We start from the raw sequence: 72089 nt of genomic DNA, 5'->3' as shown, positions 1-72089 counted from the left end.
CGGGTCCATCACTTACATGTTAGGTCACGTGGGCGGGTCAACTAGGTTCGTGTACGGCCGGCCTTGCAGGTCTATTAGGCTGAGCAAGCAAAGCTGTTGCCCAACTTGAACCCACACACGTGCAAGCCTTGCTACACACATGTGCGTGTTACGTGCATGGGCGTCTCGCACACGCGTATGGGTTGCACGTGCGGGTGGCCTGCCTTTAGAGGATTAGAACCTTTTAGTTTTCATCTTTTATATTTTTTTTATTAATTGTAATTAATGCCTATATAAAGGTAAGTAGCTAAGGAAAAAAAAAGATGATGAATTTAGATGTTCTTTGTTAGGTTTTATTCCTACCTGTCTCTATGTTCGTTCTTTTGATTATTGTTTTTTGTAACCTAACTTATTTAGTCTATTTCTTCACATATTTCTTCATCTTGATCTTTAACTTATCTTTTTTCTTTTGTTTCTCATTTAAATTTTCTCTATTTCTGAATTATTTGCTGGACAAGTTGTGAGGCCGTGAGGCCTTCTCAGGCTGGGACCAAAGCTTGAACTTCCTTTTGATTCTTCAATCCCTTTAATCTCTTTTGAGCCTTAAGCTTCCTTTGAACAAACTTGGCACAGGCCTTGGAATACATTTATGAAAGTGTTCAGAGATAATTTTCTTTTCCTGTTCATGGTGTTCTCATTCAGGAAATATAAGGATGTTGGCATCGCTTTCATGTTTGAGACAGGACCCGTGGGTGATTACTCCGTAAGAATTCAAATTTTCATAGGATTCCTCCTAGGTGCGAGATTATATCTTTGAAACTAACTATGAGCTGTCTAGAATCAAGTCATGCATGAACATATATGGCCTTTATGGACGACTAGACTCCTTACACAAGCGTAGCACAGTTCATCACGCAAGGCTTCTTACCTGCACACTATCTTATGGCCGAAGGTCCCTTGGGTTGGAAGGCCATGGACCATCTTCTTCTTCTCAGGCTTCCTCTAGCTCCTGCGATCCACCCCCTTCAACACCTATTTAGACCGAGCCATATTGGAGACCCATTATGCTACTATTACTTGATGACATCAAGGAGCCACCTCATGAGATTCAAGCTCCTTTGAACCAGGTCTTCTGGCTTAGGTGGGTTGAGTCTCGCCTCTCGGTCTCAGACAAGCTTCTTAGGCCACGGTCTTTTTCAATTTTTGGGCCACTCGCATAAGTCGTGTGAGCTGCCATGGGAAGTCACGCACGACATTCTGGATGAATGTGCACTCGTGGTATGGCCAACTTCTTGCAGCTGGGTGTCATGCTCGCAGGTGCCTTGAACTTAACGAGTTTCACCTTCTGAAAACTTTTCAAGCTTTCCTGATATTACATCATCTTCTCCTTCTTTGAAAAGATTTGTTATGGAATTTGCATTATCGTTACTCATTGAACCTGGTGAAAACAAAGAAGCTAAAAAGAGGTGAAAAGAATTCGGTTGATACAGTGGTCTAGTGTTGCACATTCTCACAAGAAGTTGGCCTAACATTTCAATTCCAAGACCCATCTTCTTGATTTACTATCACTCGTATTTTACCACTAATGACTTTAAACTTCACTTGCTAAGTTGAATGTTGGGAATGGGATCTCAATGAATTGAGTCCTACAAGTTAGGAATAGTTTGCAAGAAATTCCTAGTAGGCTTTAGAAGTTCAAGGCATGCACGAGTGACTAAATGTTCGAAGCAGACTTAAAAATGCAGTAAATTTAAATATGGAGTAACGATTTTCGCGTGTCGATAGAGACGATTAATCTTTCTTGCTTGTCCAATGCAAAAACAAAAGTTTTCGCGCACACCTGATAGGTGAAGTAATTTTCTTTTGACGAATCAAAAGTTTTCGTCACTTAGTAGGCAGTTAATCTTCTTTTGTTTATAATGCAACAAAATGACTCAGATTGCCTTATGGAGTACAATCGGTTTTCTTGGATTTTTAATTCTTTTGACTAATTTCACAAACACACTACCACTTGAAAGAATGAATAAGATAGGATCAAGTGGGATGCGAATCACAAGTAATACGAATTAGCAACAAAGTGTTTTAGTTGGTAATTATGTAAAAACACGATACAAAGCAAGATAACATAGTAGGCTCAATAAGGTGTCTAAGCTCTAATACCAAATGACATGGAGTGGAGAACGATTACTCTACAAATCGAAAACACCTAAATCATGAATCTATTATATTAGGCAATTCAAAACTTAGTTACCTAAATTAAACCCTACATAGTGGAATCACAATCAACGTATTGAAGACTTATCTAGGTAATTGAAAAAATAAAAAGAATTAAAAAAGACGCCACAACTTATCCGATAAGTCGATCCCAATTTCTTGGCTCAACGAAACAGTCTGAAACTCGTAGCTTGAAAATGCTTGAAGACACCAAAAATTAGCTCTGCTAATTTAAAGTGATAAGTTTTATCTTTATTAACTTCTGAACTTGTGAATTACAACCTATGATGAGACAATTTTATAGGCGAAACCTGATTAATTCTAATTGAATACAGATACTTGAAAATTCAATTTCTATCTAGATAATAATTTATCTTAATCCTAAGATTAAAATAAACTTAAAAAAATTATTAAAATAATAAATATTTAATCTTAAGGATAAAAGATAAGATTAAATTACATTAAAATAATATTAAAACAATTTATGTAGATAAATTTCCTCCTTTTCCCATGTGCTATAATTTGCTTTTTAATTTGTTGCGTAATATTTGAATAATTGGTCACCAAAAACACATAGAGAAATTGAAGAAAAATAGTTCTCGTGGACTGCTACTCCTTCCTGCGCACAAGCCCCACCCGTGCGGGAGGGAAATCCCACACGTATCACTTGCATGGGAGAGAAAATCTTGTGGGCAAGGTGGGTCGTGTGCACAGCATGGCTAGCACGCATATTTCCTGCGCACGGGTCTCCTACGCATGCGACGTTTACCTCATGCAGCTTGGCACACTTGTCTTGTCTGCGCGCCCCACACATGCGCTGTTCTAGACGTGCGAGCTACTTCACTTGTGAACGCATGCACACATGTCTCTTTCAGGGACCATTTGGACTCCTTGCATAGGCACAACCCCAGTCCATCGCACAAGGCTTCCTGCCTCCACTCTATCTTCTGGCCAAAGGCCCCTTTGTCCAAAAGGCCATGGGCCATCTTCTTCTTCTTGGACTTCCTCAAGCTCCCATGATTCCCCCCTTTCAACACCTATTTGGACGGGCCTTGTTGGAGGCCCATTGGGTTCGCCCTGTTTGATGGCATTAAGGAGCCACCTCACATGATCCAAGCTTTTTTAGATCGGTCTTCTCGCCTAAGTGGGTTGGGTCTAGCCTCTCATGGTTTATAGGCCGCGACCTTTTTCAAGTTTTGGGCTGGTCGCACACGTCATGCCTTGCGATTGAAAGTCGCGCGTGACATGTTGGGTGAATGCATGCATGTAGCATGACCAACTTCTTGCGTCGGGTGTCACGACTGCAGGTATCTTAGACTTTACGAGTTTTAGCTTCCGAAAACATTTCGAGCCTTCCTGATATCACGTCAACATCTCAGCCATGTTTTAGAAAATAAAGATGTTACCACACCATCCATAACTAGTGGAACCAATAAAATGTAAACACATGCAGTAGTGTTATATCATTGTTACACATCCTTTACAATAAAATTATTAATATAAAACAGAATCACAAGGCAAGATTCTACAAAGATTAATTACAATAAAACATTGACTTAATTTATTTGTTACAAAACCAAATTAAATCAAACTTGCTCTTGGTCTTTCTTGAAGTAGAGGACTGTAAATTGGAGTGAGTTTCACGTACTTAATAAGAGGGAGACAATATTCTATGATAGAGACATGCACTTATATATTAACACCAAGTGGATAAAATAGATGTCATTTTCATTTAAAGGAATACTGGTCTGAAAACAAATTAAAACAAAATTCAATTATTTTTCATAACGCTCTAAATCTTATTCTCATATTTATTTATTTATCTTATCATTATTTCGCATATCACTTCTTTTTATTCATATTTGTATTCCTAATTTCTTTTCCTTTCCTCTTCACACTTTATACATTCAGGAACACAATCACATTTTCACTTATAACACATTTTTTCCACATTGGTTCACATTGAATTCACATTTGATTCACATTTTTACAACTAGACAGTCACATTATCACATTTTAAGATGTTCACATTTACACATTTTCACATATTTACATTTCACACTTATATATACATAAATTTCACAATTACATTTGTTTTCACATTTTGTTTTATATCTTATTTCTATTCTAGCTCTTATTAAGGTTTCATCACGCAATATTATTTCTTTGGTAGTTTTGAGGGCACTAATAATCCTCTCTACTACATGAACAGAGCACAATAACACACTCACATCAAAATGGCCGTCAAGTGTCCCACATCACATAACACACAACTCCATCTACCTTTAGATTGGGGGCACATACCATCCATGGGTAAGGTTCACCGCACATCCCACTGAATTTCGATCACACACATACCCTTCATCTCTGGTACCTTGCTAAATGGATTTTTAAGGTCTTAATTACACTCTCAACTTGTCGTTCATTCTTTTAAATATTTTCTTGCTTTCTTATTCATTCACACTTATTGACACATTAGTACATTCTTGTATAATAAATGATTTCTTATTTATATTGACTTAGTTTTTAGCTATATTTATTTTTCCTTATTTGTCATTCTAATATTACTTCAATTTAGTTTAATCCCTTACTTGACTATCTTAGTTTACTTTAATTTACTTTTCAATCACCATTATTATGCTATAATATCATTCTTTAACTTTTTACTAATTTCTCATCTACTTAAAATCCTCCTTAAATTGTTTAGCTTATCTTTAGCCTTTATTTCATATCAATTTCCCAAATCTCCTAACTCAAATTTGAACCCACGTTTATTTATTCTAAAATTTCCACTTATTTGCCTTTTACTTAAACTTTAAATCATCATCACGATTTCAGTTTGAATTTTAATTTATTACCATGCACGTTGCTCAACCCGATTTCCTATTAATTAAAATTCATAATCCCATTTTTGCTAGTTCATTCATTATTGATTTTAAACCGTATTCACACTCGCAGATTGATATTGATTTCCTACTCCATTTGTCATACGTATATGTGCTCGCATTCAAAATAATTATTATAAACGTACACATATATCAACACACGCTCACATGAACAATTTAAATATATATCTACACAAACATATATACAAATATGTATACTCACACGCACCACAAACACACTCTTGACCCACACATATTTCCATAACTCATCCATATATATACTTCCACGATTACACTCTCCCACAACTGCATACACATCCAAGAAAATGGTGGGTTAAAGAAAAAAGAATCAGGGTTTTACATACTTAGAAAACTAATGTAAGGAGCTTGGATAAATCATGAAATTTTCAAAAGAAAATATTAGTGAAATTCGATAAAAACATGAAGAGGCCTTGGTATAGAATATTAACTTAATCTTACCAAAAATATGGATGAAAAATGCCACTGGTGAATTTGGTGACTTTTGGCTTCACTAGTCCTTGGAATATTTTTCTGGCCAATCTTAAATTATAGCCACATTAGACTAATCTAAAATCGAATTCAAATGAACTTAAAAGTGTTCACAAACGCTCGATTTCGGGTGGTTTACTAGTGCCTCTCGTGTTCTACTTTCCCATAACCTTAGGCAAACTCCAAAGCTCCTAACACTAGCTTTGTCTCCAAAATGTTGAAAAGCTATTAAGAATTAAATAAATTGTATGAAAAAAAGTTACAAAAATCTATTTGTTAAAAGAATTCTGTCACTCTTATTAAAAATTTGAAATACGCGGTGCATATAAGCATTTTGAAGGTCCTCCACTCAACGTGATGATCATTTTCCTCCTCTTATGCGATAGCTTCACCTGACTGTCCAATTAGGAGGATGTTCCCAGTCGATTCCTATCTCTCTGCCCTCAACCACTCAAAACAACCCTCCCACAATTGCTGCTTTCTCTCACTCGATCTCCCTTCTTCTTTTATTGCGCAATCCAGTTTTTCCTCCGCCACCCACCCTGCTCTCTGTCCTCTTTTGGCTACTGCTCTCTTTTTTTCCCCTTCCCATTGAATTTGTCTACTTGAAAGAAGAAGAGGGTTTTAAGGTTGGTTTTAATACCCTAATGTTAGCCGTCTAATTTCTATCCTAAAATCTGAATTATTGTATCAATTAGGGGCATTTTCATCTCTTCCAGTTAGGAAATAGTTTCTGGTCGTCTGATGTTATCCTCTTAATTCATTGTCATTAGATCTAGAATTTCATTAAGTTTATTTTTTTTATTTTGAGCATTTTCAGATCTCAGCCGTCGGATCGAGATTAAAAGATTTTGGTCATTTATCTAATCTTATAACTAGACCATTCTTTCTATTTAGGTGGGAAGTCAATATGGTCGTTCATTTGATTTTTGGGCGGGATCAGATCTGAGATATCAAATAACTTTCGGTTGGAATCCATCGTGGCCATTCATCAACTTTTTTGGCAGGGGACCATCACAGTTATTTGATTAGCATGCCTTTCTTGTCCGTGTGGCTGGCTATGCACGCAGACCTACTCATGTGTTTGCTACAAGATAGACGATGATTGGAGCTGCGAACACGTCACAAGCTAACATGTCCCAATTTCTGAATTTAGAGAAGGTCGCATTTTCTGCAACTCTTTTTAGTTGAAGTCCCTAAGCTCCTTTTTAATTTGTTGAAGGCCCCCAAATTTTCTAATTTCATTAATTTGGGTCCCTGAACTCATATTTTATTTGTTTTGGGTTTTAAAATTTATTGTTAAATTTTTTTTGAGTTTATATCTCGATATATTTACCAATATTAAAACTTGGTCTCTTAACATTATTTCCAATTTGCATAATAATTTACAAATTAATTTAGAAAATTGACATTGAAGCCGAAAATTTTTATGTTTATTAATTATTTAATATTTAATTTCTTCAAAAATTCTTTATTTTCCTAAATTTTTGTCCAAATTTTTGTGTCTTATTTTGCGGTGTGTTACAATTTTTTCCCTTTAAGAAATTTGGTTCTCAAAATTTTTATTTATCAAGAACTTTAAAACAACCATCCATAATTGTACTCAGTTGGCATTTGTTGATGTGATCCCAGAAACAACAATAATTCAAAAGAGAAAGGTCAGCGGTGGACAGGATGGACTTGGGCAACTAGGAAAACAAATTTAACTACCCTCGAGACCAATTACAAGAAGTTGGGCCAAGAAAATTCATTACATTTTTAAGACAATTAGTTCTAACCCTTGCTGAATTAGGTACTATACATTTGGGTTTCTAAAATTTTTAAGTGACCACTCTTAAATATGACACTAAGATATGAATTACATAGTTGTCACATCATCGATCTCTCTTTGTTGGTTTGGAGAAAAATATCTCATGTGTTATGGGTCATGTCCCACTATGCTTTTGCTGCGCTATCCTGGTGGTATTTACTTCAACAGCTTATCTTGATGTTTCTTTTAGGTATAAGGGGCACTATATTCTAGAGTTGCTATGTTAAGGATTTTATAATCTGAATATGTTCTCAAGGATTTTGTTTTTGTGTTCCTTATGAATTAATTTAAAAGGAGCAAGGTCTTTTAGGAGAATTGGTGCTGGTAAGGTGTATTTTGTCTCATTCAGTGGGACAAGTTTCTACTCACGAAGCACGTGGTTATTCAAACTCTTAGGATTTTGAATCATTATTACAACCTCTATATGGAACCAATATTTTTCTTAAAAAAAATTCCACAAGGAGTATTAAAACCAATCAAAATCTCGGACGGTTATTCGACAACCCAAGTGCTTCATATTAGGTCTACTTATTTTGGGATTTCTACCCCTTGGTTTCTAGTGGACTTAAGAGTTGTCATTTTAAAAGTTTATTTGTTGGAGAATTATGATTTTCTCTCACTTGGGGGATTTCTCCCATATGGGGAATTTTTTGCCGCTAAGGGTTTTCTCCCGCTTGGGAAAGTTTCTCTTAGGGGTATTATTTTCCCATTAGGAGGATTTTCCTCCAATTTGGGGAATTTTTTCTTGCATTGGGTAAGTTTTCTTTCCCTAATGCGAGGGAAAGTTAGATGTTTTCCCTAAAGATTTATCTCATTCTTTTACCTCTATTGGGTCAAAGTTATAGTAGAGGTTTAATCGTCCTATGGGTTCCCCCAAAATTTGCTAAGTTCGATGATGGTCATTGCTTTTGCATCATTTCTGATTGGCTTCATAGTGAACCCATACTTCTAATTCTCAAATTTTCCACACTTCAATATATATGGTTCTTATCTTTAGGATTTTCATAATACAATTTCCTTAATTTCTTATATTTACAGATGTTTTCAAAGGGTTTCCAAAACATCTCCTAAGGAATTTCTAACTTCCTATGGTCCTAGACTCAATCAAATTCCTAAGCCTCATGTAGAAGTGATGGTTCCAAGGAATGAGGGCTTTGATACCATTTAAAACTTCCCAAGCCCATTTTAGAAAACAAGGATGTTAACACACCATCTATAACTAGTTGAACTAACAAAATATTACCACATTGAGTGGTGTTACGTCATTATTACACATCCCTGAAATTATTAATATAAGAAGAAATACATGATGCAACATTCTACAAAAACTAATTACACTAAATCCTTAACTTAATTTCTTCGTTACAAAATCAAATTAAATCAAAAGTTAGAAACCATTCCCTAACCTCCTCTATTGCTCCTAAGCTTGCTCTTAATCTTTCTTAGAATGGGAGAATGTGCATTGGGGTAAGTTTCACGTATTCAGTAAGAATGAAATAATATTCTATGACAGTGACATGCACACATACATTTACATAAAGTGGATAAAACAGATGCAATTTTCATTTAAAGAAAATACTAATGTAAAATCAAACAAAAACAAAATTTAATTATTTTTTGTTACATTCTAAATCTTCCCACTATTTATTTATGTATCTTATCACTATTTCGGATATCACTTTGTTTTATTCATATTCGTGTTTCTAATTTTTTTCCTTTCTCTATTCACACTTTATACATTCAGGAACACAATCACAATTTCACTTATGGCATACTTTTTTACCACATTAGTTCACATCAAATTCACATATGATTCACATTTTGAGATGTTCGCATTTAGACATTTTCACATATTCACATTTCACACTTATATACACATAAATTTCACAGCTATATTTGTTTTCACATTTTTTTTATGTTTTATTTTCACTCTAACTCTTATTAAGGTTTCAACACGCGATACCATTTTACTGGTATCCTTGAGGGCAATAAGGATCCCCTCTACTAGATGGATGGGGCACATTGTACACTCACCTCGAAATGGCCACTAAGTGACCCACATCACATAACACCATCTATCCATTGAAAAATCCGTTGAGAGTGCACATCACATAACGCACTCATATTGAAAGAAGGATGACAAGTTGTGACATGATCGTGGAAAAACTTAAAGTCTATCCGATAAACAACCAATGTTCAGACAAACGCGAAGGCAAAATCTGAAAGAGACCTCGACTTGGGAAAAAAGTCAAAGCTGTGAGATAAAACATGGCCTATTTAAACCTAAAGATCCAGTTTGAAACATCATGGACCAAATGAGATGGATCCTTGATGCTATTAAGGAGGGTCGAATATATGAGCCTCCAAAACAACTAGCCCAAAAAGCAACATAAGGGGATGAAGCATGGGCATTTGGGATCATCCAAGAAGTTGAGAAAGAAGATCCAAGCCCATGGCCGATCAGCCATTTGGGGCCTCGACCCGAAGACCATATGCATAAGAGCAAGCCACACATGCAGAAGGCAAACATGTCGCACACACAGTTACTTTAAACGCGTGCAAGGAGACCGGTCTGCACGTCGTGGGTTGTGCCTATGAGTTCCACGTCCATGAAGACTCACCATTTGAGTGAGGTGTACAGGCGGGAGGCCTTGTGCTCATGGAGTAGACAACTAAGCAAACCGAGAAGCCCAGTGGCCTAGGAGGGGAGTCTGCCCAAGTAGAAGTGGGCGGGTCGCACACCCAGGCCCTCACACACGTAGGGTGCCCAACCCACAGACCCAATCCAACAATCATGACGCCTGCAACAGCATCTGTCCTTGGCCCAAACTAATTGCACAGGCAAAAGGTGTTTCGCCCGTGAGGTGAGTGACGATGCCACCAAAGAAACCAATAGTTGGGGAGAGAAAACCGACCCAATAAGTGCGCAAATGGGCCAGGACGAACGTCTATTTAAACATGTATATATATGTAGAGAGATGTAATAAGGCTAAAGACTAAGTTTTAAGGCAAGTGGAGAGAAAATAATGAGATTCGGATAACTAGAATCCCTTGAGAAGAGTTTTTTCCTCATAAGATAAAGCTAAGTTTTTAGGCCTGAGAAGGCTTCTCAAGGCTAGAACAACCTCATAAAAGGTAAGAAAAACGCTTTGGCAAGGTGAGAAAATAATTGAATGAAGAATCTGGAGAGAAATTCCCCATGTGTGGGAGAGAATCTCTTGAGTAAGAGAGAAAATCCCCTGATGAGCTCTTTTTGGCCCTTTTAGCTTGATTTGTGTTTTGGAGACTAAAATACTTAGAATTTGAGACTTAAATTTGGCTAAAGACTAGCCAAGATATTATGGAAAAAGTGTGTGGAAAAACAGATGTCTGTACAAGAAAATTTGGGAGAAATTAGGCCAAACCCAAAAGGCATGCAAATGGAAGATAATTTTGATATTTTAGGATTATTTGGACCATTAGTGGGCTAAATGGACTCAGACGAAGCCCAAACGAAAACCATGTGATAGCTACCTACTTGAGGAACATGTGAAGTACAAGTTTTCCTAGAAAGATTAAGCACTGAACAAGTTATTGAGTTTTGAAGTAAGGGTATAGGCATGGACCTAGCTTTGTGCGTAATTTGGAAGGACTTAGGTGATCATTAGATGTGCTAAATGTTCTCATTTTAAGCCCAAATTTGGTTTGCAAGTAAAAAAAACCACAACGAGCAAGTGATAGTAAAGTGGGCTGAAAACTCATAAGAATCAAGGGAGTTATGACCATTTGAAGTGAAGCCATGTGCATGGAGTGGGGTTTTGGGCTTTATAGGTTTAGGTGGGCCTAAGGCGATCAAAAACAACTTGAATAGAGCCCAAATTTTGAATAGAAGCTCCTAGAAGGAGGATAAAGATGTGCGTGGTGTCTGGATAAGGATGGAATACTATGGAATTACTTAAGGGTGAAGGAAAAGGGAAAAGAGAAAAAAATGGATAAGCTTGAAAAATTGAAGTGGCAAGCTCACAATTTGCCACCTAAACCCCTCTTCGCCAACCTTTTAGGCTTTCCTCCCCTACAACTAGAGGTGGGGAGATGGGAAATGCATTTTACAGTGAAGGAGAGTAAAGTTAGAGAGAGAAAGAAGAGAGAGAGAATAGAAGAAAAGAGAGAAAAAGGGTGCCTACGCAAGAAAAATGAGGGAATTTGGGAGTTTTTTCTTGAGGAAACTCTGCCTAAATTATGAGAAAAAGGGAGAGGAAGGAAGAAAGAGGGAAGAAACCAAAAGAAAAAGAGATAAAAAGAGGGATAAAGCTCATAACCAACACAAGGGAACCCACAAGCTTAAGGTAAGTTTTCTCCGATTGTATTCTGTTTCTCTTAAAATTTCGAGGCTAGTTTTTAAATATTGTGAGGGATATTTTTGACGACCTAATATCTAATTTACAAGAAAATAAACAAGAAATAAAATAGTGGGTAGCACTTGTATCGATAAGAGCTCTGACAGAAATATCATGGATAGAAAGCATACACTGGATGATGATAGGAGTGGTGAGGGCACCAGATTCATCAAGGTGATACACACGACCCTGGGCTACTGGTCTGGCCATGTCCTTGGGCCAATGGGATGTGCACGCAGATCGCGCCTCGCACCCTACGGGGATGGGACATGTGCATAGTGCGCACATCCTGCGCTGGCCATGCACGTACATGCGCATGAGATTTGTGGAGCCTGTGCAAGCAGGATCCTTCCCACGCGCATTCCCTCAAGATTTTCTATCTTTTTCTCTATTTTTTCTTAAAATCTTTTAAATAATAAATAAAATATAATTTTTCCTACGATAAAATAAAATAATTAATTTTGACAATTATTCAATCAAAAAAAATATGAAGTTTAAATTACGAAATACGATACTCATCCAAAAAATAAAATATATAAAATATTAAGGAGTTTTAAACGACCTCAAGCCCCAAATAAATAGGTGTTCACATTATAAATTAAGCACAGAGGTTTGGGGGTGTTATGCACGCACAGCTAGTCTGCGCACCCGGATGGCGCACTGACATGAGCCTAGGGCAAGGACAACGCACGTGTGGGTTGTTTTGCACCTATCGCATCACACAAGCGCGATGCGGAGTCGCACGCTTGACGCGACAACTTTGCACGCTAGATCCACGTGCCTAACGTACATGTTTACGCACAAGATTCACGCGCAGACAGGGTGCGGACGGGCACCTGGCTGATGGGTCGTGCGCCTGCATTCACGCCCAATCAGCCTGATGCACGTACGCGTGGGCGAGTGGTGCACAGGTACTTTTGCCCGGGCTCACAGTGCGCGGGCACTTTCGTGCAAGCGTGAGGATAGGCCCATGCGGGCTGGGTTTTTCCCGTAGCTTTTTTCTTAAATTTTTTTTCTTTTCTCTTTTTATTTTGAAAACCTTAAAATAAATTAAATTAAATTAAATTAAGATAAAATAAAATAATAAATTTTTCGATAAATTAAGGAAAAAGGGAAAAAATTCAAAATAAAATAAATTTAAATAATATTACACCATATAAATTTAATGGCCAAAGGCCCAAATAAAATGGAGTGTTAATACCACATGAAGTGCAAAGGTGCGGGGTGTCACAATTAAATTCTTATTCTAATCTTAAAATAATAATTAATTAATCCTATGGACAAGACTTAACTTTAAAGTATTAATAAAAATATTTATAAAATAATACTAGATAAATCTTCTTCTTATATCTATATTTTTCATGTGCCTTTAATCTCCATGTTGACTTTAAGTTTATGAAGAATTCTTCTTGGAAATTTTTCCATAAAATTCACATGTTTAATTAGGAAAAAGAAGTCTCTTTTTTTATATTATATTTGCTGCTAGCATGCCTCTTTTATCATTGAATTTGAGTAGGAATCTGCATGTGAATCAGATTGGGAAAAAAAGAAGTAAGAGTCCAAATCGGACTTAATAGTTGTTGTTTGCATGAGGTAGGCACAACAACTTCACAGTAATGTATGCGCGCAGCAGAATCAGTATGCACGGGTGCCCTAGGTGCATGATTTGCTGTTGTGAGTGTGCAGCAATTCTACACATGTGTTTGCTACTGTGCGTGGCTTTGGCTTTCTCACATGCATAGCATACTTCCATGCATGCGGGATTGGTTGGGTTGTGGGCTGCGCAACCGATGCATGTGGGCCTTCAAGTGCACACGTAATGGGCTTCCAAGCCCACGTCATGGCTCAGGTTTCTCCCTTTTGGTGCTTCCTTGACTTGGCCCACTCTAGTTGGGCTAACACTTGGACTTCTTTACAATTCTTAAAGCCCATTAACTTCACTTGGGCATTAATCTTCCTTTGAGTAAATTGGGCCCATTCTTTGGAGTAATCTCATTTAGGAAAGTAGTTAGGGATGAAGTCATTTTCCTGTTTAAGGCATTTCAGTTTAGGAAACTGAAATTTATTTTCTTGTTTGAGCTACCCCTGTATAAGAAACAAAAGGATTCTAGAGTTTCTTGCCTATTTAGGAAAGGACTTGCAGGACCTATGTGTCCATGTCTGTTGTGCTACATGGGCATGACCTAGTGCTGTAGTGGACTCATAGGTAACTATTCTGCAGGAGTCTAGATTACTAATGGGGTTCCTCCTTGATACATAATTTCATCTTTGGAACTAAATTTAGGCCATCCAAGATCAAATCATTCTCCCTTCTTCAAAAAAATTCGCCTTCGAATCTAGACCTTCATCACAAGGGAACATATTAGTGATAACAATAGAAATCACGCCATACTTGCCTGGTTCATTGACTTCATCATTGATGTGGTTCATGACTGGAATCACACTTCCTCGTGGATCATGCAAGGTATCATCACTGAAAATAAAAGAATTATCAAATAAACACGACTCGTCTTATGGGTTGACTTCCTCTCTTTTTGTATCTTCCGTGATAAGGTGCTCGGCCTTTATAGTAGCATGAATCTCTTCTTGACTAGGAAGGTTCCCTATCACATCATTACATGACTAGATGACGCGGGAGGGTATGGGAAGGATCAAATCAACTCCTCTAACCCACTCAATATTATAAAATATCGAAACTTTAACCGCCTAGATAAACCCTTCCCTCTAATTAAATCTACGATTCTAAAAAAAATGTAAAAATAAATATTAGGAAAAATAAACAAGAAAAGAAAAAATGCCACAGATTTACTGATACGTTGATCCCCACTCTTTGGCTTAACAAGACTTTTGAAAACTCCTACTTCCCGAATAATTTGAAGAAGCTAAATTAGTAAAAATACTAAAGAAGAAAAGCCTAACATTTTAAGAATTTTTTCACATTGATTGTAATTGGTGCGTTTACAATCTATAGACAAACCAATTTATAGTCTTTCCCATGTAATTTAGATGAGTGCAAACTCTTACAATAAATTAATAAAATAATACTATTTATAAAAAAAAACTAGGACCACTGGATTTGCACAAAGTGGGAAAATCCGATGAAGAGAGGGAGTAAAAAGATGTTTGGCATGAAAAACAGAGGAAAAGACCTCTTCCACCATCGGCGACACTTCAAGCAGTGGCCGGCGGCACACTGTCTGAGGCGGCAGTAGCCTCACACGCCTGGCGCACGCTGCTGGCCTAACTTGCAGGCGCTGGGCTACCCTGCCGCATGCAGGAGCTAGCCTGTGCATGCGCAGTGCCTTGGCGCACTGGGACGCCACGGGCAAGCTTGCTGAATGGACGACACTCGCACAATGTGAGGCGCCTGCTTGTCTGCACGTGGATGGGTCCACCCTACGCGTGAGAAGACGTGCACGAAAGCTTATCCTTCATGCCACGCACGATAGGACGTGGGCACTATGCATAAGTCCTACGCCTGTCACGCGCACACACAGGCGCATGCACAGGCAACCCATCCCGTAGAATTTTTTCCCCCTATTTTCTATTTTTCCTGAAAATCGTTTATTTAAAAAAATTGGCAATAAATAATTAAATCAAAATAAAATTAGATAAAATAAAATGAAATAAAAATCAGCTTAATGTACAAATCACGATAATAAGCTGTGGAATAAAATAAATGTGTTCAGTATGACCTTAAGGCCCAAATAAATAGGTTTTTTAAATATGAATTAAGCACAATGATGAGTGGGGTGTTACAAACCACCAGGTCTCTGATGTTTGGCATTAATTCGTTGACAAGTAAGGAATCAGGAAACATAATTAATAATATCTTTCTTCATCCTGGGCCACCAATATTGGCGCCTCAAATCTCGATACATCTTGGTGCTTCTGGAGTGGATGGACAACTTTGATGCATGGACAACCTTAAGAACATCTGTCCTGATTGTAGCAGGAACACAAATATGATCTCAGAATCGACATAAACAATCATCTGTGAGTCTAAAATCAGGAAAATCATCAGAAGTAAACATACTTAAGTGTTGAGTAATCACTAAATCGGTGGACTTAACTTCCTAAATCTTCATGAAAAGATCAGACAAGTCCCGAACTTGGGTGAGGTATGCACAATTGCCATAGTGATTAAGGCAAAGTGCCTGCGTTGCATCAACTAGTTTTTAACTAGAATCCATCATCCGGGCCAACAAAATGGATTCCTTTTGACTCAAGGCATCAACAATCACATTACCTCTATCGGGGTGGTAGAAGATCTTGCAGTCATAGTCTTTTAGGAAATCCATCCAACACCTATGCCTCATGTTCAGTTCTCTATGAGAAAACAAATATTTCAAACTTTTATGGTGTCTAGCCTTAAAGATAGTAGCACCGTATCTTCAGGGAAAAGACAATGGAAACCAACTCCAGGTCGTGTGTGGGGAAGGTATGCTCATGGAATTTTAGTTGTCTAGAGGTATAAGCAACTATCCGACTGTGTTACATGAAAACACATCCCAAACCAACGTGAAATGTATCACAGAAAACTTGAAATCATCCATTACCATCAGGGAGGATTAATGCTAGAGTAGAGGTGAGGCGATACTTTAGTTTAACAAAATTGTTTTCACATTCTTCATCTAAACAAAAGCTACACCCTTCCTGGTGAGGCAGGTTAATTGAGTTGTAATCTTAGAGAACCTATCAATAAATTACCAGTAGTAGCAAGCCAAACACAAAAAACTGTGTACCTTAGTGACATTGGTTGGTTGGCTCCAATTAATTACAGCTTCAACCTTGACAGGATCAAGAGAGACTCCTTCGCCAAAAATCACATGACCGAGGAAAGAGATTTGATCCAACTAAAAATGAAGACTTACTAAATTTTGCATACAAGCGATTCCGATAGAAGGTCTCCAATACTTAGGACAAATGTTATGCATGCTCTTCGTGATTCTTTGAATACAATAGGATGTCATCAATAAAAATAATAATGCATTGATCTAGTGCATGCCAAAAAATCCTATTTATAAGATCCATGAAAGCAATAAGGGCATTAGTCAATCCGAAAGGCATAACCTTGAACTCGAACTGACTGTACCGACATCAAAAGGCTATTTTGGGAATATCTTCTTCCTTCACTCTTAACTGATAGTACTCTGATTTGAGGTCAATCTTGAAGAAAACTGTAGCACCTTGCAACTAATCAAAGAGATCGTCAATACGGGGCAAGGGATACTTACTTCTTACTTTTTACTGTTACCCTATTGAGCTCTCCATAATCTATGCATAGCCGAAGATAACCATCTTTCTTCTTTACAAACAGGACCAGGGCACCTAGGAGAATGGCTGGGGTGAATGAGCCTTTGCCCAAGACGCTCGAAGAGCTGATACTCAAGTTCAATAAGCTCGGTGCGACCATGAGGTAAGCAGACTTTGAGATTAGTTGAGTTCCTAGAAGTAGATCAATGGAAAATTCTATGTCCCGCGGGGGAGGTAAACCTGACAGCTCCTTCAAAAAGACGTTCGAAAAGTTACAAACCATAGGGATTGTAAAAACTGTAGGATCAATATCCATGTTCCTATTCACTCAAAGATTAGAAAACAAGATTTATGCATATAAGATTTCCCTAAGTTAACATTCTACAAACAAATCTTAATTTCATTTTTGGTGAATGAAAGGTTACAATTTTGTTTTCACAGTTAATGATTGCACTGAATTTCTCTAGCTAACTCATACCTAAAATAATATCAAATCCTGAAAAATCTAAAAGTATGAGATTCACTAACAGTTCTGTTCTCGAGGCTTTTATCTTATAGTTTTTATACACACAATGAGCTTCTAAAAGTTCTCTAGAAGGATTTTATACTGCTGATACTTCATTCAAATATTCAAGCTTAATATCTAATTTACACGCAAAAGAACAAGAAACGAATGAGTGGGTAGTACCTATATCAATCAAATCTCGGGCAGTGATATCATGGATAGAAAACATACCCTGAATAACAACAGGAGTGGTGAGGGCACCAGGCTCATTGAGATGATATACACGTCCCTGGGCTACAATTCTAGTCATGCTCTTTTCTTCGCTGAGGACAATACCTCACGAAGTGCTAAGTACTCTCACATTTGTAGTAGGAGTTGTTTAGACGTCGATAGGACTAATCACCATGAAAGCGCCCATAATGCTGACATGGCTGAGTAGGTCAGGCGTTATTTCTAGTAGGGGGTAAGGCAAGAGGAGCGGCAACTTGGGGTCTCTTATCGAGGTAGCTGTTGACAGGGTCTGACAACCTTCTTTTTTATTGTTGGGATTGGTACTGTTGCTGCTGAGTGCAGACTCAGATAATGCGTTAGTGCTGGGCTGAGATAAGGTCTTCTACCAACTTTGTATGTTCAAGCACCTCAGCATAGGAGCTGGTCCTCAGCATCACTACTTGGTTATAGATATCTGCTCGAAGGCCTTTCAAAAACTTCTTGGCCTTTTGACTCTCTAGGTTGACCATCAAAGAGCCAAATCTAGACAATTGGGTAAATCAAGCTACATATTGGGCAATTGTCATATTCCCCTAGCGAAGGTCATAAAATTCCTCTTTTTTCTTCTCTCAGACGTATATAAGGAAAAAGTTATCAAAGAAGGCATCCATGAAAACTTTCCAAGTGGTAGGGGAGGGTTAGACATCTTTCTTAAGCCATCACTAGTGCTTGACTTCACCGGTTAGCATCAAGGCTGTGAGGGGGACTTTTGTTCTTCAATTAGATCTAGGACAGAGAAAAGCTTTTCTAGTTGTAGGATCTAGGCTTTTGAAGCTAAGGGGTCGGGGCCTCCTTCGAAGTGGGGTGGTTAAGTCTCCTAAACTCGGCAAGGTTGTGGGATATAGATCTTTCAGCTAGGCGGTAGTCGAAGGCAAGAGGGTGTTGATAGTGGTTTGCTTAGTTTTGACCTACTACTATGGTTAGACCCTGAATGGCTCAGAAAAACTAGGTAAACTCAACTCTGGTCGGTGGATCCTAGGCCTCAGGTCGTTCAGTTCTTTTCAAAGAAAGTGTCCCTCGAGTAATTTTGTTCCTATAAAAGAAAAAGGGAGAGAACGAGTCGGTGGATTATTTTTAAGAAGGAAGTGTCCTAAGTATCTAGAGTGGTTTTTCCTAAACTAAAGCCTTAGTGTAAGGGATTATTCTACATAATTGCTCTAATACCATTTATGATATCCCAGATACTAATTAAAATATAAGGGAGCCAAATACAGAAACAGATAAAAGTATATTAAAATATTTATATGCAGCAGAATAAATATATTACAATCCCTTACAAAATAAAATTTGAGTTCCAAATCTTACAATACTGAGGCAATACAAAAATAAATACAGGTCTCTCAAAAAGTTGGACTCATTAGAGTATGGAACAAAATATGAACTTATAATGATTCACGAATTCATGGGATCCTCGAATGCTTTAATGGGTAAGTCAATGAGCATTTCCTCACTATCATGCCATCATATTCATTTCGTTTACTTATTTACTTGTTAGAATGATACTAGCATGTAATGTCATGGAATATACATGTAAATATATTAAAGACATAGCAATAATTAAACATATAAACCATCATATATTCATGCAATACTTCCTTTATAAAATACTCCTCAAAACATACAAATAAATACCAAGTTTTCTTGCCGAAACCTTGAAGTTTTTCCTACACTCCTCTTCCTTTTATTCTTTCCTCCTCTCTCTCTAGCTCTCTCTCTCTCTCGCTCTCTCGAATTGCTTTAGTGAATGGAAGAAAGAAGATGAGGTGATAAAGGAGTGGTGGGGAGGGTCCCTATTGATAAAAAAGGAAACTGTTAGATTTATGCAAAGTAGCACAAATCCATGAAGAGAGAGGGAGGAAAAAAAGTAACTGATGCGATGCAATGACTAACAGATGTGATTGATGGATGACCGACAAGATGACAGTGACGCGACAACAGCACAAAGACTGAGGGCGTTGGCCAAGGGCAGCGCGCGCAGCTGCGCAATGTTGCACATCGTCTGCATGTGATGTGACATGTCTGCAATCTACACTCCTCGTGCCCCACGCAGATGGGACGTGCGCACAAGCACTCGTCCGATTGGCCGTGCGTAGGAAGGGGAAATTTTTTTGCATCCTTTCTACGGAATTTCTCCACCATTTCTTCTCTGTTTTTCCTGAAATTAACAATTCTCATAATATTTTCATTAAATAAACAAAATATAAAAATTCCTAAATAAAAAATAAAATAAATAAATGAAAACCCAAAATTATACGAGAACTGAAAACATAATTTTAAATAATCAACGGCCTTAGGCCTCGAATAAATAGAGATTTTACACAATAACTAAGTGAGAAAGTTTCGAGGTGTTACAGAATTACCCTATCCACCATTACCTAAGGTCAACGTAGAGGGTTAAACCCACACATACTTCAAATTATCAATGTTAAATTCAACATGCATTTCGTGTTTATAGAACACTATCAACACATATCCTCATTCATATCAAATAGCTAATAAATCATGTTTCAAATTCATGCATCAAAATAATTGAAAATCACAATTTAATCATCTAGAAACTCACTTAGAAATATATAAGAAAATACTCAAGAAAGTCCTCACCAAAATCTTTAAGCTTTTCAAGTTTTGTTTGGTTTTTGGGAGGAGAATGAAGATTATTTGGTAAAATCCTTGCGTTTAGTAGTTCTCAAGCAAAGTTTGAAGGCATTTGGAGCCTCTTTCTCCTTTTTCTCTCTAAACTCTCTTTCTTTCTCTTTTTTTCTCTTTAAAATTTTTTCTCTCCCTAAACGTTTTTCCTCTCTCTAAACTCTCTCCGTTAAGTGAAGGAGAGGAGAAATAGATGGGAATGGGGAGGAAAGTGAAGGGGAAGGGCTTTAAATAGCCATGGCAGCATGCATTGTGGACATGTGGCAGAGGATAAAGGGATGCAGCTGCGACAGTGACTGATAGGATGGCTGATCGGCCTGAGCAATGAACAGGATGCGCATTGACAGGGTGTAGGTTGGCAGTGCTGTGCACAATCACTTGCGCGTGCGGGCACGCAGGCACGCTTGATGTGACCCTACGAGCTACATGCAACGTGATATGTACGCAATCATTTGTGACAAAGCACTGTGAGCAACGCATAGTCCTCGCAGGCTCGTGCAGACTCTGCCTCACTTGTGCAAAGCGGATCCGCAAGCACACGGGCACGCGGGTGCATGGGTTCGCAGGTTGTTTATGCGGTTAACTGGGTTTTTCCTACGCAGTTTATCTTCTTTTTAATTTTCTTTCATTTTTCTTGAAGTTTAAATAATTTTTAGCTAATAATAATAATAAATAAAATTCAATAAGATAAATACCATAAATTAATAAAACAAATAATTAAAAATTAAAATATGTTCAAGAGAAATAAATTCTGAATACCGTCAAATATTCAAATTCAATGTTAGAGGGCGTATGGACCAAAAACATGAATTTTAAAAACCCGGCTTTTAAACACAAAGGTTTTGTTTTGTTACACAAAGCCTTATATACAAAGTTTGTTGGCTTGGTTGAAAAAGATTATTTTTAATTCTAAAAATTTCCTAATTTTTCTAAATATAAACTTTGGACCTCAGTCTAACGGATGTTCTAAAAATCATGCTCTAATATCAATTGTGACATCCCAATACTTGGTGGGGTAAAAAAGAACCTAATAACATAATAGATATGAGTGCATAAAAATAAATAAATATATGCAGCAAAAAATATCATCAGTTATAAAAATTAGAGTTTCAAATTTTACATATGAGGCCAAGATGATGGTTGCCAAAATACATACATACACAAGAGTTTATGAAGAGCTACTTCTTCCATTATAAAAGTATTTCATCAGAGTGCAGACAAATAATGCACTTGAATTCCTCCTAAAGATCCAAGAACGGATGCAAAGAAGCTTCAATGTATAACTCTGCGAGTGAATCATCACTTCCAACATCATTTGAGGGGGGACATAAATTGAGGTGAGTTCCAAATAAGTCAGTAAGGGAAATAGTATTTAAACTGAACTACAAGGATTTTCAAAGGTTATTTAATTTCTCAACTTTTTATTATCATAAAAACAAGTGACTTACCTCTTAAACTTATCGCATAACATGTTCATTTGAAATATTGAGAAAATATTTACTTTTCTTTTAAATTAAATCAGAAACATCGGTATTTAAATCACAATAGGAATTAAAGATAGAGTAGTGCAATATATTAGAGTTAATGATACAATGAGGTAATGTAACATAAACTAGTTGAACCAACAAAAAGCATGGCATTGTCATGACTGAATAGTGAGAAACACATTCATTTCAAGAGAAACCACAAAGGCATGGAAAATCAATCAATTATTCTAGCTATGTTATCAAATGATTTTATTTACATCTTTTACAGATCTTCATGCGAAACTGTGCTAACTTATATTAGCTGATGGTAGAAGGGATCCCCTACTACCATTGTGAATGGACAAATAGATTCATTTCAATATCAGATAGTTCAGAGATAAACTAATGACCACAACTGTACTTCACCACTATGGCCTCCTACAGAATAGATAAAACTAATGCCATAGTAGTACTTTGCCATTGTAGTCCCTATAGTCAATTGTGAATCCACTTTCATCAGAGAGATCCCAAGTACCATTCAAAATGAGTTGTTCACCAACAGATTCAGATAGAGATACAAAAATAGAAACAGAAAACCCCCGACAATAACTGTCAAATAGATTTTCAATTCTTTCCTCTTTCTTTACTGATTCCAATTTATAAATAATCATGAATTTAGAACCTGGTGGGGGTCCAATAAACATATCTTAGCCTAAAGAGGCCTTTATACCCAATTTTGCCATCGGGTCATCTTCTCGAGTTGAAGCTCAATAGAATTACCTCTCCACTATCACTCAAGGGTAAAGTAGAGGGCCAAATCTGCATATACATAAAGTATCATCAAAGTTCGATTAAACATACATCTTCATTTTTAAGAGAAACTACTAACATAAATATATTCACTCGTATCATATAGTTGATAAACAATGTTTAATTTCATGCATCAAGACAAATTAATAGTCATAAATGAATTATCTAAAAATTCACTTAGAAATGTATGAGAAAATACTTAAGAAATCCCTTACTGAAACTATTAGTGCTTTTTGAAGTCCTACGAAAAACAATGGAAAGATTGCTCAGCGATTCGTAAACCGTACGAAGGAAATTCAAACTCCCAGTCTCCCTTGATTTTCTCACAAATTGTTTCCTTAAATTCTCTCTAGAAATTGGGGAAGAAGAAATGTGTGAATTTAGAGGGAAACGAGGGCCCTTCAAATAGAATTTCTAAGCGAACAGGGGTTGTCAAATTATATGGGTGATTAGTGGCCAGCGATCAGCTAAGTGACCGACCGACCACCACATATGGCGTGCAGGTACCCCATGTATGTCAATCAGTTAAAACAAGTGACCACGCATGGAGCTGTGTGCACACTGTCAGGTCGACATGACAACCTACACGTGTCTGCACTGTGATGTCTGCAACGTGACAGCCCCGTGTGCGCAACTAGCGCATGGGCTCACAGGCTTGAGGGGTTTTTTTACAGCAATTTTTTCTTTTTTTATTTTTCTTGAAAATTTTCAAAAAATTTCATAAAAGTAAATAATTTAAAAATTAAATTCAAATAAAGCCAAATCTAAATATAATTTTAAATACTGATTCAAAATCATAAAGTTAAAAAACACGACATTTGGATATAGAGGTTTCAAGGTGTTAGATAAACTAAGTCCTCATTTATGGGACCGTTTGAAGTACTGTAACACTTTATCTTGTGCCTTACCATCATGCTTTATCACTCGAGTTTATTAGTCTTTATGATGTCTTCCATGACTCAATGCTCCAGAAGTATCACCATGATCCCTCCCATATCATTCCTCACCAATGACTCCTAGTGCGATTATATATGACCTACTCGGAGTATCTTATCGAAATCATCAATTAACAAGAGAGAGTCTCAGGTCCCCATAGTCAAGATTGTCTGGCAGTATCACTAACTATACGAAGCTACTTTAGAACTTGAAGACGAGATGTTGGACAAGTATCAAAAACTATTTTAAATTTTAAATTCGGAGGACCAAATTTTAAAAGGAAGGGAGCATAACAACCCTCATTCTGTTATCCAAAAACATTCAAAGCATTTCAATTTATTTTGTTTTAGAAATTATTTATTTTATGTTTTTGTAAAATTTAAAAATATTTAAATGCAAAAAAATCACCCAAAGTTTCAAAAAAACTCGTAGAATTCAAAAACCCCCGGACATGCCTCATGGCTCACATGTGAAGAGACTTCCCTACATGTGGACACCAGCCTTGCAGACACACGGGTTCGTCCTACGAAGTGATTTTCCTTGCATGCGAGCAATGCTTACGAGAGGCATGTGCCGCGAGCACAACATGTGGGAAAAACCAGCAAGGCACATGCGAGTTTTTCTCTGGCCGCGCAATAGGCCATGCGTGCACCAGCAGACATAGGCAGGTTTTACCTGAGTTTCACTAGCTAGCAGACTGCCCCCTTACAAGCCATCACCTTCACTGCACCTTCTCTCCACCACATGGAGAACGCATTCAAGTCGAGCCAGGTTGGTCAACCACTCAATTAATGACTAGTTTCATCTGTATGTGATCCGAAAAATCACTTAACTCCTCCCTCGCCTATTTAAACTTCTTATTTTCTTCATTTTCTTTCATTCTTTAAAGAGATAAAACCTACGAGAATTGAGAGCATTTCGGTGACGAATTTAAGTGATTTTTGATAGAAGGTCACGAGGTTTTTGCTATTGCATCCTCTTATATTGTTGCAAGCTTTCTATTTTGTCTGTCTTTTCTTCTCCGAGAGGTAAGACTCATTCCCTTACTTCTTTATTTTCCCTTCTTAGATTCTTCTTTTAGCAATCATTTCTCTCACATAATCTCTTTTTTTCATGAATTAAAATAACGACTTCTATTTTTTGGAAGTAGATCTCCACCTCTTCTATAACTTCTTCGTTTGTCTTAGGAACCCTTTCCATTTGTTTAAAGATAAGAAAAAACAACTTTAACTTTGGTAAAGAATGAAATAGTATTTTGATGCTTTTAACAGGACTTGTAGATATTTTTTATGGTTAAAACATTTAAAGTTGCATGCATGCTTACTTATGGTTTCGGTGATATATGTTCATATTCGAGGAGATCTTTTAATTGTTTGATTATTTTTAAATGCTAAATAAAGATTGCATGTGAATTATCGAATGCCTAGAACATGATTGAAATGATTTTGGGAGAAAATGTACGAAAATGGAAGCAGGAAAACATGGTAGATTGATTGCCATGCATGGTCATGCCATGTAGGCAGTGCACGCGGGTACTGCCCAAACACACCCAAGTGTTGGGGTAGCACCCCCTAACATGCTGTGGGCACACAACGAGCTACGCCCACACGCACAGGCTCTGCCAGGTGTCTATGCATGCTAAGGTAGACTTAACAAGTACGACGCGCGTGTGCATCACTCTGCTAGGTGTTGTATGGCGAAAGAGTCCGCGCGAGGGCACTCTGTGCCATGTGAGCGCACATGGGCATGTTGTGTCGCGCAAGTGTGTGCTTGCATGTTGTGCCACGCGAGTGCATCCGGGCATGTTGTGTCACACGAGCGCGCGCAGGCATGCTGTGTCGCGTGAGTGTCTACTTGCACATTGTGCCACAAGTACACCCCATGGCATGCTGTGATGAGTGAAGTAAGGATATGCCTCACTCACAAGGGCTTGCTCTGACATGCCTGAGTTCTAGGATAGCTTGTTTTGGGCAAGCTGGAATCTGCAGCACGCCTTTGCTCTACGATTTTACTATGCACACCTGCATGCCGAAAGGGTCGTGCAGTTGGCCTTTTCCTCGCCTAGTTAGTGAGTGCAAAGAAGATTTTCCCTTGTGGGCTTATATCTAAACATGGGCCCTAATGGGCCAAGTCTATTTGAAGGGCTTCAAGGAGCCCAGAAAAGGGTTAATGAGCCTTGATTGAACTTGGGTTTGTTAATGGGCTTTATGGAGCTCAGAGTTTTGTACTAGGCTTTGGAAGGGTCCAGGTTTTATTTGGTGGGTCTTAATGGGCTATCATAGGTTTTATAGGCCCCAATCGGCCAAGAACTAGTCTAATGGGCCTTGTTGGGTCTAGTTTGTTTAATGTGCCTAATTGGCCAAAGAATATTTGAAAAGTACTTTAGTGAGCCAATTTGCTGAATAGTAAAACTAATATGATTATTAGTAAATGGATGAGAGACTTTGGGAATAGCTTCAGGAACAATCAGGTGTTTTGATGAAAACATAAATCAACAAAAAAGTCCTAAATCCGTTTAACTGTTATCATGGAGGGGTTATTGTTATCTGTCTACTTACTGATTATAGGGGTCACAGTGGCAAATTATTGACGTAATCATAGAATATTATTGATATACTATATTATAAATTGAACTGTTTCCCCATTAACAACGGTAGTTGGTAATTCTCTCTACTCTCCGTTGATATAGGTCTAAATGGATTAGCATGAAGACTTGTAAACTGTGAAAATCAAATTGAGTCCAAATAATTAGAATAGATAAAACTAGAAAAGATTGTATAAATTGTCATGTTGTGGGCCGGTTGTGATTTCTTTGAACTATCTAATTATTATTGTATTGGACTTCACGATTAGGGACGATATTTGAAATGCTAATTTAAGTGAATTTAAACTAAGAATTTTTACTATGAAACTTTCAGCAGTCTTTATTGTGCAAGTTAGTGTTTGAAATGGTAAAAATATGTTTCATTGATTATAATTAATGAACCTATAAAACGTTAATAATATTGACTTTATACTGCTTTTCCTTACTGAGTTTCATGGAACTCACTTTAATCCATCCCCCTAAATGATGTAGAAGAAGATGATCTACCCCTTGACCTGCCCCTTGATGCTTACTTGGATCCATTTGTTGATCCTTAGATGATGAGTGAAAAAAAGTGTTGTACTCTTAGAGGCAATTATTTTATAATTTACAGGAGTAACTTAAACAATATTTGTAAATTCTAATAGCTATATTCAATGCCTTAGAAATATACTTATATTTTATAAGGGATAAATGTAACTTGTAGTTATATATTTAAATTCACTGCAATCATATCTACTATGTATTGGCCATCGCTGCCCACCAGGAAGGAGGATGTCACAACCCTGCCTTGTACTCAAAACAGTTTGCCTTATTAGCTATAGATTTTGATCTGGCATTTGTCTGTGCTCTTCCCATACTCACTAAGCTTCCCCTTTTGTCTATACTCTTGAAAGTTATTTTTTAACTCCTTTAATTTTAGTGCATTACTAACATCATCCAATGAAATACTAACCTTTCTATACAGTAAAGAATCAACAAAAGTCTCATAAGAGAATGAGAATGAATACAATACAATTAATGTCTAATGTTCATTATCAATCTTAATATCTATGTTATTTAGGTCCATAATGATGGAATTAAATTCATCAATATGTTGTCTAATGGGCATATTTTTACTCATTCTTAGATTGTACAACATTTTCTTGAAGTAAAGGTGGTTCGTCATCAATTTTGCATAGTATAACTGACGGAGTGGAACTTGAAAGGATCATAATACTCCTACAACCTCACACCACATAAAATCAGAAAGTTTTACCGCTTAATCCACTATCCTTACTTGATTCTACATTTATCAATAAGGAATACAAAAACAAGATAATCAAAAAAATAAAAAGGAAAAGGAGGAATGCCACGACTTACCTGATGAGTCACTCCTTGATTCTATGGCTCAACAAGACTTCCAAAGCTCTCTAGATTGAAGAACTTGAAAAACTCTCAGAAAATTAGCAAAACTAATTTTCTTAAGCAAAAAGTTTGAACTTTATTAATTTTCTGAATTGTGATTACATCTTAGGATCTAAAGGCTTCATGTAGGGTTTTATTTCCTAGTTTGAATGAAAATAGGATTACATAATTCGAATAGAAATCCTAAACATTATTTGTACTAGGACTCATGCTGAAAATTAATTAAATAATAGAATCCTAATTCTAAACATTATTTTGACTCCTCGAACCTCAATCCAATGCATGCAATATAGAAACTTAACCGCCTAATTAACCCCTCTCTCTACTTGAATCTACAACCAAGAATATGGCATGCAAAAATCAGAAATAGAGAATAAAAATGATGAAAAGAAGGATGCCACAAACTTACTCGATAAGTTGATCCCAACTCTTCGTCTCATTAAGACTTTGGAAAGCTTCCTAACTTCAAAGAACTTGAAGAAGAAAATTAGCACAAAACTAATTCTAAAAAAAAGCTTAAAGCTTAATTTTTATTGATAATTTGAATTGTGTTTATAAAGCCAGAACTTAAGCCTTTATATAGGCTTTTATTTCTTATTTCTACTTAGAATAGGATTTAAGATTCCTATTGTGACATCTCAGATACCTGGTGGGTTAAAAGCGAGCTTGATAACAAAGTAGATACGAGTGCAAATAAGCAAATATATATGCAGCAAAAAATAATATCCCTTACAATAAAATTTGAGTTTTAAATTTTACAACTAAGGCCATAGAGAGGGTTGCCAAAATATATATATACAAAAATTTATTGAGAGCCACTTCTTTCACAACAAGATGGTTTTATCAGAGTGCAGATAGATAAAGCACTCATAATCCTCCTAAAGATCCGAGAATGGATCCGAATAAGCTTCAATTGGCAACTCAACAAGTAAATGATCACTTCCATTATCTAAGAAGGGACATGGATTAAGGTGAGTTCCAATTAACTCAATAAGAACAATAGTATTTAGAGTACACTACTAGGGTTTTTCAAAGGTTATTAAACTTTAAAGTATAAGAAAAGTGACTTACCTCTTAGACTTGTTATGGAAAAGATTCAATTGGATTATTGAAAAAACATTTAGTCTCTTTTAAAGCATAATTTTAAAACATTGGTATTCCAATCATAATATAATGTAAAGACAGAGCAATACAATACAAAATAGTCAAGATATAACTAGACAGTATAATAAAAACTAGTTGAACCAAATAAAGGCATGACAAAGTCATGACAAAATAGGGAAGAACATATCATGAGAAAATATTAAAGCATGGAATATCAAGCAACTATTCTAGTCATGTCATTAGATAGTTAAGTTTTATTTATGTCTTTTACAGATCTTTGCAAGAAGCTGTTCTAACTTATGTTAACTAAGGGCAGAAAAGATCCCCAAATTACCACTGTGAATTGGTAAACATATTTAATTCCATATCAGATATTTCAAATATAATCTAAAGACCACGGCTGTACTACGCCACTGTGGCCCCTACAAATCAGGTAAGACTAATGATCACGACTGTACTTCACAACTGTGGCATCTACAAATCAGATCGCGAATCCAGTTTCGTTATAGGGAATGCCAGTGCCATTCATAAGGAGTGGTTCACCAACAGATCTATATACAGATTCAGATACAAAAATAGAAACTCCTCAGAGATAACGGTCAAATAGATTTTCCATTCTTTACTTTTTCTTTACTGATTTCAATTCATAATTAATAATGAACTTAGAACCTGGTGGGGGTCCAATAACTTATCCCGACCCTAAGGGCCTTTTTACTTGGACTTAGCCATCGATTCATCTTCTCGAGTCGAGACCCAATAGAATAACTCTCTCCACCATTATGCAAAGGCAAGGCAGAGGGTCAAACTCGCACATACTTCAAATTATCAATGTCAAATTCAACATGCATTTCATGTCTACAGAACACGATCAACACATATCCTCACCTCTATTAAATAGCTTATAAATCACCTTTCAAAATCATGCATGAAGATAATTCAAACTCACAAATTAATTATCTAGAAACTCACTAAGAAATGTACGAGAAAATACTCAACAAGTCCCTTACTGAAACCTTTAAGTATTTCAAGATTTATTTGCTTTTTAAGAGGAGGAGGAAGATTATTTGGTAGAATCCTTGCGTTTAGTAATTTTAAAGCAAAGGTTGAAGGCCTTTGGGCTCTTTTTCTCCTTCTCTCTAAACTCTCTTTCTTTCTCTAAAGTCTCTCTCTCTCTAAGGTAAGGGAAGGAGAGGAAAAATGGATGGGAATAGGGGAGAAAAAAGAAGGGAAAGGGCTTTAAATAGCCATGGAGGGGGAATTGCATGTTTGCCATGTGGCAGCATGCATCGTGAACACATGGCATAAGGTGGAGGGGTGCAGTTGGCGATGATGACCGATGGGATAGCTGACTGGCATAGGCGACTAACAAGATAAACACTTATAGATGCATGGGCACATGGGTGCACGGGCTCGGGGGCCCATAGTTCGCAGGGTTTTTTTTTTTCCTTGCTATTTTTTCTTCTTTTTTTTTACTTTCTTTTATTTTTTTTGAAGTTTGAAATAGCAATTTTTTTAGTGAAAAATAATAATAAATAGAATAAAATAAATTAAATTAAATACCATAAATTAATAAAACAAATATTTAAAATAGGTCCAACTGAAATAAATTCTGAATAAATATTTAAATTCAATATCAAAGACCGTAGTGCTGGAAATATGAAGTTTAACAATACGGTATTTGCACACAAAGCTTTCAAGGTAGTACACCTATGCAAACTCTAGAATTTAATTCAACTAGAAAATAATTACTTTAATAATAAAATAATAGAATCTTATTCTAAACCTAATTTAAATATATAAAATAATTAATATTTTCTCCCTATCCAAATTTTCAAGGATCTTTATCTTTTTTGGACTTCAACTTTGAGTATAAATCCTCCTCTAATTTAGCATTTAAATCACGTGGGATAACTGTAGAAGCTTGAAAAACCTTGTAGACTTAGGAAGAGTGAGAAACCAAGTCCCAAAGGACGGGAAAGTCCAACCGCATGGGTGAGCTACTGGGTGCCCAGGTTAGTTGCAGGTCACGTGAGTGGGTTGGCTATATGGACCTAGGTTGTGCGTGTGCAGGGCACTAGGCGTGCGACCAGCCACTTGCGCACATGCACGTTGCTATGCGCATGCTCTGTGTCTCCTGTATGTATGCCAGCACGCGGCTAGCTGTGCAGAGTTGTCTGTCCACACGCCTCGCGCTCTGCTTCACATGGGCGATGGACCTACATATGCGATGGGGCTCTCCCTCATGTGTGATGGTGCGTACACATGCTAAAAGCACGTCACGTGAGTGACACGTGCCATCCCCTAATTTCTTAGACCAAACAATTTCATATGATCTTTAACAATGAGCTCGTTGTTTACCCATTCTTGAACCAAAAGGTTGAAAATACTTTGAAATTTCTTGGCTCAGCTTCTAATAATCGGTCTTGGGGATAATTGGATCTGACATCTTATAAGCCTTAGCTCATCACGAAATTTGTGAGACAACTTGTTTTCTACTTGAGTGTCTGATATCACATCATCTCCGCCTTCTTTGAGAGTATTCATCCTCAAATCTTCACTTATATCAAAAGGAAAAAGATTAAAAACATTAAAAGTAGCAGACACTCTATACTCATTTAGTAGATCAATCTTGTATGCGTTGTCATTAACACACTGCAAAACTTAGAATGGTTTGTCTCCTCTGGGGTCAAGTTTCGATTTCCTTTGTTTAGGAAATATTTTCTTTCTCATATGAACCCATACCCAATCTTCAAGTTGAAATACGACTCGTTTCTTAACTCTATTAGCATTATGGGCATATAATTCATTTTGTTTCTGTATATGCTGTCATGTTTTCTCATATATGGTTTTAATAAGCTCAACTCTCCATTGACTATTAATATTTTTAATTCCTTGCGCAGGAATAGGTGTGAGAGCTAACAGAGTTGAAGAGTTAAAATGCTAAACTACCTCAAAAGGTGAAAACCTAGTGGAAGTGTGGATACTGCGTTATAGGTAAACTCCACCATAGGTACACAATCCTTTGAAGCTTTCAGATTTTGTCCAACCACAACTCTTAATAGGGAACCACAAATCTTCACTTATACCACAACTCTGTTTAACTATTAGTTTAATGGTGATATGCATTAGAAAATAATAGTTTTGTCCCTAACTTGCCCTATAGTACTTACCAAAAATGGCTAAGAAACTTAACATCCCTATCACTCACTATTGTTTTAGGTATGCCATGAAGTCTCATGACATCCTTAAAGAATAAGTTCATGATACTTATTGCATCATCGATTTTAGACATGCAATGAAGTGGGCCATTTTAATAAATCGGTCCACTACAACAAATATGTTGTCATTACTCTTCCTGGCCCTGGGCAATCCTAACATGAAGTCCATAGAAATATTTATCCATGGTGTCATAGGTACAAATGAAGGCATATAAAGACCATGAGGTAATACTCTAGATTTAGCTTGTCTACATGAAATGCATTGACTACAGATGCGCTCAACATCCCTTTTCATATTGGGCCAGTAAAAGTGTTCATTCAAAATATGTAGCGGTTTGGCTACTCCAAAGTGTCCCATGAGTCCTCCACTATGCGTTTCCTGCACTAACAATTCTTTAACTAAATAGTTGGGTACACACAGTCTACCTTCCTTACGAAGGAACCTATTACTCTTATGGTACTTCTGGAATTCATAATTCTCACACGTATGATAAACAGTAGAAAAATCCTTATCATTTGCATACATCTCCTTAATATGTTCAAAACTTAAGAACTTAAAACTTATGGTGGATATTAAAGCATACCTTTGAGATAATGCATCAACGACAATGTTATCGTTTCCCTGTTTATATTTGATCACATAGGGGAATGATTCTATAAACTTTACCCAGTTCATGTGTCTATGGTTGAGTTTACCTTAGCCCTTTGGGTGCTTAAGAGAGTTGTGATTAATGTGAATCACGATTCATTTGGTAGCAAGTAATGTTGCCATACTTTTAAGGACCTTACCAAGGTATACACTCCTTATCATAGGTTGAGTAATTTAATGGTGTGCCACTAAATTGCTTTTAAGGACCTTACTAAAGTGTACTTTTAAGGGCCTTACCAAGGTGTACAACTCCTTATCGTAGGTTGAGTAATTTAATAGTGTCCCACTAAGCTTTTTACTGAAATAAGCTACCGAACACTTTTTCTACATCAGCATTGCTTTTTTCCCTACCCCTGAAGCATCACATTCAAGCTCAATATTTTTGTTAAAATCAAGTAAAGCAAGAATAGGTGCAAAGCACTACTTATCCTTTAACCAGCTAAAAGTAGCGTCCTATTTTTCAATGTGAACTTGACATCTTTTTTAACCAATTTATTTAAGGGTGCTGCAATGGTGCTGAAATCCTTTATAGACCTACAGTAGAAGCTTGCTGACCCACAAAACTTCATACTTTGCTTACGATTATCGGTGTAAGCATTCCCTAATGGCTTTTACCTTTTCCTCATATACTTCAATTCCTTGAACACTCACTACAAAAGGTGTTTTTCTTGACATTAGCATACAACTGTTTCTTCCTAAGAACCTTGAGAACATAGTGGATATGCTGAAGGTGGTGATTTAACTTTTTGCTATACATCAAGGTATCATTAAAATACACTACTACAAACTTCCTAATGAATAGATGTAAGATATGGTTCATAGGCCTCATGAAGGTGCTAGAGGCATTAGAAAGACTAAATGGCATTACTAACCATATGACATCCCGCTACCCGATGGGTAACAATGTCCAATATAGAGCTGATAGGAGTGCAATGAATGTAAATTTATAAATGAAAGTTACATTTATCTCTTATAAAATATAAGTGCATTTATGAGGTGTCAAAGTTAGTTATTAAAATTTATAAATAGTATTTAAGTTACTCCTGCAAATTATAAAATAATTGCCTCTTATAATACAACGCACTTTTGCACTCATCATTTAAGGATCAACGAACGAATCCAACTAAACAACAAGGGCAAGTCAGTGGGTAGATTGTCATCTTCAACATCATTTAGGGGGAATGGATTGGAGTGAGTTCAACGAAACTTAGTAAGGAAAAACAATACTAAATCCATACTATTAACAATTTAAAGGATCATTAATGCAATTAGTGAAATACATATTACAATCGTAAGTATTAATTTGCACGATAGAGACTGCTGAAAATTTCGTAATAAAACTCTTAGTATGAATTCATTCAAATAGCATTTCAAATTTTATTCCTAATCATGAAGCCCAGTAGAACAATAATCAAACAGTTCAAAAAAATCACAACTAACGAATAACATGACAATTTAAACAATTTTTTTCTAGTTTTGCCTATTCCAAGTATTTAGACTCAATTTAGTTTTCACTATTTACAGACCTTTGCGTGAAGCCATTGAGACCTATATCAGTAGAGAATAGAGGGGATTCCCAACTATCACTATTATTGGGGAAACATTTCGGTTTAAAATATAGTAAACTAGTAAGATTCTATGATCATGACATTACTTCGCTACTATAACCCCTACAGTCAATCGCGATCTACTCTCGTCAGAGGGAAGGCCAATATGATACCAATTTATAGAGAGTGGTTCACAAATAATCAATAAACAAACAAATAACAATAACTCCTCCGTGATAATAGTTACAGGAATTTAGGACTTTTTGTTGATTTATGTTTACATCACAACAACTTATTGTTCCTAGGCTATTCCCATAATCTGTTATCCATTTAAAGACAATCACATCAGTCATATTGTTTGGCCCACTAAGCTCACAATAACACTTTTTAAATACCTTTTAATCCATTAAGCCCATTTAAACATAACTAGGCCCAACAAGACCCATTATACTAATTCTTGGCCCATTAGGGTCTATAAAACATATTACAGTGCATTAAGGCCCATCAAACTATGGACTTCGTAAAGCCCATTAACAAGGTAAAGTTTAAAATTATGGACTTCGTAAAGCCCATTAACAAACCTGGGCCCAATGAAGGCTCATTAACCCTTTTTTGGCTTCTTAAAGCCCATTTAGGCCCATGTCCAAATTAAGGCCCATGAGGAAAAAACCTTATCTGCACTCGCCAACTACGTGAGGCAGAGGCTAGCGACATTGCCCTCTCACCACACGGCTGTGCCTAGCAAGGTCGCGCAGCACAAGTGCACTGCGTGTTGTAACACGCTTAGGGCAAGCTGTCCTAGCACTCGATTGTGTTAAGGCAAGACCTTGTGTGTGAGGTGTATCTTCACTTTGCTCGGCACAACATGCCATCGGGCGTACCCATGGCACAGCATGCCAAAACATGCCTGTGCAGCCCAGCATGCCCGCGCACGCTTGTGTTCTCTCGTTCGGTGCTGAGTGCCATCACATGCACTCTTTTAGCGTGCAATGCCTGATAGAGTGACACGCGTGGACATGCGCTGCACATGTCATTGGCTGCCTCAGTGCTTTGGGTGCACTAGGTCAGTATCGCACAAGCATGATGTGACATAAGGGTGGCAAATACAGAAACGGATTATGAGTGCATGATAAAAATTGTATGCAGCGGAGTAAATTATTACAAATCCCTTATTAAAAAATATATATGAGTTCTAATTACACATATATAATTGAGACCAGAAGTGGCAATAAAATACAAAATATCAAAATACAAAAATGATCACTTCTTTCACTATGTAAATGGACCTATCAGATTGCGGGACAAGTCATGCACTCAAGGTTTGTGAACCCACAAGATCCTCATAAACTTCAAGGGGTAGGGTCAGTGATTGGTTCCTCACTATCTTCCTCATTTGAGGGGCATGGAAAGGGGTAAGTTCCATATACTTAGTAAGGAAAACAATAGTTAAATAACATCATAAGATTTTAAAAGTGAATAATTATGTAATCAATACTTACAATCATGGTCACACCAGGGTCCTTTCTTACTTTATGAAAATAATTTATTTATTAAAGAATAATATCAGATCCATCATATCATACTCATATCAATCAAATCAAACCATGCTTGACAATAGAGAAAATTAAATAAATCATAAAATACTCATAATTTCGTGTCATGTTTCTCGAAATCGTTCTGACTTCCATCTACCAAAGGCATATACAGATTTCTAACTACCCATGTGGAATGACTATATCAGATATATAACAGCAATTTGCTCACGACACATTTCTAACTTACCAAATTATAGTATGATCTATGACCACGGCTGTATCAACCATAGTGGTCCTATTAGATATTCTATAACCATAACAGTACTTAGCCAAAGGTGACCCCTAATAAATATTCACATCACCGCTCTCGGTAGAGGGTACGCCATCATCCATAAGGAGTGGTCATCTCCCATCTTTCCAGACCAGATCGGGGGGAAGAAACAGAAACTCCTCAGAGATTAAAAGGCTAACGAGACACTTGATGCATTATGCATGTCAATATAGAAACAAGTTTTTTATACCATTTCAGGCTCATTCCCCTTTTCATATACCAAAAAATTATCACCAAAATCATCAAGTGCCTATAGAATCTTCTAGCATGCTTAATCAAGTAAAAATTCACTTCATTTGAATAATTAAACATAAATCATACAAATCATAATCTCAAACTTCATAATTTTGATTTTTAAAAATGCTCATGAAGATGTTTAAAAAAATACTAAATTTCTTATCGAAACCTTAAAGTTTCTTACACTTTTCTTCTTCTTCTCCTCTTCTCTCTCTCAGCTCTTGGAGGGTGGAAGAATGAAATGGAAGTGATGAGGAAAATGGAAGTTGGCCGCGAGTTGCAGGCCTAGCTTGCAGGCACCAAATTATCCTGCCGCGCATAGGGCCTACAGTGCATAGGGCACTGCACAACTACCACATGTAAGCCCATGCGCTCAGGCCTATCTGCAAAGGCCTACTTTGCAGATGGCGCGCTCAAAGGTCGCACGGTGCTTGGCCCTGTTCGCGTGCGCATTGGCATGTCTGTGTGTGATGGAACGCATGCACAGACCGGCTTCGTGCCCCCTGCGGATAGGACGTGCGCACAGTGTGCGCATCCTGTGTTTGCTGCACACGCATGCACGTGGACAACGTATGATGCCCGCGCGAGTGGGTCTTTCCCACGTGCATTTTTCCTGTCTTTTCTCCTCAAAATTATTTTAATAAAAAATAATGAAATCATAATGAAATTAAAATCATGAATTTAAATCATGAAATATGATATAAAACTACGAGATAAATTTAAATAAGTTCGAATGGCTTTAAAGCCCGAATAAATATGGGTTTCCATATACAAATTTAGCACGATGGTGAACAGGATGTTACACATGCACTTATTTGTTACAACCCACTCGGTGCGTACATGTGAGTAGCAGTGCGTGTGCATTTTGGTGTAGCTCGTTGTACGGACACACCGAGCCAGTGAGCCCTTCTTGGGCACTTGGGTATGCCAAAAAAATGTCCCACACGCATTGTCTGTACGGCACTGTTGTGCATGAAAATCGATCTGTCATGCATTTTGGCTTTCATTTTAGTTTATTTTTCTTCCCAAAATCATATCAATCATATTCTAAGCATCTGTAAACAAATAGACAATCGAAAGATCACTTCAAGTAGGAACATGCATCACCCAAACTAGAAGCAAACATTCACACAATTTTAAACATTTTTAACCATCAAAATAATCTAAAAGTCCCGTTAAAAGCATAGAATTAAAACTTCATTTCTTACTTAAGTTGAAGGTGATAGTTCGTGTCTTTAAATAGAAGAAAATGGCTCCTTAAGACAAAAAAAGCTATTGCTGAGGTGGAGATCTACTTCTGAAAAATAAAAACTATTCGTGTTTTGATTAGCAAAAAGAAGAGATATCATGAGAGAAATGATCGAAGAAGGGAAAGTAAAGAAGCAAGGAGAATGAATATTACCTCTCAAAGAAGAAAAGGTAGATGAAACAACAAGCTTATAGTAGTAGAAAATAACGCAGTAGCAGCAACAAACTCACGACCTTCTCTCAGAAATTCACTCAAATTCCTCATTGAAATGCTCTCAATTCTCTCAGGTTTTTCTCTCTTTGAAGTGTGAAAGAAAATATAGGAAGAATGAGTAAAGAAGGAGCTTAAATAGGTAAGGTAGAAGCAAAGTGATTTGTTGGATCACATGCAGGAAAAGCTAGGCATTGATCTGGTGAGTGGCTAACCAAGCAAGCTCGACATTACTGTGGTGCTCTGTATGGTAGAGAAGAGGTACGGGAGAGGTGATGGTTTGTAGAGTAGCCATTTCGTTGACCAATGACACTTGGGCAGAACCTGCCTTCGTCTATTGATTCGCACATGGCCTATTGTGCGAGCAAGGAGAAAACTCCTGCATGCCCTGCAAGTTTTGCCTATCTGCTATACTCGTAGCACAGGCCTCATGTGGATCTTGTCCCTATGAAGGGAAATTCACTTTACGAGTTAAACCTGCGTGTTTGCGAGGTTAGTGCTCGTGGGCAAGGAAGCCTTATTGCTCGTGAGTTGTAAGGCATGCTCGAGGATTTTGAATTCCCCCAAGTTGCTTTAGAAGTTTTGGACAATTTCATGCATTCAATTTGTTTCATAAAAATTACGAAAACATAAAAGAAAATTTCTATAATAAAATAAATAAAAAATTCTTTGAATGTTTTAGATAATATAATGATGGTTATCACATCCTCCCCTCCTTATAAAAAATTTAATCCTCCAAATTTAAAATTTAAAATAGTTCAGGATACTTGTCCCATATCTCTTCTTCCAGTTCCCAAGTAACTTCATCAGATGAATGATATTGTCAAATGACCTTGACCATGCATTTTGGCTTCCATGGTCAAGGTCGTTTGATAATCGATGACCTTGATGGAATACTTCGAGTAAGTCATGTCTAATCATATTAGGAGTCATTGGTATAGAATGATATAGGAGGGATCATGATGATACTTTCGGAGTATCGAGACATGAAAGACATCATAAAGACCAGTGAACTCGAGTGGTAAAGTAAGACAGAAAGTACGGAACCAACACATTTTAGTACTTCAAATGGTCCCACAAAATGAGGACTAAGTTTACCTCTCTTCCCAAACCTCATGTTTCCTTTGGGTAGGAAGACCTTAAGGAAAACATGGTCACCAACTACAAACTCTAAATCCTTTCTTTAGTTATCGGCGTAGCTCTTTTTCAGCTTTGGACAGTAAGAAGATTCTTATGGATGATGGCAATTTTGTCCATAGTGTCCTGAATAAGGTCTAGTCCATAGCGATATCTGTTTCCAACTTCATTCTAACACATTAAGGATTAGCAAAGCTTGCCATAAAGAGTTTCAAAGGGAGTTGTCCAAATACTAGAGTGGAATTTGTTGTTGTAAGCAAATTCTACCAGTAGTAAATGTCTATCCTAGCTACCACTAAAATCTAGCACACAGGCTCTCAGTATATCCTCTAAAGTCTAAATAGTTCTCTCATATTGACCATCTATTTATGGATGATAAGCATTATTGAAGGAGATATTAGTGCCAAGAGCATCCTCGAAGCTTGTCCAAAATCGGGAAGTGAAACGAGGGTCTCTTTCAGACACCACAAGAATTGGAATACCATAGAGGCTGATAATCTCTTGAACATATAGCCCAGCTAGTTTGCTAACAGAGTTAGTGGTCTTTACTACTAAGAAGCGGGCAAACTTGGTTAGTCTGTCAGCTACAACCCACATAGCATTGTCACCTAAACTAGTCCTTGGTAATGTTATAACGAAATTCATGGTCACCTACTCCCATTTTCATTATGGAACGGGGAAGCACTATAGGAGACCACTGGGCCTTTAGTGTTCCACTTTAACTTATTTACAAGTAAGACATTTGAAAAAAAAATTGAAACTGTCGCACTTCATACTTGACCACCAAAAGTGAAGCCTTAAATCCAGTACATTTTAGTGCTTTTAGGGTGGATGGTCAACTTGGAGGTATGGGTTTCCTTTAAAATGTCCAATTTGAGTTTAGGGTCATCGGGCACCCCACAAATGGTCTCGAAATCTAAGAGTTCTGTCATCAGAGATTCTAAAGTCAGATTGGTCTCCTTGTTCCATTTTGTTCTTTTATTTTTCCACACTAGGATATATGGATTAAGCTTCTCTAATTCTCTTAATGAAAGTGGGTTAGACCTAAAGTTGGGCAAGATAGGCACCATTGCCATGATGATTCAATCGAAGATTCTGAACTACTTCAAGCATCTTCTATCTTGAGATCATCATTTATCCTAACATAGATGAGTTATTCCTACTCAGAGCATTAGCAACAACGTTACCTTTTCTGGGATGATATATGATCTTGCAATCATAATCCTTTAAGAGATCCATCCAGTGCCTCTCCCTCATGTTGAGTTCTTTCTTGGTGAAGAGGTACTTCAAACCTTTGTGATCAGTATAGATTTCAAAAGTTCCATCTTATAAATATGTTACGAGATTTTGAGAACAAAGACAATTGCTACAAACTTGAAATCATATGTGGGATAGCTCAATTCGTGGGGCTTTAACTGCCTTGAACCATAAGGTACATCCTACCATGCTGCATAAGCACGCATCTTAGACCAAGATGCAACGCATCATAATAAACTTGGAATCCACGTGTACTATCAAGAATGATCAATACCGGAGTGAAAGTTAAACGACACTTGAGCTCAAGAAAGCTTTTTCCCCATCTAGGGTCCCAAAGAGATTTAGTTCTCTTCCTAATGAGTCTGGTTAGTGAGGCAGCAATATTGGAGAAACCTTCAAAAAATTGATAGTAATACTTCGCCAAACCCAGGAAGCTGCGGACTTTAAAAGCATTGGTTGGTCGACTCCAATTTATCACAACCTAACCTTCAAGGGTTCCACGAACACCGTCACCGAAAATAACGTGACCAAGGAAGGAGATATGATATAACCAAAAGATGCACTTACTAAGTTTAGCATATAGTCTATGCTGTCAGAGTGTCTCTAGAACATGTGCTAGATGGGTAGCATCTTTCGTGGAATCCTTGGAATACATGAGTATATCATCAATAAAGCAATGATATACTTGTCCAGTACGAGCTTGAAGATTCTATTTATAAAATATATAAAAATTATAAGAGCATTCGTCAGTCCAAAATGCACAACCCAGAAGTCATAGTGGTTATACTTAGTTTGAAATGCCCTCTTAGGAATGTCCTAAGCTTTAACCTGTAACTGATCATAACTAGATTGGAGGTCAATCTTGAGAAAGATAGTTATGCCTTGAAACTTGTCGAATAAGACATCAATACAGGGTAGGTGATACTTGTTCTTTTATAACTACCTAGTTCAGTTCTTTATAGTCAATGCACAACCTAAGGGTCCCATGATCCTTCTTAATAAATAATATCGAGGAACCCCACAGGGAATTACTAGGCCTAATTAGACTCTTAGTTAGCAGTGTTGATAATTGAATGTTCAATTCTCTAAGTTCTGTATGACCTATATGGTAGGGAGCCTTAGAAATTATAAGCTTCCCTGGTAAAAAGTCAATGGAGAACTCGCTTTTTCATCATAGCATACCCAGAAGTTCCTCAGAAAAAATATCTAGATAGTCATGAACAATCAGTATCAATTATATGGCATTTTCAGAATCCAGACTTCTATTTTATTATATGCAAAAAAGATATTAGGAAAGGACAACTATTTTATTTAAAAATTAATACACATAAGTAAAATAAAATTAAGAAAATAATTACATTTCAAAATACTTATTTTAATTACCAAAAAAAGGTTCACACAACATGTCAATGAAAGAGTTTCCTCTCAGGAAGGTGAAGAATCACAGTTTTATTGTAGCAGTCTATGACAGCACGATAGGCTTCCAACCAATCCATGCCTAAAATCATGTCTAAGCCTTGAAAATCTAGAAGTATGAGATCTATAACTAACTCTTTACTTGAGATGTTCACCTTGCAAAACTTGTATACAATATGGCTTTCTAAGGTTGATTGGGAAGGGGTTTCTACAATTAAAATTTGCCTTAAGGGTTTTGGTTTTGCCAACAAGTTTTTAGGAAACTTACAGGACACAAAAGAATGAGTTGCACCAGCATTAATTGAAGCACGAGTTATAGAGTCATGTATAGAAAACGTACCCTAAATAACAGCTGGTGTCACTATGGCCTCTGGTTCATCAAGGTGAAGACCCTTCCTCTCACAACAGGTCTAGCAGCATCCTTCAGCTTCTAGGGGTAATCCTTCATGACGGGCAATCCTTCATGAAGTGTTGGGTACTCCCACACTTGTGTAAACATTGTTCAACTTGTAGCAAGGGTGATTACCATAGTTCCTACCACAATATCGGCACACCTGTGCATGATTTGAAGTGTTACCTAGCGAAAGAGATGGAGATAGAGAAGCAACATAGCAGGGACCATCCTTAGTCGTTTATCAGCACAACTCTAGTCAAGTTGCTTTTATTTCTATTGGTGCTAGGCTTGAGCATGGTTGATTTATTGGTACCGGACAAAAAGGAGTTCCTATACTAGCTGAGCATTTTTTAAAGCCTCAGTAAAGGTAGCGGGCTTCATCATCGCTACCCTATAGTAGATATCAACCCTCAGGCCCTTCAGAAAATTTTTAGCCTTTTTGCTCTACGTAGTGATCAGTTCAGGGGCAAAACAGGATAGTTGAATGAATTTGGAAGCATAATGACTCATGGACATGCTTCCCTGATGAAATTCTTGAAATTCCTTTGCCTTTTTCTCTCAAATGTACATTGGGAAGAAGTTCCTATAGAACGCATCTACAATTGATCCCAGGTAGTTGGAGTGGGTAGGGTCTCTTTCTTGAGACGCCACCAGTGTTCAACTTCACAAATGAACATAAAGGCCACTAAGGAGAGTTTATGCTACTCAGTATGTTCAAAAACTATGAAGAGTTTCTCGATTTGCATGATTTAGACCTCAGCTACCATGAGGTCTAGTCCCCAATCAAAAAAGGGAGGGTTTAATCTCTGAAATTCAAAATATTGCTAGAAATGGTACAAGCATGGTTAGGTTGGTCCTCCATCGAACGAGGACGGTCATTGTTATGAGCACGATCGGGGCCCACGACAGTCAAACCTTATATGGTTCAGAATAACATGGTGAATTCTACCATAGTTAGGGCATCATGGGCTTTGGGTCTTTAGGAAGATTGTCGCAGCCCATTCCCTCTTCTTCTAGGGTGTGTCTGGAGCACACTTACAATTTACACTTAATTAAATAACAAAATTAAATTTTATTAATATATAGAGTATACAAACATCCCTTTAATAATGAACATCAGCTACAATACAATATGGGGCTCTAAATTTTTTTTCTTTCTTATAATACAAAAGTAAAAATTGGTAACCTGATCTCTAACTTCTCAATTTCTCTTACGTATCACATACTATTATGCAGTGGAATCCTCATTATCTGAAAATGATGGGGAGAGTGAGACATATTATCCCAGTAATCAGATATCATGACAACACAACTAATACATGCAATATATATAGTTTTCACACACATCAAAACATATATATCTAACATATATATCTAACATACTTTTCTCAAAAACATATTTACTTTCACTGAAAAAAGATGCACATGCAAAAACTAAAATCAAAATCACGATTCAGAAAACACATTGCTACATTGTACAATGCGCTACATTCTCACATGTACTAGACCACTCTGCAAGTACAGTGTGCTACATTGTATAATGAACCACATGTCCCAGAATAAGAAAATAGATGCAGTTCGCTACATTGTATAATGAGCTCCACTTCATCACTGTTATGGAGCGCAATTCACATATTCCTACTGCCATGCATGCATAGGTGCACACTTAACACTTGACACTTTTCCATATACCCAAAAATGAAACGGTTATGTATGAGTTCACACTTATCACTTTTTCACTCACCCGAAAATAGAATGGTTATGTAAGGGCATACTGAAGTCTAGTATCATACAAGTACTTTTGGAATGGCTCACCTTGATAATGAGTGATGCACACTTATTAAAATTACTTTCCAAAACACATGAGCAAAACAACACTCAAAACATAATAGTACTTTCACAAAACACTTGCACTTTATTTATGAAAACACATATAAAACACTGAAAAATACTTGCAAACTACATAGGCCATGTAATCACAATATCCAGTTACCTCGAGTCTGATGCAATCAATTTAAGCTTTCTTTATTATGACAGAGTGTCCCCTTATATTTTCCTTAGTTTTCTCTAGTCACTCTGTCAAACTCTTCCCTTAAAAATACTTCAATTTTCTCTTTTCACTCGAATAGAGTCTTTTCTTATATTTTCATCAATTTTTTACCGACATTTCGGTAGCATGTTTCCTTAGAATTATCATTATTTTATACTAAAAAATATCTTCATGATAGGTAAATTTATTTCCTTGAAAAGAAACTTGAAACTACATAACTTGTAGTACATGTTGTTTTAACTTCAACAAAGTCTCATCTTAATTTCTAAACTTTTTCTCTCAAAAATTTGACAGCATTCTAGGGTGTTTTTAATAACATCTAACCTCAAAAATACTATTCATATCACTTAAAAATCATTACTTAAAGTTTAAAGAGAAACAGAATTAAAATGAGAGAGAAAACTCATCTTAAGCCTATGGATTCTCCCTTGGTTAGTTGTGAGCTTTTGCTCTCTTTTTATTTTCTTTCTTTGTTTTTCTCCTTTCCTTCTTCCCTCCTCTCTCTACCTCTCACAATTGGGTAGAGTTTCTTCAAGGAAAAATCCCAAATTCCATCAATTTCTCTCACTTTTAGTGGATTTCTTCCCTTTTTCTCTTTTTTTCCTTCTTCTCTTTCTCCCTCTAACATTGTTTTCTCTCAACTCTAGAATGTGTTTTCCTTCTTCCCACACCCTAAGCATGGGAGAGGTGGCAAAACGTGATTGGCTACTTAACCTCCTCAAGCTTCATCTTTATCCTTATCTCTTACTTTCCTTAGCATTTAAGTAATTCTAGAGTATTCTAATCTTATCCAGACTCCTCACACATCTTATTCACCTTCCAGAGCTTCCATACCAAATTTTGGCTCCATTCAATATGTTTTGGGCTGCCTTAGGCCCACCTAAACCCATAAGGTCCAAAACTGCACTCCATACACATGCCTTCACTTCAAACAGCCATAACTCCCTTGATTCTTATGCGTTTCCAGCCTATTTTACCTTAACTTTCTCGTAATGGTTTCCGCTACTTAACAACAAAATTTGGGGTCAAAACGACAACAATAGCCCATCTAAGGTCCACCTAAGTGCCAAATAGTCCAAACCACACTCAAAGTTAGGCCCATGCTCAAACCCTTATTTTAAAACTCTTTAACTTGCTCAATTCTTAATATTTTTTGACACATATATACTTCCCGTGTTCCTCAAGCAGACAGCCATCACATGGTTTTTGTTTGGGCTACATCCGGGTCCATTTGGCCCACTTGTGGACCAAGTAATCCCTGAAGGTCCAAATTGTCCTTCATGTGCATGTCTCTTGGGTTTGGCCTCATTTCTCCCAATGTTTCTCCTATGGACATTTTTATTTTTTCACACACTTATTCCTTAATATCTTGGGTAGTCTTTATCCAAATTTGAGTCTTAAATTTCAAGTATTTTAGTCTCGAGGCACAAATCAAACCCAAAGGGTCAATTGGGGCTTCTCTGGGGATTCCACAACCCCCCCTCTCACATGGGGGATTTCTTTCCTGATTGTTAATCTAGTTACTCTCTCATATTTCCAAAGCATCTTTTTACCTTCTACAATGTTGTTCCAGTCCTGAGAAGCGTTCTTGGGCCTAGAGAACTCAGTTTCTTCGTATTGAGGCAAAAACTCTTCTCAAGGGATTTTGGTTACTCCAATCTCATAAATTTCACTATATTTGACTCGAAACTTAATTCTTAACCTCATCACATCTTTCTTCATACATATACAAACTTAATCAATCATATTAAACACAAGAGTTCAAATTGGAAAATTTTGAGCTATTACACAACGTGCCAAAGGGCCCTACCCTTCCACTTGGGCGTGCTTGGGTAGTGTCTTGTGCACACTACCTGTACGACACAATTGTGCATGGCAATCAATCTTTCATGCTTTTTAACTTCTATTTCAATGCATTTTTTTCCTAAAATCATGTCAATCATATTTTAAGCATCCAAAAATTAGTAAAGAATCAAAAGATCAATTTCAAATAAGAACATGCATCACTAAAACCAAAAGCAAACATGCATGCAATTTTAAACGTTTTTAACCATCAAAATCATCTAAAAGTCCTGTTAAAAGCTTCAAAATAAAACTCCATTCCTTACTTAAGTTGAAGGTGCTAGTCCATGTCTTTAAACTAAAGAAAATGGATCGTTTAGACAAAAGAAGAAGTTGTTGTCGAGGTAGAGATCTTCTTCTAGAAAATAGAAGCTATTTGTCTTTTGATTCGCAAAAAGAAGAGATGTCGTGAGAGAAATGATCAAAGAAGGGAAAGTAAAGAAGCAAGAGGAATGAGTTTTATCTCTCAGAGAAGAAAAGGCAGCTAGAATAATAAGTTTGCAGTAGCAAAAAAGGATGTAACAACAACAGCAAACTCGCGGCCTTCTCTTAGAAATTCACTCAAATTCCTCACCAAAATGCTTTTAATTCTCTCAAAGTTTTCTTTCCTCAAAGTGTGAAAGAAAATGAAGAAAGAATGAGAAAAGAAGGAGCTTAAATAGGCAAGGTAGAAGTAAAGTGATATGTCCTGTCACATGCAGGAAACGTTAGCCATTGATCGGGTGAGTGGCCGAACAAGCAGGCTTAACATGATTGTGGTACTCTAGGTGGCGAAGAGGAGCTGCTAGTGAGGTGATGGCTTAAAGAGGAGGTAGTTCGCTTACTAGTGGTGCTTGGGCATAACCTATCCATGTTTGTAGGTTCGCACAAGGCTTGTTGTGCGAGCAAGGAGAAAACTCTCGAGTGCCTTTTGGGTTTTGCCCCCCAGTTGTGCTTGCGACATAGGCCTCATGAGGGACTTGCCCCCATATGGGGAAATTCAATTTGCGGGTCGAACCTACATGTCTACGAGGATGGTGCTAATGGGTGGGGAAACCTCATCACATGCAAGCCACGAGGTATGCCCGGGGATCTTTATCCCACGGTCAGGGGATTTTGAATTCTCGAGAGTTCACTTGGAAGTGTTGGATGATTTCATACATTCAATTTGTTTATAAAAATTAGGAAAACATAAAACAAAATTTCTAAAACAAAATAAATGAAAAATTCTTTAAAAGTTTAAGATAATCGAATGAGGCTGTCACAAACCACTCCTACAAGTCATACTTTATTTTTAAGGCTATTTTTTATTCCCCTTTACTGGTCAATTAATAACAAAATGGATTCTTCTAATGTATAAAATAAAAATTCCAATGGCTTTTACTACTCTAACCTTCCCCCCGCAACTTTATCTTTTTTATTTTCTATTTCTAAGCATTTTGCCTTTAAATAAGAAATTGTATTGATACTTGATATCAAAAAAAGAAGTAAATCGAAATGAGAAATAAATAGTGGGTTCCATCATTTCTATGGTTACTTCTTAAACAGTGAGGTCCTCTCTATACACCAAAGCTCTTCCTTCAATTAATCAATATTATTGGTAGTTGTACAGTTTAGACTTTGTCTTTCACAACGAAATCTACTTTATCTTTATACAGTAATGATATTTAATTATGAAGATTAGTTGGGTAATTTATCTCTAGGATTCATCCTAATTTGTTGATACCCACTTGTAAGATCTATTTTGGTGAAGATGGTCGCTTCACTAAGTTCATCCAGCATGTCATCTAACCTGAGAATAGAGTGTCTATACTTTACCGTAATCTTGTTGACGGCTCTACAGTCGACACACATCCTCCAAGAATCATCCTTCTTGGGTAATAGTAAAACAGGAACAACACATGGGCTTAGGCTTTGCCTAACATGTCCTTTCTCTAAAAACTCCTCCGCTTGTCATGTTGTTCCTTAGTCTCCTCCAGGTTACTCATATAAGCAGGTTGGTTAGAGATGGTAGTTTAGGGGATAAAATTAATTTGATGCTCGATCCTCAGATAAGTGGAAGGCCATCCGGAATCTCCTCTGTAAAGAGATCCTAAAATTCATGCAAAAGAGAGAAAATACCACTAAGCAAAGATTGGTAAAGGTCAGATAAATTTAAATAAGATTCATTGTACTGTAGTACATTTAGGCTCTTCGTCGCACACATCGCTCGCCTCACTTCCTCTCCCTCACATAAAGACTCTCTTTTTTTTCTCTCTCTCATGTTCTCTTATCGGGCCCCGTTTATCTTTCTTTCCAACCTCTTTTCTCTTATTTCTTTTTTTCTCTGAATATTCCTCATAAGCCCTTTTGACCTTTAGCTAGTCCTCATGTACCTCTCGTGGTGATAGAGGTGCGATGGCATAGGTAAGGTCATCCTTTCGTAATGAATAATAGTTGGTGCGACCGTGGTGCCGTATTTGCCTATCAAATAGCTAAGGCCGATAAAGAAGGGTACCATGACTTACTTGGTTACCTTCACTTCACCACATTCATTCAACCACTACAATTGGTAGGGTTTGGGATGGTTTGTGCAGGCTAATCCCAATCTTTCCACAAGTAGGGTGCTTACTACGTTGGCGCGCTTCCTCCATCGATGATCATACTACACACCTTGTTATTGACTAGGTAGCGGGTGTGGAATATGTTCTTCGCTTGCTCATGGTTCTTACTCTTGACTTGTAAGTTAAGAGCTCTTCAGAAAACAAGGACTTTAATTTCTTGAGACATAATGAAGTACCTACAAGAAAGGTTAGTGAAAGCGAATAAACTCTCGCTCATTTTCAATCATGTTTACCTCATAATCTCTTAAACTATAGCTTCTTTTCTCGAGCTGAGCGTTTAAAATTGGATTCACTTAGTCAGGATCTGTACATTAGTCTTTCTAACACACAAAGAATCCTAAGAAATTTTAATTTCTATGAGAGCTTAGAAATAAGCACATGGAAGTATGAATGATGTGCTTTTATTATATACTAAACAACTAAGAACGATTAGTCACTTAGATATGTAATAGAACAAAAGCATAATGAATAATGGAAATGTAGATCACAAAGAAGACATGATGTACTCATAGTGCAGGGATCCGATCAATCCCGATGGATATAACTAGGCGGTGTATCCTAATTATACTACTCAAAGTTGGCTACACTTTACAAATGATCAAGTTTCTTTATGCAATGTTTAGCTAAAATTTTGGGATGCAAAACATAAGATTAAAGGTGAAGCAAAAGGTTTTCGCTCATAATGTGAGTTAATCTTCCTTTTACTTTATATAAAGGCAGAGGTTTTTCACTCACACTTGATGGATTATACAGTTTTTCCTTGAAATTTCAAAGGTGACTATCACACTTATTAGGCAACTAATGTTTCCTTTGCATGTAAAAATGCAAACAGTGTGCCAATTGCCTTATGGGGCACAATGGGAATATTTTTAGGTTTTTGATTTTATAAATTTTTTGACTATAATAAAACCAAAATCACTTGAATTAAACGGATAGTTATGAATTAAAGCAAAATGTAATATGATTTAACAATTAAAATAAATTTGATTGTTAATTAATTCATGATAATGCTAAAGCAATAAAAGATAAATAGGTTCACTAGGAGCATAAGCTCTGATACCACTTGAAACATGAGGGATGGGAAGGAACATTTTGACTCCTTGAAACTCAACACAACGCGTACAATACAAAAACTTAACCAGCTAATTAACCCCTCCCTCTACTTGAATATGCTACCAATAAAATGGCATGCAAAAACAAGAACTAGGGAACAAAAACAAGGAAAAGAAAGATGCCACAGACTTACTCGATAAGTCGATCCCAACTCCTCGACTCAATAAGACTTCGAAAAACTTCCTAACTTCGAACAACTTGAAGAAGAAAAATTAACACAAAGCTAATTTTAAAGAAAATCTCAAAGCTTAATTTTTATTAATAATCTAAATTGTGTTTATAAAGCTTGAACTTAAACCTTTATATAGGCTTTTATTTTCTATTTCTACATGGAATAAGATTTAGGATTCCTACCCAAACTCTAGGATTTAGTTTAACTAGAAAATAATTACTTAAATAATAAAATAATAGAATCATATCCTAAACTTAATTTAAATATATAAAATAATTAATATTTTCTCACTATCCAAATCTTCAAGGATTTTTATCTTCTTTGGACTTCAATTTTGAGTAGAAATCCTCCTCCAATTTAGCATTTAAATCACATGGGATAATTGTAGAAGCTTGGGAAACCTTGTAGTCTAAGGAAAAGTGAGAAAACAAGTTCAAAAGGACTTAGGAAAGTCTAATCGTGCGGGTGAGCTGCTAGGTGCATGGGTTGGGTTGCAGGTCGCGCGAGCAGGTTGTGTGGACTATGTGCATTATTGTGTACAAACTTTGTGTCTCTTATATGTAGGCTAGCACGTGTTGGGCACACGGAGCTGCCTGTCCACAAGGCTCGCGCATTGCTTCACGCAAGCAATGGACCCGTATGTGCCGTTGGCCTTTCTCACACGTGTGATGGTGCACACATGCTAAAAGCATGTCACATGAGTGATATGTGTCATCTCTTGATTTTTGAGATCGGGCTGCTTCTTATGGGATTTCTCTTGGGCTTTGACAGTGAGCTCATTGTTTACCCATGTTTAAACCAAAATGTTGAAAATACTTTGAAATCGTTTGGCCTAGCTTTTGGTAATGGGTCCTGGGGGTAATTAGATTTGTCTTTCTATCGGCCCTAACTCATCATAGACTTTGTGAGATAGCTTGTCTAATATCAACAAAATAAAGGAAAATTAATTAAAATAAAACTTATTTATTTAGAAAAGACTCCTTGTACTTGCAATCCCTCTCTCCATACTCTTTTATGCTTGAAACCTTTTTACAATTTGAATGGAATTTTGAGTAGGAAGTAAGTTTGAAAAAGGAAACAAATTTAAGAGTCTACATAGGACTCATAAGTGAACATATAGGATTTTTATGCCTGCCTAACGCACACACATGTGGCTAGCATGCATGAGGCGCCCACGAAAACTTCATGCACACATGTGGTATAAACGTGTGGGAAGAGTTTCTTACGCATATGCGACCCGACGAATGGCTTGTTAGGCGCACCCACATGTACATTCTTAGGGTATGCAGTGTCCCAACCTTCTATGCACCTTTACTTGCGCGCATCTGAGTGATGCGCACGCATACTATTGTGCTCTTCCTGTGCGTGTGGTGTGTGTTTCCCATGCTTACTTGTATGTGTGTTTTTATGTGCATGTTTCCTTACCCGCACATATGGTTATCCACATGTGTGGGCTCAATGAGCACTTAAGCCGAAATGACCTGTTGGGCCTTTTCTTTAGTCAGAATTATGGGTCTATGATATTTTTATGCTGTGAAGCCTATTATCTTATGGGTTTTAATCCTCCTTCAATTTTTTTCTTTTTCTAGTTTTTAGCTTCTATCGGTTAAGTCCTTCCGAAGTCCTGTTTTACTTTCTTTGGGTCCCTAGCTCTAGATAGACTCTTTAGGGTCACTCCCTATTCATATATACTTCTTAATGTGTGCAGGAAGTATATTACTGCATGTTCATTTCTTCCCTTTTGTGGTTATATTGATTCTTTGCTTGTCTTTAAATTTTCCTTCACTTATTATCACATAAAAAACCCTTTCAATTTTTTCCATGCAACTAAAGCCAAAATTTCTTTAGCAATTTTTCGTCGAACATTATCAGTCACACTCATGAATGTCACACATAAGAATCTTTCTTGTAAATATGCCTTATCCAACTCTCTAATACACTCAGAAAATCTTTCTTCAATTAACCTCTACAAACCTTGTAAAACCATCGGCGATTTCATTCCAATTTTTCATACTGAAATTTGCACCACCATCAAGCTTCTCAATCTCATATTTTGCGAATTCCAACTTGAATTCCTAAATTGTGCACCCAAAAAATAAAGAGAAATAACTACTATCATAAGCAAACAATCACTCATGTGCTATCCCAAGTGCTAATTAAAGCAAATAGGTAGCAGATACAGATTCAGAATAACGAGTGCATGATAAAATTTATGCAACGGAACAAAATCATTACAAATCTCTTACAAATATATATGAGTTCCAATACATATATATACTGAGGTCAGAAGTAGTTACAAAATATAAAACATAAGGATCACTTCTTTCACTATGCTACTGGACTCATCAGAGTGCGAGAACGGTCATGAACTCAGACTTGTGGATCCACGGGATCCTCCTAGACTTTTAAGGGTAAGTCAGCCTGCAGTTTCTCACTTTCTTCCTCATCTAGGGAGGACATGGAAAGAATGAGTTTCATATGCTTAGTAAGAAAAATAGTATTAAATTAATATTGTAATATTTCAAAAGTTAATTATTTTATCTTACCTTTTAACTTCCTCGTTTACCTGTCTCATTTTATGAAAAACTATTTATTTGTTAAGAAAATAATACGTTAATATTGAATATCAAACATACATCATGCCAGATTATAGAGAAAACTAAATAAATCATGAAAATGCTCAGATTTTCGTGTCATACTTCGCAAGTCGTTACAACTTCCATCTCTAAGGGCAGATACAGATTTCTAACTATTTAAGTAGAATGATCATATCAGATGCAAATACGGTAATTTGCTCATGCCCATTTCTGACTAGCCTAACCATGGTACGATCTATGACCATAGTCGTACCAGCCATAGTGGTCCTAATATATATCTATAGTCACGACATTACTTAGTCACGGGTGATTCCTACAGATAGTGCAACACTATTTCATCAGAGAGTACGTCGCCATCCACTTGGAGCGGTTCTCTTATGTCTTTCCAGACCAAATAGGAGAGGAAAAAACATACCCCAAAGATAAGGGAAACAGATACCCCCAGAGATAAAAAGTCTAATGAGACACTTGATGCAATATGCATATCAATACAAATACATTTCGAAGCATACAGGCTTCATTCCACTTTCTCTTTTTTTTTTCTTTTATACTTTTTACTGTTACCGATTACATATTATATGTATTATATATAATTTCATCAAGTGTCTACAATTCACACAGCATGCTTAAAGGTAAGAACAATTTGACTCATCTGAATACCGAGGCATACCAAATAGGAAAATTAAAAATTATATTAACTTATTTTATCTAAAAATACTCCTTAAGACGTCGAAAGAAATACTAGATTCCTTACCAAAACCTTGATGTTTTCTCCCTCACTGTTCTCCTTCCTTTCTCTTCTTCTCTCACTAGACTACTATCTTTTTCTCTCTTTCTCTCTAAACCTTTGAAAAATAGAAGAATGGAAGTGTGGAGATGAAGAGAAGGGAAAGAAAAATTTATAGAATTTTAGAACCGTTGAATTCAGGCCAAGTGACAAAATCCAATGAAGAGAGAGGAGAAAAAGATACTCGATATAATGAGGGAGGATGGCCTCTTCTACCGGTGGTGGCTGCGCACTGCTGGAGGTGGCATTACAACGCGCTGTAGGTTAGCCTACAGGCGCACAGGCCTCCAGCTGCGCGCGCAGGGCACTGCGCGAGTAGGCCTACTGCGTGTAGGCCCCATATGCACAGGGCCTCTCTGCGCAAGCCTACTAGGCGGACAGCACGCACACGGTGTGTGGCATTTGTCCACGCACGAGGTGACATGCGGATGGCCCACTTGCACGCGACAGGATGCACGCGCAGGTCCTGACCTCGCGCCGTGACTCGACCCACTAAGGGCCCATTTTTCTAACCCAAACCTAGTGGGGTTTATTGATTGACCCATCCCAAGGGCCTAACATACTCGACCTAGACTCGGTGGGGGTCCATTAACCGACCCAACCCATGAAGGCCCATCAATTTGACTCAAACCCGGTGGGGGTACACTAAACCTAGGCCAGCCCGATAAGGGCCCTTAAATCCATCTTGGCCTAATAGGGGGCCCGTAAATTGGATTGAGCCATTAGGTTCCCCTCTCAAACGAGGCCAAATTGGGTTAACCCTCTCGACTTTCACCTAAAAGGGCATGGTAGAGGGCCAAGCCCACTCGGCTTACCTAGCATGCGGGTATGCCAAACAGAGCCTTGCAACTTGGAAAGCTGTGCGAGTGGCATGCCCTAGGTGAGCTGTCCTGCACACATGGGTGTGTCAGGACAGGCCCTCACACACAGTGTGCGTATATGTGCGTGCGCACTTGGCAGGGCAGCACGACACAGCGTGCTACACACACTCATTCCTCACGTCACGCGTGCGGACAAGCTTAGAAGGTCGCACGCACGCACACATGAGGACATGTGCACACATGCACATGCAACAACTCCCTTCGATGTGCTAACACGATTGACAAGAAATGTGCTCTTATGCGTGGCTACTGCGTGCATACAGCAGGCCGAGGGCCCTGTACAGGCACATGGGTGTGCCAAGATAGTGTCTCTCATCCACTCTGTCGCAGCACAATTGCAAGTTACGATCCTTATCAGCACTTTGATGCCCAAACTGTCTCGACTCCATTTTTACCACCTCAGTCTATTCATTTTAAACATTCATATTCTTTTTAAGCATGCATGATCATTTTAATATCTAGGCTTCCAAAAATATTCCAAAATTCATCAAAAATTTGATAAAATGCAACAATCAAGTACCAAATAGTTTCATGCATGAAATAATTTACAACTATGCATGCATTTCAAATTTTTAAACATTTTTAAAACTTAAAAGACTCATTAAAAGTGTGAGAAGAAATACCAAGCCCCTTACCTTCATTGTCTAGTGTTCAGGTTCTAAGAGTGATGATGAAGCTTCGGGTATTCGAAGGAGAAGGTCAGCTGCAATGACTGTCCAAAGAGATTGCAAAATGTTTTCTACAATTTAAAGAAGAAAGGAGGCTTATGTTTGAGGTGTCTTGGCTCCATAAGGGAAGAAAAGAATCGAGAACAAAGGATAGAAAACTTACTATGTGGCTAAGAGAGAAAGGCACAGTGAAACCATCATGCCGGAGAAGGAAAAAGGCTTCGGTTCTTTTCAGGTTAGCTCTCACTCACTCTCAAGCTTTCTTCTATTCGCTTGGTGAAAAGGAAGAAGATGAGGAAAAATAAAGAAAGAAATAAGAGGAACAAAGTTTAAATAGTAAGGGGAAAAGCCATGTGATTTGTCGGATCACATATATGAATTTTGGACCATTGATTGGCTTAAGTGGTCGACCGGTAAGTGAGGCATAGCGTGCATGCGCACCATGTGGCAACAATAAGAGGCGGCCACTGTAGCGGACATCTTTTGAGGCGTACAGGTACTATTCCACAGGCGTGAGGGCTCGCAGGTGTGCAAGCTTACGGGCTTACATGTCCGCGAGCGTACCCAGGGGTTGTTTCTCACAAGGCTTTCCTGCGGGATGCCTTGCCCAATTTCCCTTGTTTTTTATTTATTTTACATTTTTAAATGATCTTTTTAGGTCAAAAATAAAAATTTAAATAACACTTATAAATTTTAAATATCAAATTAAAATTTGAATATAAAACACAAGCATCCAATGTTAAACAGGTTCAGGGCTGTCACACCTTGTGTTAGTTTTTCTAGAAATTTGCATTGGTCTTTATTTCAAGAAAGACTCAAGTCAGCAACTTGTATTGTCCTCTTCGAGATTGTAATTTTTGAGTTTTGATCGCACATGAACAATGAATATAGATATTTAAAATATAATATAATTGAGAACTCAAAGTTGGCTACTGATAATGATCTGCATTTCTCAGCCCCAAGGGAGTTGAAAGAACAAACATTGTTCTCATAGTTAACTAAGTGCTAACAAAAGTAGGAATAGGAGCAAGGACAAAATTTGCCTTCAGGGAAAATAAACACAAAATAAATCAATTCACGTTAAAAGCATCTCTCATATAATTGAAAAACCTTATTATATGTTAAAAATTATTAGAAGATGATCAAGGGCTAATCTCAAAGCTTGCATAAAGGAATCTGGAGAAATTTTTAATTTCCTAAATGTAAAAATAAGGATTGCTTTAGATGTTCATTACATTCTTTGGTTCTGAATATATATAGATTCGTTAGGTGTGGTCCACATAGGAATTTGTTGGACATAAATCTCATTCACCCATATCCTAAACCTTAGACTAAAAGTATACCCTACACAGACTAATTACAAGCTTACAAACTTCATATGGAGCCAAACACTTAAGCAGAATAGTCATATTCAGCTAGTAACAAATATAAGAAAATGTTTAGGAACATGCATTTTTGATAATAACAACTTTTATATTAATTGTAGACTTATTTGACGAATGTTATAGGATTTACAGTGCAGGCACTTTTGAGCCACAATAAGGAATTACACTTTTGATGTATTTCTACAGTCTTTGTAAAGGATCCAAAACCTAAGGTAGTGGTTGTCAATCCAAAACTATTTGATGAGATTAAATATAAACAGAAAGAGTGTGACGTCCCAATGCCGACGGGGCACTAATGTCCATTAAGTAGATAAAATTTTTCTTTTAATATAACTGCGGAATATACATCCTTTACAATGTCAAGTTGTATATGAGACAACCTAATTAACTGTTACATATTTACAACGTCTTAGGTAATTTATCAAAATATGTATTCTCGCCTCTACAAAATAAATTTTTTTTTTCAACTCCTAGCTCTTGCGAAAGGATCTAGAAAGAGCTCAGGAGGAACATCTGCTAAATCATCTGGGGCATTTAGATTGGGTGAGTTCCGATAACTCAATAAGAATAGTAGTAATAAATTAACACAAATAAAGTTTTAAAAATATTTCAATGCAATCAGTGAAAAACATTCTATAATTAATTTATAATATAATCAGTTTAAAACAATCTAAAAATCATCTCCTGCATTCATATTTTGTATTTTATACCATTTTCTTTTTCTCAATTTCACTGCTCCATAACACTAATCAATTCCACTTCATATCAATCAATTCCATTCAATTACAATACCGTATTTAATCAATTCCCCAACACACACACAGGACTCATGCTCATATTTGAAGTTTTAATACAGGTTATTATCTTAATTTTAGTTTTACTGATTACATACCTTTCCACAAAGCCACCTATACCCAATCCCAAGGAGGGCAAAAGGGACACCACTACCACAATGAATGGGGATCATCAACTAATATCAATATCAATACGATAACAATGTCGGTACCATAATTATAATCACTCATATTTCACTGGGGTCGACATCATTCAAACCCTTTTCAGAGCGAGATATCACCAATCCAACTTTCGTTAGAGTAGAATGCCCTCGATCTAACTCCCCTTTAAGTGGAACGCAATCACCAACCCATTCACAGGATAGAGTTCTGACAATAAATAATACAATGCAATAACCCCTCCAAGGCATAGGGTAGGTAGATTTAATTTGACACTTGATTCTTTAAGTTTGATTAGACGCTTTAATTTTGTTTTCTAAAAATTATTATTTTAAACTAATCTTAGACCTAACTCTCCCTAAACTTCCCAGTTATTATCCCTTAATTATTTTTTCTTCATTTCCTTAGTAATTTGGCTCTTTTCTTTTAATTAAATTAATTAATTTAATTAAAATAATATTAGTATAAATTTTGATTTAATTTTACTTAAATTAATTATTTTATTCATTTTATCTTAATTTAATTTACTTATCACAAAGCCATATTTTTAGTAGTTTTGAATTACAAATTTTGTCTCTATTTCCTTTTCTTATTTTCTTCCTTCTTGCGATTCCTTCATTTTCATACTTTTTTTTTTTTCCTTAAACCCGCAAAACTGCTGGAGATCCAGCTCCCATAAGGGGGATTGCCCCAACCCTCCCCTCATGCTCATACATGGCACAGTGTGCAAATCCGCCGGGCTCTCTCAGCGCGCAAGTGCCAAGCAAAGCCGTACAGCCCATAGGGCTTGCTGCGGTGTGCAGCATGCAAGAGGCTGTGTCCCGGTGCTTTCGGGCACCTAAACGCACGTCCCGTGTGCATGTGCATAAACACACTTGCGCGCCACCTAGTGCCTGTCGTGGTCTCTCTTGGCACAACAAGGGCGCCTGACAGGGCCTCTTGCCTTCTTGCAGCGTGCCAGGGACTTGTGTCGGCGCTTTTGGGTGCTTGGGAAGAATCTCACGTGCACCTAGCACACGGGTATGCCATGTCTGCCCTCTTTCCCGTTGCTTTGGGGCTTGACAGAGATGAACAGAGGCAATTTTGGACTCTTTCATTGATTCCTTGTATTTTCCTCATTTCTGATCACATGTAATTCGATTTAATGCCATTTTAATCAATTACAAACATCATAAAACATCATTCATTAATCTAATTGCAGATTAAACATCAAAAACATGCATGAGCTGACACACCCTTTCTTTTTAACTTAAAATAATAACCTCTACCTGATTTTCAAGCAAGTTCACCGATTATATGCATCTATAAAAGCAATTATTCATATTTAATAAATTACTACTACCCTTACCTCATTGTATACAAAACTAGAATCCAAATGAATGATAAGATTGATTCCTAAGCAAGTAAAACGGTCTACAAGTCACCTTGACAACACCTGCAGAGTCAGATACAATTTGAAGCGAACCCGCGGTCTGAAGTGATTCCTTCATAAGGGTGTTTGGTTTACATAAGTCTTAATACTTAAATTAACTTATATTTGTCCTAGAAATTTAAGGAAAATGGAAAAGGAAGTTGAAAAAGAAAGGAAAAGCCACGGTTACCTGAAACAGTCCGTTGGATTTGTCTCCAACGAAAAACATAGCTTCTGTTGAAGCTTTCTGGTGTTTTGTTTAGGTTAGCTGTAGGTGGAAGATGAGTTATTGAATGAAGCTTTGAATTAGATAGAAACAGAAGGAAGAAGCTTACCTCTCGAAGAGAAGAAGGCATCACTCACTTCTGCACACAAAAACTCGTGCTTTCCCTTTTGGTTTCTGTTTTTCTTTTTTGTTTTTGTTTTTTTTCCTTTTGGTTTTCACTCAATTTATCTCTCTCTCTCTCTCTTCTCGAGTCTAGAGGAAGAAGAAGACTGGAAACAAGGTCCCTTTATGAGGGATTTTTCATCAATTCAAGGCCATCGGATCGCATGCAAGTGATCCTAGCCATAGGATTCATTTTGGGTGGTTGACCAGATGTGGTTGATGGCCTAAACATGACCATCTGGCTGGGAAATGACCAACTCATGCTGTTGCATGCCACCACTTTTGGTGGTGGTTGAGACGTCCCATCAAATAAGAAAGTGGAGGCCAGGTCGTGTATCAGCATATCCCCCGCCCGATGACGTGTGCTGTGAGGCTCATGTACACGCATGCCGGTGCCCTTGTAGTAGTTATTGTATGCGGATAGTTCCTGCATTCCTGCGTGCCCATATGTCCGCAGTTACGTGGGCCATTTGTGTCCCACGTGCTCGCTTGATTGTAGACAAAACCCTAACTTGCGGGTTGGGAGAAAAATTCCCGTCCCTCTTGACTTAATATACTAGGGGCAGTCTTCTGGATTGAGGGAAATTTCTCAAAATCACGTGGCATTTTGCTACCATTTTTATTTAATTAATCATAAATATAGTTTATTTAATTAAATTTTAAAAATAAAAAATATAAAGGAAAGTTAAATTTTCATAAAGAGACATTCAAATTTACAATGTATTTTCGGTTATTACAAAGAGATTACAAAGATAAGATTGCCTGAGAGACTAAGTTCTATTCATTGAGAATAGTACAAAACCATTTCAGAACAATCCCTCTTACTAATCTTTTAGTGTTGGAATAACAATTCAATTCTCCAAATTCTAAAATACCAAAATGCCTCTTAAATTATACAAAAATGTTCAAAATTACCATGAAGTATTTTTCCGTTGAAAGTCTTGACGAACTTTTAAAAAGCTGATAAAATTAAGCCAACTTCATACTCCTCCATCTTCTACTAAGTTTTTTAATGAGTTTTCAACACTTACTCAAATATGTAAACATACTTATTCCTTTCCACATAGTGACACATCACCTGCAAAATTAGGGAGAAAATGCTCACTCTCAGCAACAAGGATGAATCTCAAATAAGAATATGATGTAAGAATTTGTGGATTAAATCTACCTGAGTGACTTTATGCCAAGGAATATCATGCCTCAGCTTCTGATCAACATTTATATTATTCTGCATATCAAGAAAATAACACACCAACCCCATTATAGACACTAAATAAATACTTTAATAACAACCAATTATTGGGGGAAAAAATATTCCAAGTAAATAAATACATGAAATAATAATGTAAACATTAACCAACCAGTACTCAACTTAATGAATGGTATGTCTCTTTTTCTGCACATGGTTTTACTTTTAATTTAGTTATTAAAGAGGATAACTTATTCTCCATCTTTGAAATCTTTTCTCACCCCATATGATTTAATAAAATTTCTTATTTTATTTATAAAAAAGGGTAAAAGATTTAATCCATCTAGCAGTCATACAATCAACTAAAAACTAGTATTACAAATTTTCTGTAACTTTAAATTTTCATTTTCTCTCTCTTTTTGGAAATTGAAAGTTCCATATAGAGTTAAAGTCCTTGTTTATATCAATCTTGAAAGGATTGAAAAGAATGAACTACTTGAGGCTTATACACCTAATAGAGCTTTTTGCCTAGATATTTTTCTAAGATGTCTCAAAAGATGTGCTTCTAGAGTTTCGAGAATGTTAGTTATTTGTTTATTATGGGATGAATCAAACTTATTACCTTCCTAATCCAAAGCTTCATGGGCTTGTCCTTTAGGCCTGGAGTTTTATCTTCCCCTTTTTGTATAGATTCATGAACCATAAGAGTATATAACACTAAATAGAGGATTACTTTGTCATAATGGAGATGATCGAATGAATTTCTATAACCCACACAATGTATGTAATATCGAAACTTAACCGCCTAAAAATACCCCTCCCCCTACATGAATCTATAACACATAAAGGCATGCAAAAATAAGAACTAAGGAATTAAAGATACAATGAAAGGAAAAATGTCACAGACTTATTAATAAGTTTATCCCCACTCTCCGGCTCAATAAGACTTCTGAAAGCTCTGAGCCTCTTAAGAACTTGAAGAAGTTGAAGAAATTAATAAAAAAAGCTAATTCTTGAAAAAAGAGCCAAAGCTTTAATTTTATTTCTCTCAATTGAATTGTTTTCGCAACCTCTGGGTGAAAACATTTATATAAGCTTTTCCTGGGATACTTCTAGACGGTTATAAACAATTAAAGAATAATAAAATAATAATCTATCCCAATCTAAACTTTAAATAAATAATTAAATAATCCTAAGGGATAGAAATTACATTAAAATAAATATAAAAATAATATTAAAAAAGGCTAAATTTATACTGTGTGTTTTCCATGTAAAACACAGGGGGAAATTGAAGAGGACTCTAAGAAGGACTCAAGGAGGCTGGCTGCAATTGGGTTCACGGGTCGACCCATGGAGGGCGCGTGGGTCACGGGGAGCAGGTGTGTGGTGTGACATCCCAAATACTAATTAAAGCAAAGGGTGCCAGATACAAAAATAGATATAAGTGCATTTAAGATAATTATATGCAGCATAATAAAATATTATGATCCCCTACAAATTAATAATATCATATCATCAATTTGTGACTTACTAAACCATCAATACATTTCGGCTTGTCAAACCATGACACGATCTATGACCACAGCCGTGCCAATTATAGTGGTCCTACATGTAAACTATAGTCACAATTATACATCACTAAAGGTGACCTCTACAATCATATCGCATAACCACTCTCATCAAAAGGTATGCCATCATTCACAAGGAGCGGTCCTCTCATGTCTTTTCAGAGCAGATGGGGAAAAAATAAAAAATTCCTCAAAGATAAAAAACCTAACGAATCATGTCATTTATAAACCATGCGGGCCAATATCGATAACTATTTCTCATTTTTAAGATACAGTATCATGCTTCATCATGTCATCACATATGCTTTATTTACTTATCTATACATATAATATGAACATGCATTAATATACAACATACACATAAATAATATTAAATCATAACAATAATTAAACATGCAACCAACCGAATAATATTTCATTTAATTATTCTAGAAATACTCCTTAAAATGTAAACATAAATACCAAATTCCTTACCAAAAATTTGAAGGTTCTCCCTACGTCTTTCCTTCTTCTATTCCTTCATCTTCTCACTCTAGCTCTCTCTCTTCTATAGAATTTCTTTGGTGGATGGAAGAATGGAGTTGGAGTGGTAAAGAAATGGTGGAAAAAGGTCCTTATTTATAAAAAATGGGGACCGTTGGATTTCTACCAAGTGGCAAAATCTTGTGAAGAGAGAGGAAGGAAAAAAAGTGGCTTGATGTGATGTGACGACTGACGAACGTGACTAATGGATGGTCGATGCAATGGCGTTATAAAAAATAAAAAACACACATGATAAGGGACGGGTACGCCCCCAAGGGATGATGTACGTTGCCCAAGGGCAACGCCCACTACCCAAGCCTACCGCACTCACAAACTGCACTCCTCTCACTCTACTCAGATGGAACGTGCACGCAGGCACACGTCCTTGCTGGCTATGCATGGGCACATCTGAGTGCACAATATACAAGGCCTACAAGGATAGGGAAAAAATTTTTTGCGACCCTTTCTGTAAGATATTTCTGCCGTTTTCCTTGAAAATTTTTAAATTAATAAATGATAAAAACAAATATGTATATGGACAAAATAAATGCAAAAAAATTAAATTTGTTTGTAAAATATAAAATTAACATTTTAAACCCATTTTCATTCAAATTTTAAAAGAAAATAAAATTTAAAGAGTTAATGGCCTTAGGGCCTAAATAATTAGAGGTTTTACCCAATAATTAAACTCAAAGAATTTTAGAGTATTACACACGGGCTGCTCCGATTAGGTTTCATGTGTCGTGTGTGTGAGCTGCTTCTCGTGGGTCGTGTGCAGGTTGACTTGTGTGGCCACACGCAAGTTTCGTGTGAGGCCCTACTGGGTAAGCGGATAGGCTACCAACATGGGTTGGGCCTATGTGCACTGTTGGTGCTGGGCACGCGCAAGTGTGGTTATGTGCTAGGCTTGTGGAACCTGAGCGTGCACAAGCTGGCCTGTTGTGGGCATGCGAGGCATGGGCTAGGCACCCAATCAACTGGTTGCTTCGTATGCCTTTTGCACATTTTGAACGCTTGCGTGTGTGATGTGAGATTACGTGTTTGTGCGTGCGTGCGTGCGTGTGTGCGTGCGTGCATGCGTGTGAGGGGCACACGCGCGTGCGTGTTCACATGCTTGGTGTACTAAGTCTTACGGGTGTTCTACCCATATGCATGAATAAGTCCATCTATGTGTCGGAGACCTTTCATGTGTGCTGGGGTCCTCTCTTATTGTAGGTCGTGCTATATGGTGTATGGCACCCGTTGTTCATGCATCCCGAGTTGGCTATCTCACAGGTAGGATGTCAGAACATATTGAGGTCATGACCTGCATTCATGAAGGGCCACACATATGTACCCCACAGGTACCCATACCTAGACAACATCCTAGGCATCTTCTTAGGTTGGGATTCTTGAGGCGAGTCATTTCTTGGTATTGAGACCCATTATTCTTTAGGTTTTTGGCATCTTTTGGTGGCATTTCTTCCTAGGCTAGGAATCTCGTCTAATGAATTCTGCTTCGTTTTTTGAGACCTGGTTAAGAATAGAGCCATCTTCAGAACTTTCACTCCAGAAATACTTCCTTTTATTCCCTAGGAAATCAATAATGCTAGTCCTCTTCCTTCCTTCTAACAGTTTAGGCATGTCCTTAATTGGTATTGCGTCATCCCCCCTTGTTCGAGAGGATTCATCCTCGAATCTGTAGTGATTATAAATTTTTCATCTAGGGATAAAGAGAACATGGGATTGACTAGGTAGCCAGTGGGGTGCTCGGGTTGTCCCTAAAGGAAGAAGTAAGTCTTGGTTTTATCTGAGCTATTACCTTCTATAATATCTGACCCTTAATGTAAATTATGTGTAAATAAATTAAGAATTTCGAGAATAAGTAAATCAAGATAAAAGAGTTCAAATTTTAAAGTAAAATTAATTAAATTAAGGCTTTAAGGGTTTAAATGAAGTACTTTTTAGAAATAAGGGATCTTTTATAGATTGTAAGACCTAAATGAATACATCTAAAAAAAATAGAGTTAAAATCATAATTAAATAAGGATAAAAGAGGCAGATAATAAATCAAGAAATAGACGGCCAAGATTTGATCGTCTGAGGCCGATCTAATGGCTCTTAATTACAGACAATCGAATTGCCTAGATTAAATCTGGTAAGATCAAATAGCTGGGAAGCAAACTATTTAAAGAACCCATTTAGGGTTTTTCTTTAATTCGAACCAAAGGAGCCTAAACTGAGAGAGAAAGATAGCGGAGTTTGATCAGGAGTAAAAGAGAAGGAAAAAGAAAGAGAGAGGAAGGTCGTGAGCTAGAGATAGAAAGAGAAGGGAAAAAGAGGAGCGGCCCAAGAAGAAGAAGAAAGAAAGCACCACGGAAGCCAAAGGCCTAAAGAAGAAGAGAGAAGAAGAGTCGCGATCGGGAGACACCGTGATACTAGCAGTTTTTGAAGCTGAGTTGCACCTAATCCCATAGTTCAAAGAATAGGTGAGTTTTTCTTCCCTTTTCGCTTTGTTGGGTTCCATTAGTGTCTCACTCAAATGCATATGGAAGTTTGAATCCAAACCACTCTCACCCCACTGCGGTAAATGAGGGATTCTCACAAAAAAACTAGGAAATCATTCCTAGAGGTGAATATTTAGAAACTCGAAGCTACCCGGGTCTTTGCGACACTGAACCCAAATAAGGTAAGTTCCTTTTTCCTCTTTCGTCATTGGAGTTTTAGTGGGACCATTTATTGACAAGTACATGTGCTTGTGTGTGTAGATTCTAAAAAGCAAAACACTCACACCAACAAGTGAATCGAATGGTGGTCTATTCGGGCATCGAAATTTGTAAACCAAAAGTGAACTAGACCTTTTTAGTATTTAATTTACTATTATTAATCATGTAGTGGACCCATGTTAAACAATATTAGCTTGTAGTTGAATCTGGTATTGCAGGATGTTTTAGGAAGCCAATCTGTGAAAGAGTTTTGTAAGTATTCCTCATACTAAACCTAGATTGGAATTTTGAATTTTACGCATGCATATTCTTAATTTTGTGTGTGTTTCAGCATAGAACAGGTGCTTCATTTGTATATTGAAAAAAAATAAAAACTCTAACACTATCCAAGTAGCATGAACCTGCTAGGAGGGAGTTCAGGGCATTTGATCTGTATTGGTTGCTTGCTTATAGTCTTGCCTTGGTGATTGTGGAATTGTATGACTATGGTGTGACCTAGCATGAAATGGACTAGAAATTCGAGAACTCTGATTGGAACAAACTAAGATCGTAAAATGAAAATAATTATATTTAAGGAAATTAGTGAGTGAAATTAGTAAGAGAAAAGAGATGTTAAATTGAAAACTAAAACCAATAAAAATAAAAATAAATAAATACTTTTAATTAAAATGATAAAATAAGAATTACTAATTAAATTGTATAAGGGAATCAAGAAAAATGAGTGAATGTGAGTGAAGAATGCATAGACCCTGAATACCTTACTCGTTTAATCAGAATCGAAGAGGGGAGGGTGCGTGTGCTGCTGAAGTTCAGTGGGTATGGTGAACCTTCACATGGATAGTTATGCGAAACCTAGTCCATACGTGGATAGGTATTTGTGAGCGTGTGGGTCACCTAGTAAAAGTACCTATTATGCCCAATGTGATATTGTGTGTGTGCTATCCATGTGATAAGGGGATCTTTTTTACCTTTCCATCATCATGCAATGAAACCTTAGATGTGACATTCCGAGTGCATATGTGTTACTTTGGGTATATTTGTAATATTTCAAGTGTACATGTGATATTTCAAGTGTATATGTGCTATTCAAATTTATAAGTGATATTTGAACATAGAAATGATATTCGAGTGTAACTGAAATATTCAAGTGAAATGTGTGAAACTTCGATATAAGAATTAATTATGAATAATGAATGAATTTCGAAGTATAAAATTCTGAAGTTAGAAATATAAATAGGTTTTGATTTAAAAGATATTAATATTACATATGTTACATCTTTGCATGTGTTTACATGATGATTGATTTAGATCTTGGAATAATGGGAATACTTACTGAGTTTGTGAAGCTCATTAAATTTTACCCTAATCTTTTTCAGAGCAAGAAGAACCAAAACAATTTTTGGACAAGTGACGGACACGTAAAGGTGTCCTAATCAGTGTATATTTTGTTCTTATTTTAGTTATTGCATTGTTTTATTAAACTCTATATTTTAACCTCATGTTCTGTATATATAAATGTTGTATATATATCACAAGGGATGTTTTGTTTAATATTAAACTTTTGAGTCGCGCATATGCATATTTTGTGAGCCCCTTAGCTTAAAAATGATATGAGTATGTTTGCGCCTCACTATTGAGGTTGGGGGCATTACACCTTCCTCTTCTTGCCTTTTGATGAACTCGTCATATGACTTCTTAATCTTTTGTTAGTTTTCGTAGGCTTCTTTTTTTTATAAGGGCATCAAAACATGAATGAGATCTCCCATGCAGATAGAGTACTACTTCCTTTCATCAGGATGCTAAGATCTCGATCATATTACCATGGCTTGCCTAACAATAGGTGCCCTGCTTGTATAGGAACCACATCGCACAGTATCTGACCTATATAATTACTGATAGAGAACGGAACGCATACCTATTTGGTGACACTTATCTCTTCACTGTTATCCAACCAGTGTAGCTTGTAGGGGCTAAGGTGTGGTTCACAAATTAATCCTACCCGATCCACTAGCAAGATGCTGGCAATATTAGTACCGTTGCCTCTATCGATTACCACACTACAGACCTTTATATTAACAAACATCTAGATGGTTTTCCTCTGATTGTTGCCTCCGAATTTAATTTTTGTGTTTAGAGCTTGTTGGGCCATAAACACATCTCTTTATATAGGAAGAGCGATATTTTATTTACTTGTAGCCACTGATAGTAGGTCTACCTTCTTATTACAACTATCGAGATCATTGACGATATCTTAGTCATCTTTGATGATCATGGCGCATATATTGGGCATTGGGATGCAATATGCCCAATTACTAGGCACTTAAGCCACTTAATAGTGCTTTAGCGAGTAGTAGGTACCTTAGGGTTGCTGGAGGGTTGTTTTCCCTTACTATCATCCACCTTCTTACCCTCATCCCTTGGAGTCTATCTCTAATTACCTGAGGGGTGTTATTGATGTACCCCTGCTTGGTTCCTCTACCTTTCGATTGTCTTTCAATATTGGTAGCTTTGTGTACAATTTCTTCAAGGTCAACATAGCTTTAAAGTTTAAAGATGTTGGCTATTTCCTTGTTTTGGCCTTCCAAGAACCAAACCATGGTGGCTTCTAATTGTTTGTCAATTCAGGCCCTAATCCTGGTGATTCCCATTTACTTATAGTATTCTTCCATTGACTCAGAGCCCTAGGTCAGACATTGTAGCTTCAAGTTCATGTCCTTGTTGAAGTTGGTTAGTGCAAATTATTTCTTCATTGATGGATCTTAACTCTCTCCAAGTGGTGATAAGTAAGTCCCCATCTCGTTCTTTGAAGGCTGACTAATCCCACTTTAGTGAGTCATAGTCGGTAAACTCAAGAGTGGCCAACTTGAGTTTTTTCTCCTCATTATAGTTATGGTAGCTGAAGATGTGGTTGACCTTTCGTTCCCACTCAAGATAGACCTTGAGTTCGTTCTTTTCCTAAAAGGCTGGTATCTGGAACTTCATGATAGCCTCCTTGTCTGTCACCTGCATCATTGTTACAAGATCCTGTCTCTTCCTGGACTATTTGGCGTTAGGCACAGTTGCAGTTGTCACCTCACTCAAGACAATCCATGTGGGCAACCATGTTCCTTAATTAGACACTTAACTAAGTGAACATGTCCAAGACTCTTTCTTTTATGTTACAGGTCTATTGTTGGTACTCTGGTGAGACATTATGGAGTTCCTACAAAGAAAACGGTTAGTGAAAGCAATAACTCTCCCTCACCTTCGTTCATGTCTACATATTAGTCTCTCAATCTAGATCTTCTTCTATTGAATTGAGTGTTTGAAATTAGAATCACTTGGATCGGGTCTGCACATTAGTCCTTATGACAGAACAAGAACCTTAAAGGAATCTGATTTCTACTAAAGCTTATAAACAAGTACATAGAAGGAGTGGTGTGCTTTTACTTGTGTGTTAAACAATTAGTAACAATTAGTCACTTAATTTTATAATAGAATAAAAGCACACTAAACTAATGGAGATGTAGATCATGAAAAATGACAATTCAGACTGATGCGTAGGGATCCAATCAATCCTGGATATAATCATAAGGTCTATTTATTTATAATACTCCTAATTTTTGGTTGTGCTCTATGACTGGTCAAGTTTTTTCATGTAATGTTGATGTAGGATTATAGAAGGCACTTCAAAATTAAACGTCAATGATGTAACGGAATGAAAAAAAAATTAAAATTTTCACTCGCACCTTGTTAGGTGAGGTACTTTGTCTTTGACTTCTCAAAGGTTTTATAGTCACACTAATAGGCAGTTACTCTACTTTTGTTATGCAAGGATGCAAATAGTGTGTCAATTGCCTTATAGGGTGCAATTGAGATATTTTTTGTGTTTTGGGTATTTTTTAATAATGGAATAAACAAAAAATTACTTGAAACGAATCGATAGTATGGATTCAAGTAATATGGAAATGAATTAACAATCAAAAATAAATTTTGAATGTTAATTTATGAACAAGAATGCTAATAAACAATGAAGTTAGTTGGGTTTTATGAGCCTAAACTTTGATACTAGATGACACAGGAGGTTATGGGGAGGATCAAATCAACTCTTATAACCCACACAACATATGCAATATTGAAACTTAACCACTTAAAAATACCCCTCTCTCTACTTGAATCTATAACACTAAAGACAGGCAAAAAAAGAACTAGAAAAAGAAAAACGCTACAAACTTACCAATAAGTTGATCCCTATTCCATGGCTTAACAAGACTTCTGAAAACTCCTAAAGTAGTTGAAGAAATTGAAGAAATTAGCAAAAAAAAAGCTAATTCTTGAGGAAAAGCCAAAGTTTTAATTTTATTTGTCTCAATTGAATTGTGTTTACAACCTATGGGAAAAGGCCCTTTATAGGGTTTTTCTGGGATAGTTCTAGATGGTTACAAACACTTGAAAAAAATAAAATAATAATCTATCATAATTTAAAATTTAAATAAATAATTAAATAGTCCTAAAGGATAGAAATTATATTAAAATAAATATATAAATAATATTAAAAAAGGTTGAATTTGTTTTATGCGTTTTCCATGTAAAACACATAGGAAAATTGAAGAGAAGGAGTCTAAGAAGGACTAAAGGAGGCCGGTTGCAATTGGGTATGTGGGTCAGCCCATGGAGGGCACACAAATCGTGGGAAGCCGGTGCGCGAGTTGCTCCAATTGGGCCTCGCAGGTCGCTTGTGCAGGTCACTTCTCTTAGGCCATGCAGTTTGTATGCAAGTTGGCTTGTGTGCGCACATGCAGGTTGCGCGTGAGGCCTTACTGGGCATGCAAACGGGCTGTTAGCATGGGCAGCGCCTACAAGAGCATTAGGTGCTATGCGCACGCAGGCCGAGCCATGTGCTGGGCCTACAGGACCTGGGCACGGGCAGGCTAGCCTATTGCAGGCATGCGGGGCACAAGTTGGGCGCACGGCCCACTAGTTTCTTTGCATGTCACGTGCGCATGATGCCTTGCCCATCATGAGGTTGTGTGCTTGTGTCTTAATCTACGTGCGTAGTGGAAGTGTGATGAGCCGAGGATCGAAACCTCTCTCTAATACCACTTGTAACAGTCCGACCCCAAATGTCAGTGGGTAAGGATACTTGCACACCATTTCTAACTAGTAGAACTAATAAGTATTATATATGCAGTAGAATTACACATTAATACACATCCCTTGTAACGGAATAATCATTTGTTTATAGATATGTGAGGCATCTAAATTAGTTAAAATTTTAAAATAGAAACTAATAAGTTTTTCTTCACAATCTTCTCTTTATCTTATATTTGTTTCTCATCTTTTCTTATATGAAATAGGGTGAATTGGGGTGAACAAACAAAACATCATAACTCTTTCTTTCGATCTAACTCTTTCTTTTTCTCTATTCACTTATACTATTAGTTTCATTATCTCATTTATCACTCTTTTCTCTTGCATACATCTTACACATACAAATTTTGCACACAAATACACGTGGATTCACATCTTTTTCGTAACAAAATGGATTTACTCACACACAAATCTTTCCATTCAGATTTAATTCGAATTTGTCACCCACACATGTTGAGTGTCCACACACATTCTGCAGGTTATTTCCCGTGTGGCTTGCCTGATGCCTTCCCCAATTTCCCTCTTTTTTTATTTATTTTTAAATGATCTTTCTAGGTCAAAAATAAAAATTTAAATCATGTTTATAAATTTTAACTATCAAATTAAAATTAAAATTTAAAACATAAGCATTCGATGTTAAAAAAGTTTAGGAGGTGTCATAGAATGAAACTAATATTATGTTTGAATAGAGTAAATGAAAGAGTTAGATCAAAAGAAGAGGATTAGAATATGTTTCGTGTGTTGATTTATTTTGTTGTATATTTTGATTGTGATGTTTTGTTTGATATTTTTTTATTATAAATATTATTATATTTTATACATATTGCATGAGTGTATGTATATAAGTCTCTGTTATAGAATCTTTTTTCTTACTAAATTCGTGAAAGTCACCCTAATTCACCCCCCCACCCACATTTCAAATCAGAGAAGACGAGAAATAGATCCAAGGTTAAGAGAAGATTGTGAAAAAAAAAAACTTATTAGTTTCTATTTTAAAATTATAAATTAATTTAGATGCCTTATGTAGCTGCAAATAAATGATTATTCCATTACAAGGGATGTGAATTAATGTGTAGTTTTGCTGCACATGTAATACTTATTGAAATTAATTTACAATTCTAAAATAAAAACTAGTAAAGTTTTCTTCACAATATTCAATTAATCTTGGCCTTGTTTATCATCTTCTCTTATATGAAATGGGGGTGAATTGGAGTGAGCTTCACGAGCTCAGTAAAAAAAAGATTTTATAATGGAGACATGCGTACATACAATCACATAGTATATAAAGTATAGTAATATTTATAATTGATAAAATATCAAACAAGGCATCACAATCAAAATACACAACAAAATAAATCAATGCACGAAATATATTCTAATCCTCGTTCTTCTACTCTAACACTTTCATTTCCTCTATTCACACATAGTATTAGTTTCATTCAGTGACACCTCAAATTTTTATTTTTGACTTGAAAAGATCATTTAAAAACATAAGACAAATAGAAAATAAGGGAAATTGGGGAAGGTATCCCGCGAGCAAGCCACATAGGAAAAAACCAACTGAACGTGCGTGGACACGCAAGCCTGCTTACCTGCAAGCCCACATGCCTGCGGAACAGTACCTGTACGACTCAAAATCTGCCAATTACAGTGGCCGCCTACTGCTAATACCACATTGGGCACATTCAAGCCATGCCTCACCTGCCGATCAGCCACTTAGGCCAATCAACGGCCCAAAATTCATGCATGTCATCTTATGGATCACATGGTTTTTCCCTTTAGTATTTAAACTTTGTTCCTCTTATTTTTTTCTTCATTTTTCCTCATCGTCTTCATTTTCACTGAGAGAATAGAAGAAAGTTTAAAAGTGAGTGAGAGCTAACCCGAAGGGCATCGAAGCCTTTTTCCTCATATTCAATGACGGTTTCACCATGCCTTCCTCTCTTAGCCACATGGTAGGTTTTTAATGCTTACTTTAATGTAAAATTTATCCATTAGGTTATTTAATTATTTAATTTAAATTTTAGATTGGGATAGAATATTATTTTATTAATTTTTAAGTATTTGTAACTATCTAGACTATCCTAGAAAAAGTCTATAAATATGTCTTTGCCCATATGTTGTAAACACACTTGAGTTGAGAATAAAATCAAAGGTTAGGCTTTTCTTCATGAGCAGTTTGCTAGTTGTTTTAGCTTTTTTGAGTTG

At 36.8% G+C, this 72089-nt stretch overlaps 1 long non-coding RNA gene across 16 annotated transcripts; it reads right to left on the bottom strand.

The window, feature by feature from the left end:
- Nucleotides 1-19318: 19318 nt before the first annotated feature.
- Nucleotides 19319-59069, bottom strand: LOC110816292 (uncharacterized). 16 transcript variants are annotated; one of them, XR_015813567.1, is made up of 7 exons: nt 58715-59069; nt 58570-58647; nt 58393-58452; nt 27610-28127; nt 22698-22736; nt 21608-21736; nt 19319-19960 (listed from the first exon to the last, which is right to left on the bottom strand). It is a non-coding gene; the product is annotated as an uncharacterized LOC110816292 (long non-coding RNA). The 16 variants fall into 16 exon arrangements; XR_015813558.1 differs by lacking the exon at nt 27610-28127 and having other exon boundaries at nt 58715-59044; XR_015813559.1 differs by lacking the exon at nt 27610-28127 and having other exon boundaries at nt 21612-21736; nt 58715-59044.
- Between the last annotated feature and the right edge of the window lie 13020 nt (nt 59070-72089).

This window comes from Carica papaya, chromosome 7 (genome assembly GCF_054855325.1).
Source record: "Carica papaya isolate Zhongbai chromosome 7, ASM5485532v1, whole genome shotgun sequence".
NCBI lineage: Eukaryota > Viridiplantae > Streptophyta > Magnoliopsida > Brassicales > Caricaceae > Carica > Carica papaya.
This window is presented reverse-complemented; position numbering and strand designations above follow the sequence as displayed.